The sequence below is a fragment of the Lepisosteus oculatus genome, chromosome 1 (genome assembly GCF_040954835.1).
Source record: "Lepisosteus oculatus isolate fLepOcu1 chromosome 1, fLepOcu1.hap2, whole genome shotgun sequence".
Classification (NCBI taxonomy): Eukaryota; Metazoa; Chordata; class Actinopteri; order Semionotiformes; family Lepisosteidae; genus Lepisosteus; species Lepisosteus oculatus.
This window is the reverse complement of record NC_090696.1, coordinates 67,595,496-67,667,247: the sequence shown is the minus strand read 5'-3', so window position 1 is coordinate 67,667,247 and position 71,752 is coordinate 67,595,496. Positions and strand designations below refer to the sequence as shown.

The window sequence follows — 71,752 nt, the reverse complement described above, 5'->3', positions numbered from 1 at the left end:
GCCACTGGGATAGCAAAATGACAAATAAAGACCCCACCAGGGGAAAGAGCTTGCTTGCTGTCTTCTGTCACGTCACCCAAAGGGAGTTACGATAAATCTTCCTTCATTTTAACTACATTTGCCCTTAAACTCCTTCAGGCGAGGGATGCTGTGTTAAGATTGCGTTTGTGTGCCAATGCTTAGGACCAGCTGCTCCTAAATACAGACAAGCTCTTGTCAATTAGCCATTGACGAGCAGGTCCTCCACCGCCCGAGGCGATTTTGCAACCAGCAGTGTACAGTCCCCACAATTAGTATCAATTTTTGCTGGGACCTCCGGGGAACAGAGGCACAGCACGGGCTGTGCGCAGAGTAAACTGGAACGACAACTTCTGAAGGGAAATAAGGACTTTGAAATGCGGGCCGCATATGACACAGAACAGATGACGATCGGAGGGAGATGGTGGAAAAGTATATTTTTAGGCGCCATTTCCTGCTTCTCCTTCCTCGCTTTTCCAGTCCCGGCTCCAAGGCGGTGGCACGCACCCGAACAGCAGAAGCCGATGAATTGGGGACATTCACAAAGATAGGCCACAGCCCCTTCTCACCGTGCGCCTTTGTGGCCGGTGTCACCTCAAGCAGCTGGTGGCATCCCCTGCTCCCGCGGTCCTGCCCTTTGGCCCGGCTAGGGTTGGACAAGGCTGTCGGTTCCCTCTAACAGATCTGTGATGTCTCAGGTCACCGGGGCCAAGCTTCCAGCAGGACAAGCAAACCGCTGGCAGCTGAGCCGAACAAAAACTCCAGAAGATGGGCAGGCCGGGGGAATCATTAGTGGAGGTGTTTGTTTAACTAATTAGCAAGCTGGGTAGTCAGGGGTGGAAAAGAAAAAAACGCTTGTTAGACAAGGCACCTTGCAGGAGTTGCCGGGTTCAAAGTACAGGAAGAGGGCACGGCAGTATCGGCTGTGTGGCCCAGTGAAGTTCAAGAACAGAGCAAACAGCGCCTGCCGAAAGGGACAGCAGTCAACTGGAAGGCAAAAGATGTCAAACGACGCCAGAGAAAAATAGGATCCCGCGTTAAATATGGGAAAGTTTAGGGAACGGGGCGACGGGTCAAGAAAAGTCAACAAGAGAGCAGGCTTAATGACAGAAGGAATTTAATATCAAAAATACATAAATCTCCAAGTAAGGGCAGCAACATAATGGATACAAAGGGGGCGAGTGTTCGAGTCAACATTGATTTGTTAATGGCGACAAAATGGATTGCTCCGGGTTGTTAACATTTAACACAAAAGTTAACACTAGAATAGAAGTTGTGCGAAATAAAGGGGTTCTTTGCAAGTCGAGGCTATCATATAGGCCCATTGGAGACAAAGGACATAATGCAACTGAAACGTCAAGTCAGAAGAATTAATCCGAAGTGTTCAGGCGAAATCTCGCTGCAGTTGTTCGAAATATAGGCTTGGTTTAAAATGGTACAAATAAAGTGTCAAATATGTTCACTCCTTAGCGTTTCTTAAATGTTACAAAATTGCAAAGAATTTAAAAGACGGCTTCATTACTGTCATCGGTATCCTTAGTTCTAGGCGAGCTGTTGGCTATGTGGTGTCATTATATGTTTCTCGGTGAAATGTTGCCCTGCATGCCATATTTACAGAATCCTTTGAAAAGTGCTCAACTCGCACGAACATTGCTTGTTCCACTATTATGTATTTCCATTAGTTATCCTCACCGTAAAACATGGTACAAAGTAATTTTCCTTCCTGTAAAATGTGTTTACAGATCAGATTCGCTACATTTCTGCAAGGAGCTCAATAAAGCTGTTGGTGATCAATCGAGTGGTCATCCAAAGTTTTGAGTCTAGTTCTCTGTACGTACGGCATTTAATCAAATACTTTACTGACTTCCATAGCTCCTAGGCGTCGCCTTCCGTGCTACATACCATAATTTCTAATCCCTGAAAGACCAGATTCACTAAGAAATAAGAGAAAATGCAAAATCGTACTTGTGTTTTGTCTCTTCGTTAGTAGTGCTCAGAGCTATGTAGTTCTAAGGGGACCTAAAGTTCTGAACTGAGATCTCATCTGTAGCACGGCTGTTGTACTCATGAGCAAGGTGTATCACTCAGATTGCTTAAGTACAATGATTAGCTGTACAATTTAGTACAAATGTGAATCGCGTTGAATCAGCACAGTACTTGAACAATCAATAATCGTGGACCATCTGATTTGACAATGCTTTTAGAAAAACAATTATCCTACTTGTTTTAAATGCTACACCTTATAATACATGTGCAGTGAATCGCAATATAACAGACATGTTCAACAGCAATGGGAATTCAGGTTGGACCTAGATTAAAGTGTTTTACATTAAAGTATTTTTTTAATCTTATGAGGGCATACACTACAGCATAACAGTAAATACTACTATAATATTTCCATGTAACTGCCGTGGGGAGGGAGAGTTCTGAATTTATTCCGCAGATTGACTTGTGTCCGAAGACTGGCCCTAAAACACATTTCCTTTTCCGTGAGACCCTGAGTGCTGTGCACTAAGAGCAACAAATTACAGATTGTCTCATCTCAGTGGTATGCTTCACTTTGCTGGGGTCAATGGTAGTCAGCAGAGTCAGTAGAGACATGTAATTGCCCCAGGTCTGACAGAATGTCTTCCACTTCTCGGGCCTTCATCAATCTCGATCTAATTATCTTTTTGCACAAAAATTACTATAGTACCGTTCGTCGACTCAACATTTTACCGGATTTCAAGCAGATGGTTATATTTGTGGCGGGGATTCTGTCTCATTTCACGTTCTACAAGATTTTAACGATCTCATCACGAGAACATCACCATGAAGTTACTTTACGGAGATTAAAAGAAATCTAGACTGTCTAAAACGTCTAGATTAATTAATTATTGATTCGAGGCGCAAACGTCTGTGGTCTTTGCTAGGTTAAGTTTAGAAATAGAAAAGCTAAAATGTCATTTTGTGGTTCTATAAATATAAAATAGGCCTGTTACGACCATCATGAAGTTGCACAGATCATTTAAAAATGATACTGACCAACCTGTAGAGTGTGGTCTTGCAAACGTTCTGTAATTACACTTTTCTTTTCAAGAACACACAACTATATTCTAAACGAGAGGCCAAAAACCGACTGTAGTAGCTCAAACATTTTCCAAGCTTGTATTCTTCTTATAAAATATAAAACGTGACACACGAACAAGCTAATAACAGTTGTTACATTTGCTGTACCTTCAGTGGTCTATTTCTTATCATGTGCACGAAGCTCAGAGCCTTTCAGGGTGGTCTACCGGGTTAAAAAAAACATATGCAGGGCCTTTAATAGTGTACCTCTTGACATTGTACGAGAAAAACATCCAAATAAAACAAGAACTTCTTTTTCCATCATGTCAACATTGCTCATTTAGTGATGAAAAAGCGACAGAGCAAGATTACCAAACCTGCTGGCACAAATATGGTTGCACCTGGGCGTACGGTTTCAGGAACTTTTTCTGTGGTTTTATCCTTAAACGGTGCAGATATTCGCCGGTCCACTGAGAGAGATGGTAGTTATTGGGAACTAGACATGACCTTTCCCAGTTTCTCAGTCCTTTCCTAATCGCCTCACCCTCCCTAACCCTTGTTAGTTCCCAATATGTCTCCAATGGCCTTAAATTCCATAATTCTTCATAAAAACGTATTATTAGGGAAATCCTTCCTTTTTGACATTTTAATAGTGCAAACTAATCATCTGCGTGACATCGGCCATTCATCTCTACAAAAGGAGGCACAAAGAGGGCGTTTCTTTCCAGACCCGTCCGATTTCCATTCTATTTTGAGAGAGGGCTCGCAGACAATAAAAGCGTTGTTAAACCCTAATGGTTATGTTTATGAAACCAACCATACCAGTGTATGAAGTTAATTTTCTGCTGAATTAGAAAATGATGTAAACCATAAAAATAACAAGGATGAACTGTTCGCGTTCCCTTCTCCTCTTTGAAAGAAGTGCACCGGCTCTTCAGATTTGCTTGTAAATTCATATCCCGAGAGAGAGAGAGCCTGACAAACTCTTCGAAACTATGTTATGAATTCTTTCGCGAAACAGCTCAATTTAGCGGCCGTTTAAAGCAATTTTTGAAACATTTCTCCAGCGGGAAATAGCCAGGATAGAACTAAATCCACCGGGATTTCACCTCCAACAACCCTCCAATAACGTCAGAGTCAGCACCACTCGATTAGGGTATAATTTTTAATATATATGCAATAAATGTTCACTTTGTTACCTTGAATGACAGAAAATAATATCGGCAAATCTTAATATCCATCCATTACTTGCAAATGATCCACACACTGGATATATCTCCGCTTGATTAATTTATTTTCAGATAGCGTTTGATAAAGCAATAACTATAGGCACGATCTTGACATTCGCTCTTCGGGGGGTTATCAGATAAACCTGCCTCATTAAACTGAGATGATGAAGTTGTTTAAATCTTATTAATTATTAATTGAATGCAATTAATTTCATTCTCATCTATAAAGCATTATGTTGCACATATAACAAAAAATGCTCCAAACTAAAAAATTGGAATGCAAGATTGTATGAAACATATATGTATCTGTCCAAACCATTCACAGTGCATGTAATTACGTATAAATGCCAAAGCTGTGTAATTATAATACAGACTAGTTCTAAATTGATTCAATAGGAGTTCAGTGGATACATTTTAAGTGCTACACAATACAGATTTCTTTTATTCTCATTTAATTCTTCTTTTAGAAGAATGAATAATCTTTACAATTAAGAGTAGCTGTTCTTATTCTAGTAGCGGTAGAATACAGATTTAAAATGAGTTTTCTCTTACTTTGAGGGATTTTAGAACAATTTGAAATTGTGACTCTTGTGCTTTAAAGACCTGCCTGGCGTATGGTTCTTTTTCTGCCTGTATAATGAAAGTACACTTCCTTCTGTCTTACGTCAGAATACACAGGAAACAACGGGCTGAAAGATACAAATTTTGACTCGTCGGACATGTTCGAGAAGAAAGCTTTTTGGAAGCTTTCATCCCTGAGATGATGGATTTGCGGAGGCGATGGATAGCTGGAGTGTGTTAAGGCTTCATCAAACTGTGAAGCTCCACCCCGCACTAATAATCTGTCACCAACACAGAGAACACACACTGGGATTCCAGGGAAACACCCAGTGCCAAAGCCCACAATTCGTTTTGGAAAGGAGAAAGATGCGTTATTCAGCACAAATAAACAAAACGGGGCGATAATCCGTTTCATATAGTGATAAGAAATAGAGGAAGTCAAGTGTTGTTGTTTTTTTTAGCAAGGCCTCAGAGCTGAGACCTTTGTCTTGCACTAAGGCCTTATACTTCACCAGAGACACGAGGTAATAATCCACAAACAGGCCTACGCATTATTTGTCACAAAAATATGGCGACACATTGTGTTGCCTCGGCATTAAATACACTTGCTGTTTATCTACAAAATAAGACCCTGACAGCTTAATAGATGGTTCTTTCCATTTAAGGAGCGTTTCAAGTAGTTACCATAACGTCTATGTCAAATACACGCGAACATTGGCCGGTTGTCTCACAAGGCTGGTTCCTCTCACAACATTTCAGACCTTGGGCAGTTTGATTTGGTGGATTAAGATGCTGACAGAAAACGCTTCGTTACGAACCTACAAACGCTTCCTAAAGTCGGTCGTATTTTTTAGATTATCTAGAGGAAAAGGCTTACACTTTTCCGAGTTCAAAAACAGAAGTTAAAAAAAAAAGATTTTTTTCTTTTCCGATAGTCATTTAGTCCCCGTTCATTCTCAAGGACTGAATATATTCTTTGCGGCGGCTGTTCATGAAATATCAGTTAATGCTGAGTGCGCTCATGAACTGAATGTCCTGCCCAGTCTGTCTTTTGTATCCTTGCATGTGTGAGACCCTCAATGTTAAAAAAAAATGTGCAGGCTGCGCACGGGCTACTTTTGGTTTATAACGTAAATGAACGTTCCTGTTATTTTTTTTAAATAGCGTAATATGCTAATTCATTTAATATACGATTATGCCTGTCCTTGAAGATTGGAAAATTTGAAACGGGCCTACAGATTCTCACTTTTTACTGCAAAAGTTCCATTTCTGTATCAAAATGTACTTATATCTTGTTGGAAAAAAAAACAAGAATGTCTGTTCACGTATTAAAATACATATTTATATTATAGAGAGCTATTTCTTACAGGGTTTTGGTTTGAGTCTCAAACAAGGACGGCATTTATAAAATAAATTGCATCTGTTGAAATCAACGAAGAAGCGTGATTCAGCAGTGCTTTCTTAATCCAATTTTTATTCTTAACAAAGCTAGGCATTAATATAATTCATTCAGGCCCATAATTGTTAATTTTAGAAAAAAAAACGCAGTTCTTATCTGAGTACAAAACATTGTGTCGCTTGTTTTTGTTTGTCCAAAACATTTTTATCAATGACTCGGCTTTTGAAACCATGAAATCCTATCTAGCCTTGTATATCACCTGCGCCCTGGTTAAAACAATGCGTTGAAATTAAAAGATGATTAAAACATATTATTATTGCAAATGCATCTGATACATCCACGGATTCAAAATCGGTTATTAGGTTCAGCGACAACGCAGGCACATATTTTGTATACTGTAGTTGCAATAAAATAGTTGCCTGTGTTAGCATTCTAACGGCGAGGAAACAACAGATAACCTGTTTTGTTGAAATGTTTAGGACATTTTAAAGCCGCTTTGCTCCTTGTTTTCTGGAATGACGCACGAGAAAACCTGATTGAAAACAATATCGTAATAATACGCCAAAGTCACGGGAAAAAAAATAGCATTTTTTGTGAGCCCACGAACCCTAAGGGCGTCGGTGCAACATCCAAAATAATTCCCCGAAGAGTTTGGCTATAGTTATGTTTTGATATGTATACGTCCTTTTAACGCTCTAGCTATTTGTTTAAAGTAATTGTTAAGCCCTCATACCGGTAATTGCTTTGCTTACTACAAAGCAAAGCAGCTCACTGGAGCAAAAGCGTTAAGAGAGACCAGCCTTCTTCGTTTGCGTTATTAACACGGCCTTTCTAAACAAATGCTTTCAAGTTCTAACAGAAGCTATTCATAAAGATGTTCTGTTTTTTTTACTTTTCAACCCTTTTCGTTTAATCCTGATTTTTCGTTTGTACTCTTCTGCCCCGTTCCACACCCTATTTGCTTTAGTCCTTTTTATTCCGATACAGCTGGGAGAAGAATTGGGTCCTTTTTTTCGATTAGATCCGAATTCCTATTTCTGTACCCTTGATTTCTCCTTTACCGCCTTTTGACTTGTCTTGTCAATCGCTTTCTTTTGTTTCCTCCTACATTTTCTTTTGCGAATTCTTCCGAAAACGCCTAGTACCCGCTGATGGATCAGTTTTCAAACGGGATACAAGGAGGGGAAAAAAAAAACTGAAGTGAGTGGTTTCCCTAGTAATTCCCTTGTTTTTGTGAAAATGCAGATATTTTCTGTGGTGTGGGAGTATTTTGACCCGTGTCGCAGTGGGGGGTTTAAAGCTAACTGTCAATTCTTTATAGGGGCGAAAAAAAGCAAACATAAATATATAAACAAGTTATCCACCTAAACGAATTCTTTCTTCAATTTCTACCGTTTGAAATTGCGTCGCGTTTTTAATATATACAGTAACAGTAGGAAGCAAAACATCGCTCATCAGTTTAATCGTTTTTCCCGTTTACGGGTGTCAGGTAGTCTGTAATCAAATTGATCATATTTGTGAACGTCTACAACATACAATAAAGTGATCCTAAATCTGTACCGGATAGTGAAAACGAATGAGCTAATTCTGAGAACTTATCGAGAAACGCATTTTTCGTGTTATTTCTATACTGGAGTTTCCAATTGAACGCCTGTTACATTAAGTTAAAGATTCTGCTGTTATTAAGCAATTTTCCCTCTACAGTATGTGTGAATATTAAACCTCGCATTTCCTGACGCGGAGGAACACGGATTGAGCTATATTATAATTCACCGCATAGAACATAATTATTTTTTTCCTGTTCTTTTCATGTTCCATTATATTAATTCGTGAAAGTTTAGAATTTATATCGTCCGGTTAACTGATTTCTTGTAATTTGCTAGTTAATCGGTAGCATACACATGCGATTTGACAGCTGCCAAGATCAACATAGAAATGAAGGTTGAAAACGCTTTTCAGATTCAGCCAAGAACATTCGGGACTTGCATTGTTTTTCTTTAGAATAATCATAAACTAGATCCTCCTTAATTAATTCACCTTAAACATAGTCCTGCTCGTCTGGCAGTGTAATTTTAAAACATACGACAAATGTCTTAAGATTACCATAATAATAATAATATTTCTGATTTTGTTTCGAGGCTCAGTTTAAAAAGTGCGTCTTGCCAGGTTGTTTATTTCACTAAGGAAACCCGTACATGACATGTCCCCAGTGCAGCACTAATAAAGCCATTCAGAAGCATCTATTCTCCAAGGTGATTTCACCGGCAGTATCTCAGCAGCGCTGCGTAAGAAACCGGGAGCCGCATAAAATACAGTGTACAAGAAAAGAGGAAGGCGAAAATACCAAAAGCTACATTACTGAGTAAGCAGGGGAAAAAAACGAACCAATTAAAAAAGACGATATCTTTACAGTACTTACATCGAAGGAGAACCGAGATGCGCTATATCCGCCCGGTGCCATTCCCTTACAGTAGCATATTTTGTCTCTTTCTCAGACATTCACTTAAACAAGTGGAAACTTTGCATCCTTCGGCACCATTTTATACATGATGAGCCGTCAGTAATAGGATTATTAAACAAAAACCGTCTCAGGCGCTGGCGTTAACCTTTTTTTAAATGCCTAATTAGGTTTTGCACAGAAAAAAATTAGATTTAACATTGCTTACATTGCCTACATTTTCTGTTGATGCTAAAACAATTTCAAATAACAGCATTATACGGGTCTCTGCCAATCACGTAAACAGACCTTTTTTAACAAACATTAAAGTTATGGTATATTCTTTTAAAACACGTTATACTTATCCGTATGATCTAATATTATATACATATAAACTAATTACCTTCTGCCGCTGCCTGCCTCGATTAAGGGGATGTGGAAGTTTCCAAATCTCCCTCTAGTGGACAAAGTGTGTACAGCACGGGACCTGCTCCAACTCTGCTACGTGCAGCAGACTAACAGCACAGAATAGAAGAACCTGCTCATCCGCGATGATGTTGCTAACAAAACCTTCGAACTTCAGTGGTAGAATCACGACTCATAAAAATAAAACTACATTTTTGCGAGACAACATAACATCGAGAGCCTTTTACAGCAAACGGACACCTGGAAGACATTGGTAGCCTATAATTAATCGTATAGCCTTTAATTGTGAAACGCTGTTAACTCTGGTCGTTTGCGTGTTTACTGGCGGAGACATGGCCTTATTGATGTTTATTGTAATACATTTTCAAAGAGGAGAACGCATTACGAGTGTTTCGGGTTGTTTAATAATCATAATCATAATCATAATAATCATAATATATTTGAACTCAAAGGAGATAGACTTACCTCATTTTTATCAGCTTTTATACACGCTTGTTAGAGAAGAAGACTATAAACTGTAATCGTGATCTTTAAAATCGATATTAAGTATAATTCAAAAACATTTTTTTTTATCTCGCTGGTTTAGATGAGCATAACAGCTTTGTTAGGGCTGCAATTTCGATGTTTGAGATAGAGATCTCATAGTGCTAATAGGCCGCCTGGACAGACGGTACTACCCGTTTACTCCATGATGATGCCCTGGGTTTTTTTTTATCAAGAAGCGACTGGATGAGATCCTCAGGGTTATTAGATACTAGCGATCAAACAAGCTAGATGTGCTGAATGGGTTAATCCGGCCTGTAACGTTTATCTTCTTGTATCAGTATCAGTACAATTTACCTATCAAGTTTAGTTTCTCTTTTCTATCCTGTGAGATTTACGAAGCTAAACTAGTTGTTACTACCACTGCTGATTATTTTCTGTACGTCGACAACAGCAATCTCAGTAAGCCATATGTGTATGAGAGAAGTAGCCTGTTTTATTTTTTTTGGGGGGGGGTTGTTTTGAAATGGAGCTTAAAGCATTAAACACTCGTAAATGCAATAACAAGGACAGGTAGGCGATACAAAGTTGACAAAAATGTGCAATGACGAAATGGAAGTTGACCACTCTCCATAATGCGGTGTGTGTGTAGCAACAGCAGTAGCGCCAAGGACAAAACGTTTGACTGTTGTCAGCTCTTGTTTCGCAAGCAGCACAGCCTTCTGTTATCTACCACCGGGAGAGCCGTGATCTTCAGCAGTCAGTGCGCTACTGAGGTCAGATGAGCAACCGCATTGCTCTAACGCAATATTGCGGTAGCCAATATTCATACTTTTAAGAGAAAGATCAATTCACGAGTTGGGTTTTACACATATATATCTCATCTCAATCAAAAGTTATTTGAGAACAAAGAAATCTATACACAGAAAGGAAAGAGTGTTATTTTTTCCGTCTTAGGCCTTCAAACCAGGGAAAATATTAACCTATAGGGAAATACAGAGATCACTGATTGGACGAGAGATCGGTAGTGCACCCAGGTATTCACAACGGTAACCAAATGAGAGAAGGTTCAATAGCGCTTTACTGTGAGCAAAGTGCATGGGGGTAAAAGTGTGAGTTATATCTCAGTTCCACAGAGACTTACTGAGGTACCAGTTCCCTCTGGTGGCAAGCTCTGGGTACTACAAGATTTCTACGCCTCGGCTCGCTGGGACTTGGAACAACGGTTCACAATCTAGGTCCTGGGTTAACACTGTCTCTTCTGGTTTTGGACCAGCCGAATTTCTTAATCACGGTGATTTTTATTTACGTTTTCTTGTTTGGGGCATATTTGGAAAATTTGTTTCCAGCGCATGGAAGGATTTCTAATTGGTATCGACCCTCTACCGAATCCTACATTCAGAAGTGCTGGCTGAAATGTAAATCAGGTGGGCCTCCGCAGAAGGAAAAAACGCTCTTTGTGGGCGTCTGATACAATGTGTCTTTCTCACCCTGTTCATCATCAATTCTTCAACTTGTAAGAGCTGCATCAGTCAGAAACGACGTCCAGTAGGCTGAGGAGGTAACAAAATACAGTAGCTGGTGGAAGTGCTGTACGCAACGGGCAACGCAGGCGAATTGAAGAGTAGATCACCGATGAGACAGAGGGAGCTCTGTTCTGCAGAGAAACTGGAATATAGGTGCCGAATGATCGTGCTCCAGTCCAGAAGATGCAGAAACGGTGAGGCCGGCTGAGGTTCATCACTGTACAGGAGCTTGGCCGAAACTTTCTCGACCCAAAGAAGCGTTCAAGACAGCCCAAGCCCGGCCGAGACTCATGGTCCAGCAAATCAAATCCGAATCACAACTTTAAAGACAGAATCCAAACTTCAGCCAAGTGAGCCAGAGAAGCTCAGAATGGTGTAGATTTAGCCACTACACCCAAACTTTCAGATGAATGTTAGGGTTCCTTCCATTGGTCGGACCAGGCTTACTTGCTTAGTTCTGGTCAGTTACATTGTACGTCCCCATGGGTCATGACTGCTACGCATCTTTGAAAGAGGACTAATTTTGAGTCAACTAAGTGAATCCGCTTTATAACATTATAGAGTATATACTATTTATTCTGCTACTGCTATCTGTAATTACTTTTTTGCACATTAGAAATGAAATAGCACAGCTCAAAACATGTTTATATTATATTAAGCACATACAACAATCTGTACAATATTAAAAATGAATTAATAAAAATGACAGTAATGTACGGTCTTGTTCCTATGCTTCCAGGGTAGTTTCCAGGTTGCTGCAAAATTCACAAAGAACAAGTGGCTTTTTGGAACAAGTGGCTTTCAGACTCGAGTGGAAAATGACAGTAAGTGCTTCGCAAACAGGACGGAACAGGAAAAAATAAAAGCACCATTAACAAGTTACATTGCCGAATCGAGACAATGAAACACTAATGAAAACATCAGCTTTCAGGCAGCAGTGTGAAGTAGTGGTCAGGGATAGCCCTATAACTAGAGAGTTGTAATGTCAAATCCTATGTGGGGCTCACTTACCAGGTACTGGTAAAGGTACTTTCCTCTGTAATATGTTTAGTTATATAAATGTAGCTAGTATTCCAGAAAGCTGTCAGACACATTAATAATAATGCATATTGTAATGCATATTGAAGGATCTAGAAGAGATCGCAGGTGTCATCTAAGTAGTCAACAGTAACAAAAAACTAGGAGTGCTGTATTTTCTGCTGAAATCAGTAACTGCAACTATTTACTTGTAAAAATAACTATTTAATCTATGTACCCCAGGCTAAATCTACAGTATGTACCTGCGAGGACATGCTACTGTGGAAGAGAATGCATTTACCCACAGTAGCATTTAAACGATTATGGATTTAAATGTTTAGGTAATTGTACTTTTCCCATCTAAATGTAAATTGGACAGATATTGGCGTATTCCTAATCAAATTAGTATATATATTTTTAATTTAAGTGCCACCATGGGAACCGTCTCACACAACAGCAGGGTGTCCGGGGGACAGTAATCACAGCCGGACCAGTTCAACCTCGCCATATTATTATCCATTACTCTGCTGCATAATTTCCGCTTTCATCTGAGGAGGTATTATAAACTGTCATTTTCTGTTGGGCTTCTGATTCAAGTCCAAGGACCTTGATTATTCAGAAAAAAACATAGCAGGTAGGTCATTCCTTCATTGACCATTTCGTAAACCTCTTGTCGGTACAGCAGGTGTTGGCGGACCGGTGAGATTCTGGAAAATTCGGGATCGTTTTCATTCAGATTCCTGTGAGAGAGAGAGAGACTACACATTGACTCAAGAAATAAATGAGTGAAGCCTGATGTCCACAATGACTTTCTTTTTTTGAGGCTTTCAGCCGACTGGAGTCATGATGCCCTTTTGAAAGTGAAGCTTAGGCCCCGCGTTTGCAAATCGCCTGTTACAGATCAGAAAGGTATTTCGTAATAATCTTCCATCTTCCACTAATGCGGCAAAGGAGCTCTCTCAATAGCATGCGTCTAACTTTTTTAATATTTAAAGAAATTGTTGATACTGATGTGGTACGCGAAATCTGGTGAATGTAAAAGCAACGCATGTAGTGCAATGTCGATATTTTATTTTAATAATCAAAGTCATCATCATTTAGGCCCGTGACAATTTGTAGGAATAACGCTGCTTCTGTGTGAAGTTAATTTTTTAACTTTAGTGCTTTTTCCTGATGAGTTGAATATTAGACACTAAATATCGATTTCGCTTAAGTGCAGTGGAGTTTAGTACTGCTCTTTGTGCAAAGTGCTTTGTATTCATACACATAAATGCAAGTCATCTTTCTGAAGGAAATTTTCAAGGGAACAAGTAGAGGGGGACAGCTCTTCAGCCGCACTCTTCAGAAAAGCAATTTTCATTCGTGTGTTTATGTCCCCTTAATTCATCTCGTACATTCCCAGAAAGGAATCTCTTTACTGTTTGAGTGCAAAATAATACTGAGGATCTGCTATGGCGAGTATCCGATCCATCGGATTATTGAGGCCATGATACTCTATGTAATCTACTTAATTTAGAACTCTGTTTTAGAACGCGTTTCACAGTTCGTGGTCATCACTAAAGCTGGCTTCAATCACCATTTCTTCACTTGGACAATAGAAACAAATGGTGCAGGAAACACTGTTTAGCAAAATCATTAGTTGTTTTTAAATATAAGAAGTAACAGGAAGTAATCTAATAAAGACTGATGTAAACGTATTGTAAAACCATGGGGAAAAAGGTGACTTTGGAAATCTAGGAAATAGTCCTTCTGTAGTTATGCTTTGGACTTTTACTGTCCATACAGAAGGATGACGTGGTTGAATCTATCTGCTGTTTCTCCTGTACTTTCAGTTATTACTGTCAAATGTAATGCATTGCTTGTTGAGTTCATTTTTCTGTCCTCTTGGCATTATTTCTCCCCATTCTGAGTGGATTGTAACTGGCTTCATCTGGGCCTGGACTCTTATAACGCTAATTTGGATGGTGGTGCATTTGCTAGTGAAAGAAATAACTGATGGCAGTAAAAACATGAGATTGAATATAAAAAAAAACATTACCGGGACCTGCAGGTTTAGACCAGGATTCTCCCAGGGTTTTGCAGTACGTGAATCTGTAGTGAGAGACTGTGCTGCACAGTGGCGTCATCTGTTTGAGAATATTACATCATTCACTCACCTTTTGAGCTCCTGAGACTAGGTGGCCTCTGTTCCTTTAGCAACTAATTGCATGGTGCTTATACGGCACAGCTGATTATACAGGAAAGTTATACAGGATTATAGCCAGTGATGACAATTGTATCATTGAAGCACCAGTTAACGTCTCTGTATTGCCTTTTCAGCTTGGGGCTCTTTTTCTTTGAGGGTGCAGCAGAGTTTCGGCGATGGCAGACACAGAGAACAGGAGCCCTCCCCCCCAGGTCGGGCCTGTGGTAAGTCCTGACCAAGCTCGCCTTGTTCTTGTGGGTTTCATCGGCAGTAGCCAGAAAACTCACCTGGAAGTCATCTGGCACAAGGGCAGGAGAACACACCTGAGAACAGAAAATGAAGACAGTCATTCTAATGTTATTAAATATTATTTCCAATATTGTAAGCTGCATATTCAGGGTTTTTTTTTTGTGAAACAGTTTTCAATGATAGCATAGAAAATTCTAATGTTTGGTTTCTTTAAAATGTGGCTTACTTGGTTTAATATTACTGAAAAAAATAACTTTCATTTAAAATAATTTGAAAAGCAGCCTCTTGTTGTTATGTTCTGTAATATCAGTCAACACTGTCATTTTCATGTGTAACTTTTTATCTTTTAATATTAAAAACCTTAAATTATGAGTGTATTAAATAAATTTATTGAGTACTTTTTCAGTCTAGTACTGAAATTGAATTTATATCACCACGTTTGAGAGAGGTTCAACAGTGTACAAGTTAGATGAGAACATTGTGAAGATAACTTGGTTTTCATATGACATCTGAGCACAAGAACATTTCTTCTCTATTTCTGCCTCTCTACGGTTTATATGCAGTGCTTTCAAAATGTGAAAATGTATAAACATTATCAGAATTCAACAAAACAGTCTGCATAGAATGCTTTCTTTTAGTTTTTGCAAAGACTATATACATTTGAGCCTGAGACATTCTTGTGTCTACGTCTGAAATCTAGGTGATCCAAGTCATTAAGATCCTCTATTGTTGCTTTACACTGAATTAAAGTGTTTGTCAAGTTCTCTGCAACCGACAGTGAATCAAGCCAGTCAAAAGTCAGAAAGCAGTCTGAAAGTCCTTGTATCAGCTCCTTTGTCCCACTGCACCAACTAGGACATTTGAGACATGTTGTGATTTTGCTCACTCTCAGTTAGCACTCTCATCTCTGTGTACAGTAGGTTGTGTCTCCCTCTGACCTTTGTGTCATCACTTCAAGCCTGGGTCTGGGCTCTTGGTGATTCCCTTAGTGGTGGGACACAGCTGCCAGGAGATCTCTGCAGCTGGGGCTGGCTGTTATTTAGCCAGGATCACCTTGACCATCCAAACAAAGCAGCAGTAGCTTTTGTGACCCCTGTGAGCTTTCAGTGACATCAGTGAGAGATGCACCACTCCGCCGCCAGAAACTCTCTTGTGTGCACACGTGAACAGTTGAAATTTATCAATGGGGACATGTTGGTGACCATGCCCTCATTAAACCCCTCTTGTATTAGAGCTCTGTCCACAAATGCTAGTCATAAAAGCAAATCCAAATCAGGTGTATACATTGTAAACATTGGTGCTGATTCCAAATACAACCAAAACTATTCTAGTTTCACTCAAAACTCCACTACAGATGTTAGCCCAAGAGAGACAAAATTAAGTAGTGTATACGAAAGTATTTATTTTTGATAAACTAAATCTCATTGCTCAATGCAGTGTTATCAGCAGAAACATATTGGCACTCATTTGCAAAGTGTATGCGAACTGTTATTTCTGACAGCGTGTAAGTGTTTTGATGGTGTGTTTCAGTACCCTCACTCAGAGAACTGAGGAGTGAACATCTGCAATGTGAATGTTCTTATTGGGATATTTGAGCTATGATGTATGCCAGCAGCCTGCAACTCACAACTGGCAGCCCACTGAAGCTCAGCAGGTTTGAGGCTGGTCAGTACCTGGATGGGAGACCTCCTGGGAAAAACTAAGGTTGCTGCTGGAAGAGGTGTTAGTGGGGCCAGCAGGGGGCGCTCACCCTGCGGTCCATGTGGGTCCTAATGCCCCAGTGTAGTGACAGGGACACTATACTGTAAACAGGCGCCGTCCTTCGGATGAGACTTTAAACCGAGGTCCTGACTCTCTGTAGTCATTAAAAATCCCAGGGTGTTTCTCAAAAAGAGTAGGGGTGTAACCCCGGCGTCCTGGCCGTCATCGTAAGGTCATTGGCCTTTACCAATCATGGCCTCCTAATAATCCCCATCTATGAATTGGCTTCATTACTCTGCTCTCCTCCCCACTGATAGCTGGTGTGTGGTGAGCGTTCTGGCGCACTATGGCTGTCGTCACATCATCCAGGTGGTGGTGGAGGGGAGTCCCCATTACCTGTAAAGCACTTTGAGTGGAGTGTCCAGAAAAGCGCTATATAAGTGTAAGCAACTATTATTAATTATTATTATTAGTATTGTTGTGTTACGACTTCAGATTTATTTTTGCTTCTGTTCCAGCAATTCATGTTGAGCAACAAGCTGGAAACTGCCATGTGGCTCTCACGGCTTTTTACTGTGTACTGCTCCATTCTGTTCATTCTTCCAGTCTTGGGGTGAGTAAATAACGATCGGTTCATTTCTTTCCCTTTTAGCTGTATTTTTCCTTAGACTTGCTACTTTTTTAAATTCAGCTTTTTTCCATGCACAGGATATCCTAACAGAACATCAACCACATGGAGTTAATGTTTCCAACATTGACACATACTAACTGCTTTCTCATCCTGACCATAATTTGGGTGCTTCTCTGTTTAAACTATTGACTAATAAGCTGTTTTCTTCAAGTGTGGACCTGTAAAAAAGTCAGGCTGCCTTGATTCACGTTAATTAGCCACAGTGGGACAGATGCGTCTTTTTAGCTTTTGAAAGGGGTTGTAACCTATGTCCTCCAGTGTAACTGAGTATGAGTCCTAAAAGCTGAAGAATATCCCTTAAATTGTTTGGTGCTTATGTTGTTTTCTAAACATGAAAAAATAAGACTTTATTACAAGATGTTTTCACGGTTAGCGTTACCAAGCACAGTGTTGCTGTACCTGCAAGAGACACCAAAACATAATATTACTGAAGACGTGATACCCCAGTCAGGAAGAGAACTATGCAAGCTTTTTTGTGCATGCCTTGGAAAGATGATGCAATACATCCAAAGTCACTTTAAATTCCCTCTTGTGGTTGTTCATTTAATAGGAATGATAATTGGCGAGTTTACTGTCCTGCAACTTGTGTGCTCAGAGAGCCCGAGTGATTTGTTGTCTCTAGTTTTAGGTTTTATTTCTGTATTAATGTCGTTTTCAGGTCTCTCATACCCGACAGCCAGAAGATTATCTTAATTGACTGGTCTTTTGCATGAGTTTTGCGCTTTAATCAGCGTTTTCCACTGTCTGATAGTTCTGGCGTAGATGGCGCCAACAGGCAGGGTCAAGTCCAACTGCAGGGTGAGCAGGAGATGCAGTCCTGTCATGCAGCTTGTGAGCACCTGGGAGCAGCTCCCTGCTTCGGGTCCGCTGGTGATGTGTGTCCCGAAGCTGATCTTCAGTGGCGTTCGTTGACGAAAGAGAAATTAAACATATTTCTCTATGATCTTAACAACTGGTATCGGTGTTATGGCAGGCCAGCAGGTTGGCAGAGATTTTCTTGTGGAAGAGTACTTCTGAGGTGAACAGCAATTTTGCCGTTTTTTCAGATGGTCTTCTTAAATGATGGGGATACAAGTACCAGTTATGAAGTCCTGCACTGCTCAAAGTGTAGCAGTGGAATTCAAGATTGGTCTGTGAAGGCAGAGTGGTAAAATACTAACGTTAGGTTAGGTAGTTACCTCTAACCCTTCTCACATGGCCTTTCTACTCTGTAGTGCAAGGGCTTTCCGTGGGCATGAACACATCCCAGATCACTGGAAGACTCTCATTCTGATTGTGTGTTGTGTGAGTTCCTTGTTTAGTTTGTGGAAGAAGCATTGCATACTTTTCTCCCCTCTTAGGGCTGTTAAATTGACCTGCTTCATTTTTATTCCTGTAGCATCCAGGAGGCAGCTAGTTTCTATCAGCGTGCCTTGCTGGCCAACGCCCTGACCAGCGCACTCCGGCTACACCAGAGGCTACCTCACTTCCAGCTCAGCAGAGCGTTCCTGGCCCAGGCCTTGCAGGAGGACAGCTGTCACTACCTGCTCTATTCCCTGATACTCGTCAACTCCTACCCGGTGACCAGTATCCTTTAAAGAGTTGGTGAGACTGATGTCACGGACGTCCAAAGGGACTAACCGTGGGGAGCAGGAGAGCGGAAAAAGACCCATATGCGTAACGGCGAGACGGGGAAAAAGGCCCGGGCTCATTAGTGCAAAGAGTTCAGGAATGCCGTATAGAAACCTATGCCCTCAGGGAGCGGACGTGGGGCGCCCTGGTGCTAGGCAGGTCTCAGGACATCCGAACGTCAATGCTGAGCCAGGACGGAGTGCAAGACCCGGAAATATATAGCCCAAGGGAAAGAGAGGGACAGGAAGGACAGCAGACCGGAAACTAGGGACAGGACAGAGAAGGAGCGCCCTCTGGCTGCAGAGGGCGTGACAACTGAGGGAACTACCCGGCAGCTGTGTCTGCTGTTTTTTTTTTGCTGGTTCGTTTTCTGTGAATTGATCGGGAGGCTTTCTGCATTTCCCAAAGCCCCGTGCTTAGTGTATGAACTCGTTTTCTTTCCTGCCTCAGCCAGACTTTTCTTTAACCACTGCCTGCAGTGAGCATATTCCCAGTCTTCCTGTTTTCTTTGCTTCATGCGACCACTTACACAAAAAAGGTTCTAGACGTAAGTATGGCATTTTTTCCCAACTTCGTTTTGACCCTTCTCATGAGCAGAACAATAAAAAAAAAATGATTCCATATTTGAAATGTATTTTATCTTAACGGGGAGAACAGAATTGCGCATTGTATTCTAAATGAGGTCTCTCCAGTGCTTGGTGAAATTTTAAATGCCTTGCTTTATATCCTGGTTTTAAAGCATCCAGAGAAAAGCAGTCAGTTACATTAAAGTGGAAATTGCTCAGTATTCAATACAAAGGTTCTCTACTTAAAAAGAGGTCTCAATACAGTATGCGGTACAAAAACCACTGAGAAGGAACATATTTGCTCCACCACTTAAAGGTTTAATTTTGGTCCCCAGTCACAGATTCAAATAAAAAATTGTTTGTGTGGAATTTTTATGTTCTTCCCGTTTTGCTGGGTTCTTCATTCTCCTTCCACATCCATGATGATCAGGTTTGATTGTCTTGTGTTTTCTGCCTTGTGCTCGGTTATCTGGGCGTAGTCTTAAACGTGCTGTGACCTGAATATCACCAGGAGAAGTGGCTTAAATGATGACGAATTCATAGACGTCCATACAGTAGAAACCCATTCTTTTCAAGTTTTTCAGTTCTTGTCACAGACTGACTTTGCAAAAGGTTGCAGACTAATTCTCTCTTGTGTGCCCTAGAACAGCTGTATGATGATGGTCATTTGTGTGCCTTTCAATTTTTCTGTAGACAATGGGCCCCACAAGTTTGGCCTTTGTGAGGAGATTTCTGGATAAACTCACAGCAAACCAGCAAAATATTCTCAAGTTTATTGCTTGTAATGAGATCTTCTTGATGCCTGCGACAGTCTTTATGCTCTTCAGGTAAGGTCAATCTACTTTTATCATCTTTGTCCTGAGCTAAAGTGTATTTTGGAATACCTTTGGAATAAAGTTGTGAAAACGTTTTGAGAACCAGTTGCATTTCAATAGTGATTCAGTTTCGTACCTGCTGTTTTTGAGGTTTTGCAAGTGTTTTTCAGATTTTGCCTCTCAGGATTAAGCAGTTTGTACTGCTCAACAATAGGCAACACCATGGTGAGACTGGTGGCTGTAGTTCATGTTTGAGCTTCAGAAGACTTTCTAATCACGTTCCGTTTGATTGTACTAGAACATCTAAACTCTTGGCTGTAGAACCAAAGAAATGTGCGTCTACTGACAAGTCTGTACCATGTGTCGTTTCTTCCAGCGGCCAGGGCAGCCTTCTCCAGCCGTTCATTTATTACAGGTTCCTCACTCTGCGCTACTCTTCTCGAAGAAACCCGTACTGTCGGTAAGAGACGTCCGAGAACGGCCGTGCAAAATAAAACACACCAGTCCGCCTCACTGAGCTCACGTGAAACGTTTGTGGTAAAAACGTCTCGTTATGTGATGGCAGTTTGTTGTTTTCAACTGTTGTCTTACCAACCCCGATTTAAAAATACAGTATTCTTGACTTGTTTTACCCCCCTTCGTAATACCACTCTCGCCTGCCTCCTCCTCCAACAAATGGGTTGGCACCTCAGTCATGTTTACATTTAACATCAGACAGCGAAGAAGACATTTGCATTTACACCTCAAAAAAAGAGTACGCGAAATATTGTAACTATCCTCTCAACACAGTGGGGTCACAGCAATTACACAGAGAACTGCTGGCTCTTCTAATGAGAATAAACATTGAAGCTCTTTTAGTTAGAACAAGATTTTGTTGATGAGTTTTAGTTCAATCCACAAAAAGAAAAAGTGTAAATTCAGCAGTGTACCTGTACCCGATGATTTTTTTAAATCGTCATAATTCACAATTGTCATAATCATACTATGTAATGCTAATAGTACTTTGACTAAAACCACGACCATCCTCATTGTTAAACGATTTTGGTTAGGATTGTTCTGTCCTTGCCTTCTCCCGACACTGATGTAGTTGTTCTGTTCATTCAGTCTTCTGTATTTTTATTAAGCCATTTGCATTAATGTCTCTTTTTTTCCTGCTCCTGGTCAGGACTCTGTTCACAGAACTTAGGATTCTACTTGAACACCTGATAATGAAGCCGTCCTGCCCTGCGTTGGTCAGAAGAATGTGTCTCAGCAGTATTGCCTTTGTTAGCCGTTTGGCGCCAACTGGAGCATAATTCTGCCAGTTTTGGGGATCTCTTTAGGGATTGACAAACACTTCGAATATTCGCAGCAGCTGGTGTATTCTGCTAATTGCTGTCTATAGCTAATAATGGTAATGCACAATGCACTGAACTGTCAAATGAGGTAGCCTCCTCTCCACTCCTCATGTCTTGTCAGATCTCATTTTAAGTGTCTTAAGGTCATTATGGTTCTGGTCAGCCCTTCTGAGACTTCTTCTTTCTTAAAGAGTCAGTGAGTGTCTTTTTTTTTTGTGAAAGGATTAACACAAGTTGTTTTAAAAAAAGATTTTCTCTTTTGATCTTTTTTATGTATTTATTGTAATTGAATACATTTGAATAGTTTAAAATTGGTTCCAGTGTCCTGAGGCCTCTGAAAAACCTTCACTGTTTAAGTCACTGTCCTTCCTATCAGAATGATCATACTGTTTGGACACAAAGCTTTCATACTGTTTGATTTGTTTGCTGTTTTGTCACATAACATTGATGAAATACTCTAAAGATAATTTAAGTAGAATTTGAAAGATTTCCTATATATATGTATGGTGTTTGAGGTATATATACAAATCTGACCTTTAATCTTTTTTTTTCTTAAATTACCAACTCTGTTTTCAGGCATTTATAATACAGTAAGTGTTAGTTTTGTATAAGGAAGTCCACTTGAGTTGTTTTCTATTCCCAGCTGGTTTTGTATCCAAATGCAGTTTTTCCTACTGCAGGCTAGAGCTGTATCTGTCTGGACCACTAATGGGAGAAGCCAAATACCTTCTGTTATTCTTCACAGAAGTACTTACAAATAACTATAATGTATGTCACTTGAAATACTAGTGATGCAATATTCACAGCGAGGAAAAGCTAAAAATCGTTTCTTTTCTAATGTCACAGTGGGTGTTTGTAGTCAGCTTACAGCAGTAGTTTTTCTTGTTTAACTCAGCCAGTGACACTCTGGACTCAGCATACAAAGGGGACTAATGTAATGCTTAGGTAGTGCAGTCACGCTGCCTTGTTAGAAATGTAATTATAGCAGTTTGTTTGGTTGAGAGCATGCTGTTGTTTTATTTGGGCATAGGTAAGCCATGTGTTCTGTCTACAATAGAAAACCTCCAGGTACAAAATGTAGAAATTAAATGCAATCTAATTTAAAATTCCTATTTAATTGATGTATTTTATAACTTGACAGATTGATTATTTATCAGCTTTTCAGCAAGCTGTTCTAGCAGTTGTGGGCGTGGCTGCATGAACTGCTGTTGTACAAGGCATCTCTTTTCTTCTCTGTCTTTCATTGTGTCTCTTTGTCTTGTTTTATGTCATTCTTCTGAAAACAGAATAAACGAATGCTGGAATTACTTGTGTGATCAGGTCCTTCTGAAAATCTGGAAAGTGTTAACCACGGCCCTATGGAAATGTTTTCATCGACGTAAATTGTGGTTTATCTGCCATTTTTGTTCTTATAGTTTCTGCTAAACACACTTCCTGCTTTTTGACAATATAATCTTTCTTGATCACTGTAATGCATGTTAAACATAAACATTGTGCCTGTGTTTCTCATGGAGAGCAAGCTGGGGTATGCGAAAAACACAAATTCCTAATACAAGAAATTGTATGTGGCTAATAAAGTAATCTTATCTTAAAATAGCTAAACTATAAGAATAATTTGCTAAAACACTTATTCTTGCAAGTGAGAGTGTTTGAGGGGGAATTGCAGACTGAAAATTCCAACACTGAGAGCTCAGGTCAGTGCAGATGTGTTTCAAAGCACTCCACTGTTGATTGTAATCTGTGATTGTGGCTCTGAACAATGTGTCTAGTTCACAGATATGGTGCTTTGCTAATACACTGATGCAACATGGCAGAAGCAAATCAATCGCAAAGAAAGACTTGTGCTTGTTGCATTGTGCTGTAGCTGGTGTGTGTTTGAGTTTAGTTGAGTGTGTCGATCTTGCTGCTGAACTAGGCCTTTAAAAGAAGTGCTGTCTGTTACTGGATGCTGTGCTAGTACACTAATGAGCACTATGCTTTGTTTCACTCTTCTAAACTAGTCTAATAGTTCATTAGTACTTGACTAATAATCTTGTTCTCCAACATTTGAAACCCTTTCAGTCTGACTTAAGGTAATAAACACTGAAGCAGCACCTGTTAATGCTGCAAACAATATGGCATCAAGTGTATGCTCTTCGGTGTTGTAAATCATGGCATTATGCTTCTTTGGCTGGAGAGCTTGGCATATCTGGTGCTGCCTTTAAACGGCTTAAATTACACCTTGCTGAATATCCCCAGTTTAGTTTTCTTTATTATATTACTTCTGATGTGTTACATCTGGAGTTCCATGGGGCTCAGAACTGGGCTCTCTGCAATTTAGTAATGATGTTTTCTCCCTTGGTCAATTATGGGGTAAACGTGGACTGAATTACAGTTTCTATGCAGATGATATTCAGATCCGTGTTCACACTAAACCTAGTACTCAGGTTAAAATTTAGACAAATGCCAACAATATTATTGGGTTCCTCCTTTGCGATACGTAAAACCAGAGCTACCACCATGTCATGGGATAATGCTGCGCTTGATATTCAATCCAATCCAATCCAATACGCTGTTTGATCCTGGGTTGATTTTGGATAGCATTAGCAGAATATTGTCGAGTTAGAGACATATTGCCTTGTTGTGTACTATTCTGTGTGTGTAGCAGTTCAATCTTTAAAAAAATAAATTAATGATTACTCCTACGTTTTACTAACAGGACTCTCTAAAACATCTCTGGAGTTGCAATATGTTCAAAGTTCAGCCACTATGCTCCTAAGGAGGCCATGCAAAAATGATTATATCACTCCTGTCTTTGAGTTGAGTCCTTACCAGGATTCCTGTCAGCTTTTGATATGATTTTAACATACTTTTGCTTATGTTCAAGGCTTTTAATGGCTTGGGCCCCCTGTATATATACCATTTATATAGCCAATATGTTATCTGCTTACTCCCCTCAGAAAGGTTTACTATGTGTTCCTGCTGTTGACTTACACCAGGGGAGTCAGACTGAGTTCTTGGACAGGTTAGAGCCCTCCTGTTTTTGTTCCTTCATGAGCTCTGTCACACACTGGGTCTAATTAATTACCTGCATATGTAAGTAGAATACTTGTAACATGGTTACTGTACCTTTAACGAAGTGAGTGTTTTGAGTGAGCAACTGAAAAATGACCTGGAGTTACATCCTGTATGTGTTGAAGAAGATAATTAGGTGAATTTGTTTAATTGACTACTCGGGCAGGAAGAATAACAAGTAGACAGTAGGACAATGGGTTTAAACTCATACCCTGGAAGTCCTTGTGTGTTTGGGTTTTGATTCCAACCTGAGAAGTGAATGAAACGACCTGATTATTTTCTAAAACGAACAAGATTTTTCTTGGGGTGTTTTACAGTTGGTTACACAATACCGTCACTTCGTTAATGTTTTACACTCATGTGGCCAATTAAAATAATTAAACCAACAATCTTACCGAGAACAGGGATAGAACAAAGACCAATAAGCACTAGGCCCACCAGGAGGTCAATTTTAGATCCCTGCCCTGCACTCAGTGGATCCTATTCCAAAAAGCTTAGGATCTTTGCCATATTGGGTGCTTTTAGCCCAAGCTTTTTTGAATGTTTTGCATCTGATTTTTTTTGTTGGACTTGTAATTTTCTTTAGTTTTGTTTCATGCATTCTGAATCTCCTCGCGGTGGTTGCTTTTATAGATGCTGTATGAAATTATTCATTACTATTCCTTCACTGAATCACCTCACCCTCTGTAACCCACTTTAAAAGCTGGTAAAATTCACCGTGTGAAGCTTGTCTTTATGGTGCGACCAAGTGGGGTAGATAGTCAGATCCATGCCATAGTTTAAGGCTACCCTTCCAGTCCACTGCACTTCTGATCTTCACCTCTTGTTTTAAAGATGCTAGTGGATTAACCTTTAGTACTGTGAGCTGCCTTGGCTTATGACATTTTGAAGATCATATTTCAAGATCATATTTTAAAAAAAAATGTTTTCAGATCCTGCGTCATTTTTTTTCTACCTCTTCACATTATGGAAATTATTTTTGTAGCTGAGAACCATGTAATATTGAAACAAGGAAATCAAATCATGTATCAATCAAGATTGATAAAGATAGCACTATTATGAATCACGGATGTAATCAGTATTGATGTATCGTTCCTTCAGTCAGAAGGTGTGAATACAGTACGTCTTGAAGAAATACGTCCTGTGCATGAAGAGAAAAGTTCCCTGTCTCTGTATAATTCTGCAGTGAAAGTCTTCAGCAGATATCAGTGATAGTGCTAGTAACTTGAATGACCTTGTGTCGCGTGTACTGAGTTTGATACTAGCTTTCGCGTTTTTATCCAGTCTGGCGGCTGAGCTGTGGGTCTCCTGAAAAGGACTGCTGTGATACATACAGTACATCTGGGAGTCTTAAGCTGTCTGACCTGGTGGTGCCTGTGCTGTAAATTATCACAATAAATTGAAAAAAAAAATGTATTTTCTGTTTTTATTTACTGGTCGTGCCGCAGAAATGCTAATATAGGCCTCAGCGGAAAAATATTGTTCTCTCACCCGTTTGCCAGAATGGAAACCCATTCGGTAAAAATCCAATAAACACAATCATCGCAGCCTGCTGACAGCAAAGAAAAAGGGCCTCATTTGCTGTTCCGCATTATGCAGCGATTCGCTGTCTCCCTGTAGGATTTGAAATAAGATCAGCTCAGTAATTGAGCCGCTCTGTACCCTCAGAAGCAAAGCCCCCAGATCCATATGTGTTCTGCGTTGTGCTTAAATCAGCAAGAATGATAAATTTCATGGTGCAAAATTGGCAGTGTCTAGGGTTTACTGAGATGACTGCCCGGGATAATCTCTCCTGCTGTAATTCAGTGCCATTCTCCCCTTGTGTACTCTGTATGACAATTACACTTGATTTTAATGCAATTGTTTCTGTTCTTTGTTCGTCGCTTACTGAACTCCTTCTCATTTGAAACAAGGAAGCAGTTTTCACCTCTAGGTTCACGGAACATTTCAGATATGTTTTTTTTTCTTCTTCAGAAAGCTTTTCAAGAGATCGGCTCCGCTGCGCCCTGTTGTGGGAAGACGCGGTTACGGGATACAAAAGTCTCAGCGAATGGTATTGTAATTGAGCCGTAGTTTTAAAATGCTCACGGCACCATATTGCAGATATATTTTAGGAAGGGCAAAGGGCAGTTCGAACGTTTCAAACTTGTACGTGTTTTTATATTCGTTTAACAATGTAGGTTTCTGTGAGTGGAGGCAGACCTGAGTCTGGAGTGCAATTGGTGATCAAGTCGAGCGCGTTTTTTTTTTTCCTTAGGTAGATTTGATGGGGGGAGCAAGCAGATTATTCAGTAATGTCGATCTGTAATATAAAAATGGATTTAGAATATATTATTATTTAGAACTGGATATATAAACCATTTCCAATTGCCCACTTTTTCCGTTATTGCAGGGTGCGTGACTTTTTTCCCCCCTGTCTTCCTGGTTCCGATGCCAAACCTAACAGACCAGCCCAACAGAATCGAACACGACAGCATGAGCTGACCTTCCGACAACAGATTAATTGCACCAGACTGTAGCTCAAGTACCATTATATATTTCACTAAGAATTGCAATGCACAGGCACTAGGCATATTGAAAGGTTAATTCAACATTTAAGATACAATAATTTGGTTTAACCCGCTTGGTTGAGGCTGACCTCCTGGCCACAAAGGCGAGGAAGCTGGGACCCACATAGAGAGCGGAGTGACCAAGAGGTATCTGCTGGGGTGAAGGAGAAATGAAAAAGACGTATGTGAGGAAGAGGAGGGGAGTAATACGCGCCACCTTTAAAATGTTTAAGGATTTTAAGGAAATGACATCAGGATTGATTTATGGATTTTGGACAGCTGAGGCTGATCGAACTTGGCTATTGTCATTCCTCTCGAACATTCGTTACTCAATCAATTTCTATATGAGACGCAATATTTTCTAAATAAAGATTGAAAATGGTCAAGAATAATTTGCACTGGCCCTTTTTAAAGTATTCTAGGTGTTGCTCTGTAATTGCGAAAAGACAAATATTCTGTTTAACTCACAAAGCCAACTACAGTGCAGGTCAAGCTTGGCTGTAGTCTTTGAGGTTGACAGACACCTTGGGTTTCCGGAGACTATACTTGAAAGAAAATATTCCTGCATTTAAGAGTCTTATCATATTTTTCATCAGGGTATGTTAGGTTCTGGGCTCTCAGCCAGAATGCTGTGGGTTCAAAACTGCTGCAGTTCCCTTAAACAAGGGGCTTCACTGAAATACCCAGCCGAGTAAATTGGTGCAAATGTAAGTCTCGTCAAGGAAAATGTTGGACAAACAGATCAGTACAACAAAACTAAAGAGAGAGCCCTAACCTTTTCCCCAAATGCTGTTTGCTTTCAGTAGATTTTGTCACATTGGATAAGGAACAAGGATTGCTAAATGGCAACTGCATTCCCTGGTGATGGAGTGGGATTAGACAGCCAGCCTAGGATCTGTCTCGGATCTGAGCGGCACAGTGATCCTTGTAGGGCCAGAATAGCAATTTTCAAATACCTTTTTGAAATGGTTGGTGTTTGATTTTCAGTGTTACACCATTCGTCCCTTTGTCCCAGCCTATTCTTTTGGTCTGTGTGCTCCATCCCTTCCTAAAATACACTTAAGTACTTTAATAAAGGGTTAGCTCCACCTAAGCAACAGAGCGCACCCATAAATAATTCCTGGTGTTAAAAAGAGTTACACAATAAGTTAGTTAATGGAACAGTTTTGTGTTTTAGGTGGAGCAAGCCTTTTATTATTGTGTTTTTGTCCTTCGAATTGGCTGGAACTTGAAGAATAAAAGAGTGACAGGAGTTTGTCTGTATTGTACAGACAAGCCTCAGCTGGGCCAAAACATGATTGTAGTTACTAAATATCTTGACTGGCAGTTCATTTATGAGGTGACTGAAAAAGATTTTAACAAGTCATCTCTGTGGATTCAATTCTCCTTTAAGTCTGTGCCTCAGAGTGATTCTGGTCCTGTGTACGTGTTTCAGAGAAGGCTGAATGGCAGTTGTTTACCATGAAACACTCAAAAAGTGCTCTATTCTTGATATTTAAGCAATTATGTGTCTTGGGGGCATTTTGAATAAAAGGTCTTTCTTCAGCTGTTTGGAAAGAAAAGCAATCTGGGCCATGCACAATTCATTCCAGCACAAAAAAAATAATTTTCAATTTCTCAATATAGAGATAATCGTGCGTTTTGATATTAAGGAACATAACAGTATACAGGATGAAAACAGAAGTCAAATGTGTAAGCAATAGCTCCCCTCCTGCTGAAACAGGCTGTGTTTTCTCTAGGACAGTGCTGAGGCAGGGGTACGTAAGACACTTCTGCTTTATAGTCCAGCCGAGCATTCAGTGACTCGATTGGCTCAATCAGTGGTTTAATTTGGAGTCCAGATCTTTGCTATCTGACCATTTAAAGCTGCCTTGAAACTGCAGAGGTTTAAGGCTCCTTCTCGGGTTGATTGTTTTTCTGTTGGGATGCTCAATACCACCGCCGGTACCAGTTGACGAGAGTGGGGAGTATACCGCCCTGGGGATGGGGAGATGAGGAGAACAAGTGGTAGCCCGTGATGATTCTAAAATCCCATCTGTTATTAGGACACTGTTACATTTTGTTTCTTAAACATCCAAAAAAAGTATTATCCCAAGATTACCAAAGGAGTCCGAAAAAGCTTCAGACAGGTCACAGCTGATGCAGAGACAGTCTGAGTGTGTGAGGTCTAAGTCCTTGGTCAGGACTTCTCTTGGTGCAGAGAGCAGGTTTCTGCCTTGTCTACCTCACGTCCCTCCAGTATGTTTCCATTGATTTTAATTTTCCTAGGCTTATACTGGAAATGTGTTACTGTACATGTTGCTTTATTTCCAGTTTTTACTTTGGAGTGTCGCACACTTGAAATGTCATTCTTTAATTCAATTGAGGGTAGAAATGCTCTCTAGTATACTAGCACTATGGGCAGAAAAATCAATATTCTCTTGGTATTTCTCGTAAAGTTATGTTTTTGACAAGAGGAAGCCTAAAAGCAGTTTTTCTCAATGACTCTAAAAATAAACAGCAGCTGTGCAAAAGCAGAAGAAGGGGTCTGTGACACAGTGACAGACGAAACTGAAATGACAGTTGAACAGTGGAGCTCACCTCAGGTTTCCATTTTTGTTTTTTCAAAGAATGCTATGATGAGTTTAATGGGTTTTTTCCCCACTCAAACACTATTATTGCTGGCATTTTTTAACAACATAGTGGCCAGAACATGAGAAGTAAAGCAAATTAAAAAAACCTTGCAGACTGTTACACACAGTTGTGGATTTCATTTTTCCAAAGAACACTGTGAAATACAAATAATGCAAAACTGCTTTTGTATATTTTTCTGTTTTAAATAACTCATGATAATCTGAGGATTTAAATAATACTTCCAACTAGTAGCGGTATAAATCCAGTACCTATATCTCTGGAAACAATCCTCAATGTTTACCGCTGACAAATGAAATATGGACAAAAGTATGCAACATAGGGAACCCCAGTAGCCATGATTCACAGCACCCAGAATTTCTGTTGACAGCCTGATTTTCTGATGGAGACATTATAACAGCCATGACAGCATGTGGTAGTTGTTCAATCTGATCTGAAGACTTAATGAACGCTTTGCCCTGGGGATTTATTCATCTATCGAGAAACTAAAGCTCCGTGTCAGGAGTCCCGACTCCAGCAGACAGGTTGACTTGCAAGGCAGCCCTCAGGTTGGCCCAGAAGAGTTTGTGTTTGTTCCTGTCCTGGGGCCACTCCATGTAGGTCCTCTTCGCCATCATGGCCTTGAGCTTGTAGAACTTGGAAGGGATGAGGTACTGGGGGACGGGCTCCAGAAGGACCAGGATAATGTTGTCTGAGTCCTGGGACAGGAGCTGGTGCTGGGCAAAGTACAGCTCGTAGTGGCACCACTCGCTCTGGATAAAATGGGCGGACAGGACGAAAATGGACCTGTAGCTCTGCTCGATGCACCTGATGATGTTCCCCACTATGCTCTTCCCTGGGATGAAGTGCCTCTCGTGCTGACAGATTCGCAAAACCGGATCTTCTTCTAAGTTGGGGAGGAGGTAGTTCTTCACCCATGCTGCGTCCTGCTGACTGTAGGACACAAAAGCATGGAACAGCACTTCTCCTGGAGCTTCCAGCTTCTGCTTGGCTTTCACACGATGCTTGGCCTGGGTCCACCGCCAGATCATCCTCACATACCAGGGAACATCTAAAAGTCTGCAGAGAATCGCAGTGGCAACAATGATGAATATAGTAGGGCAAAGAATGACGGTAAGCAAAAGGAATATATTGCATGATACTTCAGCAATGTTAAAGTCCTTCAGTAATGTGCCATTCAAGGTTTGAGGGTAGCTACAGCTGTAGCCAAGGGGCCAGTGGAGAAGTTTGGCACTGTGTCGGTTTGTAAAATTAATGAATTCCTTCAAGGCACACGTGCATATGAATGGATTGTTGCTCACGTCTAACACTCCCAGGCCTTGGCAACTGCTGGAAAATCCCACTGATGGAGTGTGAAGGCCGTTCTCTTTCAGCAACAGAGTCTGCAGCCTTCTGAAGCTGTCACAGTGAGGTATGTCAAGAAGCCTGTTCGATCCAAGGTTGAGCTCTGTCAGGGCCATCAGATCTAGTGCATCGGCGGAGACTGCGGTCACCTGGTTGTTTTGCAGGTCCAGAATTTGTATGTTTTTGGGTAAGCATTTGAAAACTGAATCGTCTAGGTTGTTCGATGACAATACTAAAGTGACTATGCTCTCAGACCAGTGACAGTGTTCGGATGTGTACTTGTATGTGAGTGAGTTGAAACTGACGTCCAAGTGTTTCAATGACAGCATGTATTGTGTTGTGCTGCACAGCTTCTGGAGTTGCTGGAGCTTGTTTCCTCTTAAAACCAGGGTATGTAGTTCTTTTAAAGTTTTGCAGCTGGTTTCATTGGTGATGGTTACAGAAAACACACTGTCAGACAACGTATTGTTCGATAAGTCTAGCATTTTGAAAGGCCTTTGGTTTGGGGGACAAATCATGTGTACAATGGGTGTATTTGCAATAGTGAGGTTCTGCAACATCCTGTTAATAATAAAGTTGTACAGATCACCTTGAAAAAAGAAATAATCTTGAACTGACGCATTTTTAATAGTCAAGGACTCCAAAGAATTGCTTTGTGTGACTTCTTTCTTCTTAATTGTCTCTGTGATGAATAAATTATCTATGTATAGGTGTTTAATTGATGACTGGCAAATAGTGTTGATTATAACTGTGAAATCGTTCCAAGACATCTCAATATTGATTAATGACAGATGTGCGGCCTTCATTTCTTTCCCCTTCTTCACATGTACCAAAGCTTGTTTTAAGTATTCACTTCTCTTCATTGCAGACAATAGCACCTCTTCTGAAATGGAGAGAGCGTCAGACATGACGTCTACATCTGTAAGTCTGTTTGTCACAACAATTTTGATTCTTTCAGTATTTAAGCGTCTTAGACTCTCCGTTTCGTAGGAAGTGAGACTTTCCAAATTAAGAAACGCACTCCTCAGTCGAATGTGAGAGATGCTCTGGAAGTCCGTTCTCTGAAGAGTCTTACCACTCACGCCCATATACTCCAAATGCCTCAGGTTGCGGAAGGCATGGCTGAGGGCCATTGAAACAAACTCATTGAACGAAACGTCCAGATATTTCAGATTGGGAGTAAAATTTAAGAAGTAACAGGATAGGTTGCGAAGTTTATTCCACGAGAGGTCAAGGTATTTCAGTTCCTGGTTTGATTTGAAGGTGTCATTGCTGATGTCATCAATCACGTTGGAGGATAGGTTGAGGAATTTCAAATGTGGCACTCCTGAAAAATCCTCACTGTTGAGGGTCTTTATTTCATTATGGGACATATCCAGGGCCTCTGTGGTTAAGGGTAAGCTTCTGGGAATGGAAGTCAGGGATTGAGAGGAGCAATTGAAGGTGTTTTTTAGCCATTCATTTCCTGCAGAAATTGCTCGTGTAGTAGCACCAAACAGAATACAGACAGTCAGCACAACAGAATTCATCCTGGCAGTGAAATTCCCTTCACCTGTGAACCTGTAATCCACACAGGTGGAGAGTGGAGAAAGACCAAAAAAACACAATAGCAAAATTAAAAATAGATTATTGTGTCGCTGTTCTTCTTTTAACAGTAACTCCACTAATTATTTTATGTTGTTGTAGTTTTTCTTTGTTTTACATAACCCTCCTGAATAAGGGGAGTTCTGAAACTCAGAAATTGATATAAGGTTAAAACTAATTAAAATTCCCATTCAATCTTTAAAGGGCTGAAAGCAAATTTCCAAATATGCCTCCCAATAGAAACTTGAAGGCAAGTTTAGACCTTAGCTACAACAAACCCCTTCAGAAATTTTATTCTTCTTAATGCAGTTATAAGTTGCATTGCAAAACAGTGTAATACTAAAAATAATTATCTTAAATTATGCAGGTTTAGTCAATGGTTGTTAATGAAAGTGCAACATATGTAGCCTTTTGCCCTCTGTTTTCTGTGGTATTTCTAGGTTTGTTCTTTGTCATAAATGGTGTAAAACGAACATCCATTATTGGTACTGTGTTAAAACTCTGCTTTCAAAATAAAAAAGACAACAAGTACAGTTTAGGTCATGGCCATACCAGATTAAATGAACACAGGGAACTATGTAACAGAGTCCATAGTCTGTGAGCCACTACAATACACTCATAGACCACATAACATTAACCTCACACAAACTAATGCAGTGTACACTTCAACAGAACATAAACTTGCATGCCTCTGTGCACACACAGACATATCCTAATCACACTGATTTTGCATCAGATCAAACTGTTCAACAATGACAACCGTTTCAAAATCAGTGCAGGATCTGGAACCCTCTGAACACACCATGCTTAGTATTTGAATTACAGGCTGTACATTGTGCAGTCCTGAGATAGAGACATGCCAGATGGGGCAGACAGGAGACCAACAATGTCTGTAATCTTGGTCTGTACCCTCAGATGCTCTAGAGGTCCCATATACTGTACAAATCTGTTTAATGAGGAGATGCAGGATGTGTGCTGTTCATCCGTTCTGTAAAAGCTACTCTCCTTCAGCATAAAGGGTTGTTTTTCATCAGCAGGTTTTGGAATGTGTCAGTCAATATTATGTGAAATGAGCCATGAGGAAGACATATGAAAACAAGTATTGCTTCTTTTTCAGCCCCTGTTCAGACCAGTTTCAATATGATTCTTCTTTGGCATTTGGTAGAAATCAGATGCTGACGTACACTTTCAGGAAATATCTTGCGATTGACTTCTCTAAATTGGACCCAACTAAACATTTCTATGTTCTGAATTACATAAATATATGAGCAATATACAGTATAAATATGTGGTTGTATATATATATGTGACCAAAGGGTTTTCGTCCTTTTCAGTAAGTGTATTTTATTAAAGAGCCATCATTATACTGAACCACTAAATAATATCCCTAATGAAGACAGATAATAATAATAATAAAGAATCCAGTTCTTCAAAGTATTTTAAACCACATCTTATTCTACCTCAACATTTTCAGAAAGCTGAAGCATACTGACCTTAATGTGATCTCAGGATTGAAGTGGTTTAATCAAACACTTAGGAAAGCAATTTCCTCTCCTTAGGCTGAAGCTTGCCTCATCGCTGCGATTTCTAACTGGTATTATCTACTGTTCTTCCTCTCTTGACTGGCAACAGGAAGCTCTGCAAAGGAAGTCTGCAATCACATTATGCGACAGTCCTCAGCTTTTTCAAAGCTGTGTAAAGAGTACTTCAAAGGAATAATACAAATACTTCCTATATAACAAGGCCGATTTAGCTAGAATGCTATGGAAAACTCATGCAAATTATCTGAAATGTCTGAGGAGTGGACTAAATCCTGACTTTCCCTTACAAAATTGGAGCTCATAATAGCATAAACAAAAGTACATCCCTGTGTTCACTGTAGAACCTACATTACAATTCATATACTATAGACTGCTATGTATACTTATTTATTTTTTATGTAGTAATTATGTACCGGTTAGGTACAAAGCCTTTTGAAAATAATTTAAAATGGATCCTGTTCTAAAATGCTATTACTTCTACCACCCTATAACTGATGGAGGTACCGTTCTCAAAACAGTAGGGATTTATTTGTCTGGAATCTCGGAGAATACCACCGATGGCGGAAGATGGGCTCTTGTGATGTACTGTACTGTTTTGGAGAAATGTACAACTCCCCAAAAAAAGCTGATGAAAATTATGTGAAACATGGTTAACAAGTCTTTGGAGGCCTCACAGAAGTTAGTGCTCTGGACTGATTGGAGTCAACACTTGACACCAACCTGCTTTACATTGCCTAGCTGTTAATGAACTCTGCAGAGCAATCAGGAATTGGAAGAGCAATGCCTGGCCAGACTGCAGCTCACAGATGGAGAGTCTCACTGATGGTGTCCAACCAGTGTCCACTCGAACCCACTCAGCCTGGAGCAATTCCAGTAACAGGTCGGTAATGACATCGCTCTGATCTGAGCCACAGTTCTGGACTGTACACTCCTCAGCCTGCACTTCAAAGAGTCTTCTGCCTGTCCTGAAGTAATCCTAGGTTTTTTGTATTCAGTAAAGGGTAGGTACTCTGCAATGTGTACCTCCACACACTACATTCAAGAACATTTCATCAGGCTTCACTGTAGCCAAAGTTACTGTAGTTTGGTTATAGGACTATGTTTAATTATTGCGAAGTGCATGAGAAACACTACACTGCCGCAAAGATGATATCCACAGGAGTTTATTATATGATATACATTAAAACAATATGTGAGACTATTATAGAATACAACTGTACAGTATACATTTGTGTTCACAGTTTGACATGACAAAATGTCATTACAAAAATCCCATTGGACTACCAACCTATATGTCTTGGAGAAAGATACAGTTCAGTATAAACTCACATTTTTTCTATAATAGTTAACTAAAATGCATAGTATTCTTTGTGCTGAATTTAACTAAAATCATGCTTAAACCTTAATTGCCCATTCAGTCTTATTATTTAATAAAATATATTACAATTTATAGTATAAAAATCTGCACAGTTTTATACATGTTTAGAAAACGTTAATAAAGGTGAAAGCTGAGATACTAAGTAAGATGTACACTTTTGGCCACATTGCTAAAATTAATCAGTTATATTGAAAGATGTTGCCAGAAAACCACCACGCACTTGTTCAGTCTGAAATGCTGTCTAAAAACAGATCTGTTTGTAGTTTGTATAGTCCCAAACTACTATCTGGATTTCACTCAAATCCATGGAATTTTGTGAAATTCATTTGCAACTACCTTTACAAAATAGAATTGAATTAGCATGATCTTAGTACCAGTCCTAGAGAAAAAATGTTCAGAAGACAGAATTATTACATATTTTGTAGTGCTATATCCCCCAGAGAAGTCAAATATGATTGAAGCAAAATTTAATACAAGAGGTGCTTTTCACAATTCACCTTTGAATCGGATAAAGTGCAAAGCAAAATAACTTTCAATTTTAAGACATGCTTCTCTCTTTAAATAAATTCTTATTTCATCTTCTAAAGGTTTATAGAAATCTAAGAAATTTACATAGCTGTCTACTGGCTTAGCATCTCAGTTTCACCACATGATAAAGCAAGCAAACATAAAATATACATTTTACAGCTTCCCAAAACCAGATTGAATTCTTTTAAACAAAATAATGCCCAGAAAACAGTTCACATTCTGATAGACACAAAACATGGTTGTGTAGTTAATGACTTGTCCATGATCCCTATTTACAACACTTAGGTATTCATCTGGAAATATGATTGATTAGGAAATCCCTTTTCCCCACTCTCTAAAGAAAAGAAACATCTCTCAAAACCACAGAGCCCCCAAAAAACCTTTCAAAATACTTAACAGTACAGGGCAGCATGCAATTCTCTGGTTTGTGTAGTTTATTTTGTATTTATAAAGACTACATTTTATATTTCGTTTATATTTTTTCTATATTTGCCAATAATGGGGGAAAATTGAGGGATCTCGATTGCTTAAGCCGTGTCTAGATAAAAAAAAAATCCATTATAGAAAAATAATTTATAATCGGGAATATTGATGTGCTGTTTTTAAATTGAAGAGTCACAAAATATTTACTGCCACAAGACAATTAAAGCTCTTTTGCTTTAAACTAGTAAGACACTGACATGGCAGAGAGGTAAATTGGTACATAATCGCTATGGCACAAACTCTACTAAGGATCATAGTTCTTTTTTTTTTTAAAAAGGGTTTGACACTTAGCGCAGACAACATGTGAAGAAAGCTGAGCTGCGATTCTTGCAATCTGAATTGAACTGTTCCCTTAAGTGGCTTTGTTACGGTAAAAGTCGACACACCGCAGGTTTGGAGCTTCCCCAGAGCTCTTCTCATGACTGAGCCAAAACCCCCCACACGTAGCGCTCTGGTTTACCATAGCTCCAGGTACACCTCTGTCCTACCCACCGACTGTGTTTCGGTCTTGGCACACCACCGTAAAACTTAATGAGGCGACACTGGTGAAGGACGTGAGGCTTGTATACAGTCCCGCAGTGCTTGCAATACAAAGTGACACTCAGAAGCATGGCAAGTGATCTTTAAGACTGCTTGAGAGAGAAAGCACAGCAGATGGATGCAAGCGGACTATAAAAGACAGCATCTGTGGCACTCAAAAGTGATGGGGCTCCACACCCCCCCTATTATTTTCAATAATTTTGTTCTACATGCCCTATTTTGTTTAATCTTCACATTGTCTTTTATTGGCAGCGCACGGGACCTGGAACCTGTTATACAGGAACTCCTTTTTTTTGTGTGGCATTTCTACGGAGGTGCTGTTAACCATGTCCGTCCATATCGAACCCAGAGAACGTATGGGCGTTGGAATAAAGATACAGAGCAAACAAGCACGAAGCTGGCGTACGAACAATATAGCAGCCCGTTCAGGGTATGTGTCCTAGCATGATAGTTGATAAGGAAAGATCCAGAGCAATATCAACCAGGCCTACAATGAGCACTCGAACTGTGAGACAACGAGCAGTGATGTGAGGGAAAGGAAAGGCGCTGCCCCATGGCATGCTCATTGTTACGTGGGGTGGAAGATGGCGTGCGAGGAATATTGTCCTTCCTGGGTATTTTTATTAAAAGGGGAACGACCTCTTTTTGTGGACAGCATCCCAAATTTACCACCAAATCCCAGCGTTTCCCCTCGCTTCCCTCAACATCTATAGCGTCAGACAGGAAAGCCTTCAAAACAAACAAAATAAAGGTGAGAAATGTAAGGAACAAGCTTCACTGGTGATCTGAACTCAGAGAACATGACGTAAAAGGCTGGGCGTTTACTTTGACATGTATAAGTACATGTGTATTTGTATGATTTCCACAGAAACCTCCAACTGGTCTGAATGCACTCGGCACTTGGAAAATTCACCCACATTTGAATTCATTTCTGCCATGCTGGACTCCAGCTGTATTTTCTGTAACTTATCAAAGTCATAAATCACCTTTATTCCACATGTTGGGAGACAAAAAGGCACTTTTTCGAGTCCTCAGAGGTTTCAGGCACAACGACTACAAATATTAACCCTGAATATATTGCTGCACAATAATGAAAATAATTCAGCCCCACAATATATATATATAAAATTATTATAAAAAGAAAATTCACATTATGTAGGTCTGACCCGAGGTTTTATAAATACTAAGCCATTTTCTGTGTGGCCTGCAGACTGTGAGTGTTAGCTGGACTGACCAGCTCTGAACAGGCCTTGTAAGCACAATGAGGATGGTTCAAGCCAGCTGAACCATTTGGAGGGAGGCGGGGGGGGTGTGTGTGTGGTCTGTACGAGTCTCAGACGAGTAAGTGGCGCTTCTTGTGGAGTGCCAGGTGGTCAGAGCGCGAGAAGCTGCGCTCGCAGTCTGGGCACTGGAAAGGTTTGACGCCAGTGTGCTTCCGAAAGTGCCTGGTCAGCTCGTCCGAACGGGCAAACTTCCACGTGCAGCCCTCCCACATGCACTTGTATGGTTTCTCCCCTGCAGAAAGAAAACACAGAGTCCGTGAGTTAATCAGCAGAGCCGTAAGGCATTAGATAGATTGCAACGTGGACGAGCATTTGCTGAATAATTTGAGAAAAACCTAGCCTTTTGTGATAACACCTTTCCAGCACAATTTTTCAGGAGGCAAAAATAAGCCCAGACCTGTTCCCAAAGTCTGCTTTCAGTCTCTGTATCATTTTCAGAGGAATTATAGTAAATGTGCCACTACAACCTTCCAGAATATTAAGAGTAAATGGACCTCAATTAAGATATTCCGTTACATAAGTTTGGATTAAGGAACTGGTTTTCATCTTCCCCGTTAATATATCCTTTTAGAATTGAAAGAATGATCTATGCAACAATGATCTCATCTCACTTAAGACTTCATACATGTTAAGTAAAGCGCATGGCTTTATTCTCCCAGACATTTTCTGAACAGAAAGTGGTTTGTGGCGAGGGCTTTTGACACTCGGGAGATTCTGGGCCTTATTTCGCTTCATTTTGGTCACTGAATTGTCTCAAAAGCTCCTACAAGCTTGAACTTGTTGTTTCTGTTGCCTAGCAACAGCTGCAGCAGTCATACGCGTCCCTGCTGCCCTGGAACACGGCACGTTTCACTCACAGTTCTCGGCTGCGGCCTTGCCGAAATTCCCTCACAGCGGAGCAGCTGGGTGAAAAACTGTTCTAGTGGCAGCTGAACGTTATTCAAAAGCGGCGCCCGGCTGGTCGGTGGCGGACGCAAAAGATGAGCTACAGGTCTGGTTGCGGGACCCAGTGAGTCGCAGTGTTACGAAGGTCTTGGGAGTCTGTACGGGACAGCTCCAGCTTTCCCAGAAGCCCTTAGAAGCTGACAGTTTTACTGTGAGAAGAAACTGTTTTGGTCCACACGTGCGTTTCTCCTTCCCACCTCCCCCCCCCGGAAGGCCATTTCTGTGCGCGTTCCCGAAGTCCGCCCCTCTGCCGCTGGCTCTTACCAGTGTGCGTGCGCCGGTGGGCCTTCAGGTGAGAGCTCTTGGTGTACACCTTGTTACAGCCGTCGTAGTCACACCTGTGGATGCGCCGTTTCTTCAGAGTGTCCGGAGACTCCACTGGCAGGGGGTGTTTCCCGGAGTGCATGATCACCGAGGGGTTGTTGCTCCTGAAACACAACAACAAGCACAGGGATAGAAGCCTCCCAAACGAGACGACAAAGCTTTCGAAAACCGGCATCCCTAATCCCCACGGAGCAAAGGCCATTTCATTTTTTATACAAATTTTTTAATCCAGTTTCACCGCCTATAGTTGAGTCACAGAAATGTATCCCATGCTGGGAGTGTGGACTCCCATCTTTTGACTTTTTTTAGCTTTTAGTGAGGCAAAACCCAAAATAAAATATTTGAGTTAAAACATTCAAACCATTTCCCATTCCAAATGTATGCTTTTGCAATCTCTTAAAAGTCGTAATTTACATAGTAAGCACTACTGTCCTCCATCTTAAATTTGGCTCAAATTTAATTTCCAGTTTGTTAAATGTAACGACTTGTTTTATTCATCTAGAAGATTTTTTTTTATCTATAAAGATGGTTTTGAAAGCTGGCTCCGAGACACCAGCAGTTCAATTGGAGCTCTTGTTTGCAAGCTGGGGAATGATTTGGAGTTTTCTAATACAAATACAGTAAAAAATATATATATTAAAACAAAGAGCTGTATCAGAGACAAACACGGTTACAGCAAGAAAGTAAGGCTTATTCTGATGGAAATTTTAAAAAGCATCAGATTGACTCCTCGTACACCAGTCAAAATGTGAACATCATTGTTGTGTTGTAACATGGGGATGCATGAAAAACACCCCTTGAAAAGGCAATCTTGAAGTTTCATATACAGTAGTGTGTAACCATCGGAAAAATAGAAATGAGAGACTTCATGGTTTATTTATCATGTTACATTCAACTTCAAAATCCTGACTAACAGTAAACACAGGCCAACTCTTCATAACCTTTTTGCAATATGCACTGTCATTGTCAGCTGAAGGCATATGTGTGTATATAAAACCTGCCAGAATGAGAAACACTGGATGCGGTTCTATGTATTAACCAGCAGAGGGCACTCAAAGACTTCCATTTAGTACACTGAGTTATTCCTTGAAGAACTTGGACAAAAAAGTACTGTATAGAGTGGTCTACAACCAGAACATTTATTAACTTAAGATCCCAAAAAGACACTATTCAAGACTGCACAGTTGGCAAATGAAATTCAATGTAGGTAAGCAGGAAGTTATACTCGTAGTTTTTTTTAAAAATCACTCTAACTATTTTAGGTTGGGAACCCCAAAATAGAGAAGCATTTTGTGAAAGGGACTTAAAAGTTTATGTGGACTCCCCACTGACCCCTTTTAGACAAGGAGAAAGCAGTACAAAAATGAAAATATAATGAAAAGTGTAGAATTTTAAATAAAGTACTGTTACGGCAATACAATGCACTAGTTAGATCCGGTTGCAACAACACAAAAATGGCACTGTTGTCCTAGAAGGAGTTTATGGAAGAACAACCCGACTCATTCCAGGTTTAACAGGAGTGCCATACACTGGCAAGTCTTCAACATAAGAGATTACAAGGAGATTTGTACAATAATTCAAAATTCTGAAAGGTATTGGACAAAGCCAACCCGAATAGTCACTTGACACACGATAGCAGAACATAAGGGAGAAATGGCAAATGAGAATTGTTACTAAGACTGAGAACTAGAGGTGGTTTCTTTACACACAGGGTGGTAGGTGTCTGGAACAAGCTGCCCGACCATGTTGTTGAAGGCGATTTCGCTGGAAAAAAGCAGCCAAACAAGCCCACTGGCTGACCGTGAACCAAGGTGTCTGTTCTCCTCATTTTTTTTCCAGATTTGAGAAGAATAATTGAAAGGAAAAACGAGTAACCTTACTGTTAGAAGGGAAATGTGAAAGTGCTGGCTTCACTCTCTTTGAAACTAAATTAGTTTCTATGAGTTCCATGATCACATGGAATACAAACAAACCAGTTTCTATAACTACTGAACAAGTAAGTGTTGAGTAGGTCTTTGTTTCTGTAATACTCTTTATAGGGGAGCAGTCTTATGATACATTTATGACTGCAGTTCCATATCCGAGTGTTTTTTGTCTAAACTGTAGCTGTAGCGATGATTTACTACCCCAATAAACGCAGAACTGTACAGGAGTCTTTTACTATACCACCATTACTGCTGCATATTACAGCTGGCTATTAAGCTGTTTAATGCTAGAACTTCATTTTAAAAAAGTCAGTCAGAGGAACAAACCATGAGTGTACCTCGATCCTCGCAAGACCTCAACGGTATGCGTACTCTGATAGCCCTTTCAAATTCTGCCACCACAAGCAGCTAATTTGTTCTGCTCTTTAAAGTGGATTTTCTGTCAATGCCACTGTCATCTCCTCATCTCGGTAAACAACATGTCAGAGATGTATTGCTCCAGCCACGCCTGGCAGCAGTGTAATTAGAGGCTTCCTGCAGCAGCAGGGTGCGGCCTCACTCTTGTGACATCAGAAACTAAAAGTAGATCTCTGCCACACCCGCAGGATATGGAAGGCTGCTGCAGCACCTTTACAAACAAGGCTTGCAGCCCTGTCTTGATTCTGCAATGCAAGGCAAGGAGCTCAGGCCTCTGTGAACCCCTGGGCTTGTGACTTGACCGCCACGGTCCACCCAGCAGAATTCTTCGGAATCAACAGGGCAGCACCACTCAGAGGTCACGGGCAAGAGATACAGATGCCTACGTGCCTCTGATACTGAGAGCAGGTCCCTCTTTGCCTGATATTTCTAGGGCAATAATAAGGGTTGTGGGAGAATGGAACAAGCCACACATGTTTGTTAAAGCAGATACCCTCCACTTCCTTTTTAAGAATCAAATGGATGAGATCTTTAGATCAATTATCTACTAACTACCAAATGGCCTGAATGAGCCTGATGTCCCCCTCTTTTGTGTAACGTTCCCTATGGTCTCATGACTAAATCAAGTTTCCTTATGACTCCGGCTCACCGTCAGGCCAACTAAAGGGCATTATTAAAAGTGACTTTTATGACGCTGATGTAAAACTATGAAACCAAAGATGCATTTATTATTAAAGCTTTTGACTTCTTCCAAGCTCATACCCATTTTATTTTTTTTGCAATGCTTGATTATGTTTCCCTCTGTTTTACACATTCAGTTTACAGGTACAAGTTCCTTACATGTCCACAACTCATTCATTAATGAGAATATATATGACTAGTCTTTCTTGGGGGCAGACATCTGAAATCTATTTCCCAATTTCCTGAGATCTTTAACCACACTGATGAAATCTGACTGTTCTGTGAAGCTAGCTGTGAAGACTAGACAGTCTTATATTAAGCTTTCCAAACCTGAAGAAGTTCTCGACAGAGCCTAGAAACACATTTTTAATCATCCAGCTACTTAGCCAATCAACATCTCGTTCCTGCTTTGTGATGACGTTAACGTTGACATTTATCTTCTCTGTTGAAATATAAAGAGCTACTGGAAGTAGACCCTCAGGTTTAGTGTCCCCAGTCGGAATGAACTACTGGTCAGGTTTACTGTCCCCAATGAAGGCAAAGGGTAAATACTGTGACAGAACTGCCCCTGCCACCAGCATCTTACTTGATTTAGGCCATGAAAACCAAACTGAAACCTGAACTGGTGATCCAGTTGTCAGAAAGAATGGCTAAAAGGTAAAAGTCAGCTGTTTCATGTGTATATAAGGTGTGGTTTTTCAATGCTGGCAATTAAAATACGATAAGCAACGTATAACAGGCAAGGCACCCTGTATGATCCTTCCCAATACAGAAATGTAAAAAAATCAGCAATAGAGTTTTTCAGTCTCATGCTCTTGGCAATCTGTAGTTTAATGTTTAAATTCAAAGTCTTCTACGTACACAACGCACTGTTTACAATTTAGTCACCTGATATCATGGTCACCTGAGTCTTGGCATTTTTATTATTCCTTAGCAAGGAACCTAAAACAAATTACATCCTGGGAATAATAAAGACAATCTCTCTCCAAGAAGGAAATGTTTTTCCACAGAACTCAGAGGTGTGCTATGTAATACCCTCTCCCTCATCTTAAGCAGACTAGGACACCAAGGCGCTGCTGGAGACAGACGCACCAAAAAAAGGCATCGCGTTTCACTTGCTACGAAAAGGCAAAGGCAAAGGAAAACGAGCACCCTTTGTTCTCTGGTATTACAATGTGACACCCTTCATTTTGCGTCAAAACCTCTAAATTGAAAAGTAGCTGGTATAGAAGCCCGGGTGAGGACCAAGTGCTTCTTACACTGGAGAAAGCAGGTTTGCCTTGACGAGTTCAATTCAAGCACTCCCACATTCCCAGTAGCGTCCACACTATTTCTACATTTATTTTGTTGTTTTTTCTGACACCGCTGCACAGATCCGCGAGTAGAAAAGGGCAGGGTAATCACTCGCTTTCTAAAAACGCTTAACCTCCCGACACGCGCTTCACACCCCCATCGATTCTACCGCTTCCTTTGAAAAAACAACACTCACTCTTTTGACATCACGCTCATGACCGAAGACGAGACGTCTTCACTGTAGGGCTCTTGAATGTATTCCGTCCTTGGTTCCACTTTGATGGGTTTCATCAGGTCATGGAGTTCGTGACACATTTCCCCCACGTTCAGGGAAGAGGCTAAACAAACAAAATGGGTTCGGTCAACAGACTGTACCACGAGCCTAACAGACAGGTGTTTGGACAATGTGAATTCAAATACATTTTGCTCAACGCCTGTGGGGAGAGGCGGGGGGGGGATGATGACATTCTTAATTTCTCTCACCTTGTTTAGCAGCCAGGCTCTGCATTTTCTCGTCCATCATGGACGACACCATGATGGACTGCGAGAGGTGAGGAGAGTACAGAACGGACAGGGGCTGGACCATGACGGGCGAGAGCACCGGGATCACCCCCTGGCCGGCCAGGCCGGAGCCCGACAGGATGGGCGTGATGACGGTGGGGAAGGGCATGGGCAGGGGGGAGGACGAGACGACGGGCGAGGGCCGCCGGCGGGGCGAGCCGGAGGGGGAGGCGCTGGCCCTGTGGCTCGAGCCGCTGCCGCCGGACAGCACGGTCAGGCTGTACGGCGAGGAGGGGGAGCTCCTGGAGGACAGCGGAGAGCCGCGCTTGCTGACGGACAGGTCCACCGGCTCCGACTGGGCTCCGCAGGGCTGCCCATCCAGGGGCTGGTACAGTCTGCTGGGAGGGGGAAATATCACACTGTAGCCCTCGGCTGGAGACTTCACCAAGGCCGGGTAGTTCGAAAACAATGCCTGCGGACGGGGAGAGGAAATGGAAACTTCAGGTTTGGCGAAAACAAAACTTCCCAGATGCCCACAGCCGTTGGTTAACCTGCCAGTATGCTGTGATGGCAGTGCGCTCGTGATATTATAACGGACACCTCACATTTCTGAATATAAAAGGGACCATTCGTTTTCAAACTGCTTACTGCGCAGGCACGCTGAGTTCAGAAGTGTGCCATCGGAGGAGAAACCTCGAGGGGGTGGGGGTTTTAATACGAAAGCTCAGAAGTCACGAGCCGAAAGTCGAGCGCTAAAGCGAATCATAATATTTGGAGCCGACACCAGCCTAACCGCAACGCCCAGTGACTGTGCGCTGGAGGTATCTGAAATCTTGAGTGTGACACAGGATGTCGAAGCACGGTTTTCCAGCCTGCGTGTCAGATGTTAGTGGCGCAGAGGTATTACAAAACAAGAAATCTTTCATTGCTGACATTTCGAAATAAATAACAGAGGAAAACAAAAAAAACAACAAAAACGGGTGTCAAGACTGTTTCTTAAGTGAGGCAATTGGAATAAGGATTATAAACCAGTACAACAGCAAAACAGTAATACCAGGGAGGTGACCACAGTGCTTCGGGGCTACACAGTGTTTTGAATCTACACAGTGAATTGTTATTTAGCTCTACAGTTCTATGTTTCCAAATAACAGAGTAATCTTTTGATGATCTTGAGAAATGCCTTTACTTAAAAAATAATCCTATTTACTGTCATTCAGCTTGCAGAAACAATACAGCTATTTATGACACTGTACAGGCACATTTATAAACCTTTATTAAGCCGATGACAAACCGCAAACTTCAAGAACCTGCTGGGTAGCTGAGGAAAGAGCAGAGCAGGTCTGCTTCTGAATTCAGCACAGCTTTCAGCAATCAGTTCAGTGCAGCAGTGTTTATTTGGTCAGGGCATCACTAACCCTTAACTTGTTTTCATCAATACTAAACGCAGCAACTCAGTTATCAAATCTTATCAAATAGTTATCACAGTGGGTGCCAACCAATATGCCAGCCTTCTGCTCTGGGTATAACTTACTGTGTATTTTGCCACTTCTATGCAAATACTGTGGCACATTGTTTTCCCACACAGGGCACAGCTCTGCCCATTCAAAAACTGCAACGAGTAAAAGACACAAAAAGTTATCAACAGAGGCAGAATAGCATGTTTTATTTTTCAAAGGGCTTCCAGTTTATTGCACTCATATGAAGGCTACAATTTTACTTAGAAGTAGTTGGCCCTATGCAAGCTTGTGATCACTGCTAATCAGAAGGATCGAAAGAAATATCACCCAAAACCCAAACAGCTGCAGGAAGCAGATACCCTGGCTACAGTCAAGAAATGGCTGGGTGAGATCCCCCAGATCAATTTTCTACTAAGTACCAGACAATGTGGGCCCAATTGCCTATTCTCGTTTTTATCCTCTTTATGTTCTCATGCGTTTATCAGTGTTGTTATATTCAAGAGGAAGCATGAGAGAGTGTATGTAAGTGTATTTCACAGCAACACTTCTAAATGGGGAGACATGTAGGTCAGCTTCGGACCACACGGTTTCAGGGTTTCAAACCCTTGAAGTTGTTTGAGGTTAGTGCTCCCTTGACTTTATTTTAGGTAAAACATGGATGGAAACCTGATTAATACTACCCACACTGGCCATCATCCATAAACCCCACTATTGACTGCGGAGATGACAATTTTTCCAGCATCGGCCAGAGAAAAGACGCAAGGGCAAAGCTGATTTGCGTTGAGGTTAGACATCGGCTTGTTAATCCCATCAATTTAAACCACCATCACCAAGAGGCACCTATAACATCTCATAAGGGACAGTAGCACTCTTATTTTATACACGGATTATTCCAGGTCACCTAAGGACAAAGATTCAAATTATTTGTAAATTACAATCATACATGGAGGCCCACTTAACCCATCAAACCCAAAGCTGTAGTACCTACTGCAGGAAGAGCGACCTTGTACTTATATTACATATAATATTATATATAATCTCTCACTTCCCTGCACTGGAAAATTAACTCACAGGAGCTTGACTTCAGCCGCCCGATATCATATCATGCATCAATTATGCTGGATTGTATTTTCTTATTCATTTGTCATTTAAATGATGTTTTCTAATAACACAACCCTAATTCCTGGGATCAGATTTGGAAGAAATTTGATGACTCCCAACCGCACAAATCTATTGATAGCTGTCTGCATGTTAGCGCTGACCAGACAGCGCTTCTTTGTCTCCACAAAGAGAGAAAGCTGCGGTTTTGAAATAAGCAGGGTCACTGGAGAATATGGACGTTGAGCCTATACTTAAACACACTGTCCTTGTGCAGTAACAAAGTCACTTCAGCTATTTAACAAACAGAAGAAACTTTTCAGGAAGACATGGCTGATGGCCAGTCCATGGTTTATTTCTGCTTAACACGGGCGAATTAACGTTACACATATCACTGAATGGGTAAATAACACTTGAATTTTGCAAAGTCAACACCAAATGAGCTCATTTTTGAGCATTAGGTCTGTTGTAGTATGCCCAACACAGAACAAAAAACTGTGAACCTCTCTTTTGTAAAAAAAAGTTACTCAAGCAAAACACAGGAGTTTAAAGAGAAGCGCACAGATTGGGGAAAAAAAGCAGCTTTGAGAAACACCTGATGTATTTTGCAAAACGAAAGAGATGAATATAATCATTCTCCACTGGAAGGCTAGATGGCTGTAGGCGGTAGTTAGGCTTGTTACACTTATTGGGCAGTGAGCAGCGATGCCAGAGTGGACAAAACCCCAACAGACCTCAGGGAGTCGGCATCTGTGATACCGGCAGCTCCTGGCCTGTTTTGGGGTTAGTGATGAGAGCTGCAATCTCGTGGGTGACCACCGGGGGGAGGAGGAGAGTGCTCTGCTCACCCCCTCCCCTGGGCAGCCCTCGCCCTGGGGCCTCGTCCTCTGGCTCTACAGGGGTGTGGGACTTCGTCTGGAGAAGATGACAACGAGCAGTAACTAAGGGGGGGCGGGGGGGGACCCTCAGCCACCCTCCCCCCCCCGTTTCCCTGCAGGTGGTGTTTGCAGCTGTGAGCAGGCCTGACACAAGGAAGGGGATGAAGAGAAAAATCCATTCAAAACTGACATTAAGAACCCCAGGGATTGCGGTGCTGTAGTCAGCACAGTATCCCTCTATTATTATAAACCACAATATACTAAGGGATGTTTATAAAAGTAAGGGCTTGGCACAGGGATGGAATACTTAATAATACCCTTATATGCACAGGTAAATAGCAATTGGTTTGACAGCAACACAACCGAAAGTAGACTGCCTGGCCTCCTGTGCTTGATAGAGCACTGAACCACTCATTCCTAAGGTGGTGGGGGTGAAGATAGATAAGGGTCTTGTACTGAACACTTTGTTTGCATATGAACTCCAGACTGATAACAGCCAGGGGGGGCAGGTCTTTTCTTTAGATCAGGATATTCGGTAGGGTTTATTTGGTAAGTTCATCGGTGTTGCACAAGCTGCCGCGCACGCTGTTTTTCACCAGTGGGCTGCGAGGGGGTGATGCCAACTGCATTTCCACCCGCGCGTACAGTACCAGGCCGTGCTGCTTGGTTGACTTCCTGTCAGAAAAGAAGCTTCCAGAAATGCCTGTCTGGCGCGGAAAAGGTCGGGAGCCGGGCGTCGGGCTCGACACACAAAAAGATAATGAAATATTAACTCCTGCTTTGACTGCACACACCCCCCCTGCTGGAAATCTAAAACAAATAAACCACAGACTGGCTGTTGTGAAAAGGCTTAATCACTGTACGGTATGACTGATAAGAAAGTAGCTGTGCTCACCGGTTCCATGGGCTCTGGCTTGACTGGATAATCATACATGAGCATATTCACTGGCTGATGCCTTCTGGGGGGAAAAGGAAAGAGAACGTTACACAACAGTTGAATCTAACATAACAGTGTTCGAAATTCCGGACAGAATATCTCACAAAGGGTATAACCGACGCAGAGAGGCTGCTGGTTCTCCTTCAGAGCCGTGACTGAACTGTGTGAAACAAGCCCCCAAACCTCTGTTGCAGAGAAGCCTTCAACACGAGCCAACGAAGGAAGGACAAGAGAGTCAGCCCTGGAATTCTAAACTCTTTCTTTGTCCAAGGAAAATACATTCAAAGAAAGAAAAAAACCAGCGTGACTAACTTCATATTTGGATTTTTATCCAAAGAAGAAAAAATATCTTTAAGGAACTGTATGTTTTACATTTAGGCCCATGACTTCATATGTTAAAAAATGTAATGAATTAGGCCATGACAGAAATGGATTATAGCAATTTGCCTTCAAAATGTGCTAAAATAGGTCATTGATATTATATATATATGGTTACAGACATTTTACAGAATTTAGCCCCTCTTTAGACAGGAATAAATAAGGGGTTGTGAGAACATATCTTGTTAATGTGGGAAAATACCATATGTGGTAGGAAGCCCAAAAAAAAACAATAACGAAGAATAAATGTCACTGGATAATTTGGCAACTGACTACAAATCTTTTAGTTTTTGTCTATCTGTTTTGGCATACAGTCCACAACACCCAAAACGCTGTGTATATACAAGAAACGAATGGGTTGTACACTTTTTTTGTCAGGCAAATGTCAAACGTGCGCTGTACAGGCCGAAGGCAGAGATCCTACGTTCAATACGGGTGTTTCAGAGAGGAACACAGACTTCGAGATCTTGAGAAAAAACGCCTGTTCACCTACTGCCCTACTGCCCAGGGCAGCCTTTAGATCAAAGGATGATTAGCACAGATGCTACATGTGTTCAGGCATTTCAGATATGACCTTGGCCCTGTAGTAATCAATGACTTTCTTGTAATCAGTCCAGTTTGTTCCTCAGGTCTCAGCCTTAGCACAGGTAGCACGAGGCAGAAGAGAGTGTACATAAGAACAAAAGAAAGAGGCCAGAGGTTATCTCAAGGACAACCGATCACTGTCTTTGCTAATGCAAATGGCAATCAAATTAAAACCCATGGGGGAAAAGCTTAACGCCACTGCCTCAAAATGTTGTCAGTACAGTGCTTCGTGGCTTTATTAGTTACTCATGGTTAACATGCAAGGATTCCCATGATAATTCACTGTAATTATTAAGCTTTTTGCGTCTACCAAGTTTTGAATTGAGTCCTTTAACTGCAAATAACTAGTTTCTTAAAAAATAAAAAAGCAGGTGTCTCTGTGTACAGCGCCCTTTAAAATACAGGTGTGGAGAAAAAGAATCTCTTCACTGAGACAAATGACAATCCTCAATAAGCTTTAGCCTGCAGGTACACACACAGTTTCCTGCAATTTTCTGACTTGCACCCAGCCCTTTTTTGACTTAAACAGATGCTTTATGATCCACCCTTATAATTGACAGCACCTGAGTTTCTTAAGAGCTGTGCACTGAAATGGATTCTATTTCCAACGGACCACAAAAAGACACACATCTGCGCTGCTGTGGTCAGCTGACATCGATCAGCTTATTTTTCCCCATGCAGGGGAATTAAGCACCAAACCTTTGATGAAGGGCCTTCACACACCTCTGTACTAATAACGCTGACCCAAAGGGCCGATCTCTTTCTCCAGGGGTGCCTACAGTACGTGCAGCCTCCTCGTTTCGTGCATGGAACCAGAAATTTGACGACTCCATCAGATGACCCTTTACAAAGATGAAAAATGCACTTTTCCATTAAGAGATGAAAAAAAAGCTGTACCAGTTGTGCCAGTCTGAATTTTCCTGATACACCCTACTGCATTAACTGACCAATAGATCAAAGATTTTTCTACTGTATATACAGAACTGAACATTAACAATGTAAGATCAATATGGCTACATGCAGCGTTCAACCTTTTGATGAGAAATGAACGAAACCTCCCTTAAGAACACATGATAGCTCAAGCCCCTGGACACATTGCTGGAGGAAGGACATTTTGCTTGCTTAATGAACTGTCCTGTCACCTCACTCTTCACTTTCCCTCTCACTGATGTGTGAGCAGAGTGGCCAAAGTCCATCCTGCTTGGAAGAGGGCTAGTGTCCCTTTATAACTAATAATTAACACTGAGCCCTGGTGCTCTCCATGTGCCCCAGAACAAAATGCCCTGCTTGCCAAGACTCTGGCCTGTCCATTAATTCTTGGGGGAAGGGAGTTAAAATATAAACACCAATGGAAGAGCACAAAGTAAGCATGGCAGCGCTCATCAAAATTAGCAGCACTCCCAGTGCACTTCACCTGTTTTAAACACAACAGGGGCAGGTCGCGCATTTTTCTTTTCAAAGCTACATATATATGTGCCAACAGCGCAGTTTGTGCGTTTTTGGCACATCCGTAACGAGACAGAAAACAAGTGCCTAGTCTCATTTTGTTTTATTATCACACTGGTCAACTAAACGGCAACTGAGTCTGGGAAAATCATGCGCACCTAGTACAGCCCAGAGAGAGAGAGAGAATACTCTTGAGGCGAGTTGTAAAAAATGTAACAAAAAACAAACCCCCCCAAAAAGGGCAGGAAAAAAAAGAGAATTTGTTAAGAAAAGCTGGGCAGGGTGTGGCTTCAGGGAAACGTGTGGAACAAGAGCTGTCACAGCCTTTCCCTGTGGGTGTGATAACGAAACAATGTGGCATGTTCCTGGTACAGAGGTTACATACAATACCACAACCGAAAGAAGTGAAGTTATAAGAACACACTGCGTGGGCCTATTGTCCTTCAGAAACAGGAATCGCACGGTTCTAAACATCTCCGCGTCAAGCAAGTGCAACAGCAAATGGTGCCTGACAGGGTTATTTTGGCTCTCTGTTCAGAATGGCAGCCCCGAATTACCCTCTAATTAGCACAACTACAGTAAAGAAAAGTCGGCGCATTTCCAAGTCTGCGCCACACAGTAATACCTTGGGATACACAACGCGGAGGTGTGTTTTTATATATTAATCACTTGAAAAGGGCTGCACCCCGAAAGAAAACGCTGTCAGAAACTCGCAGCCAGTTCCTGAAATCCACCAACAACGGAACAACAAACCTGGCGATATATCCAGATTATTAATTTTTAAATCCGCACGTTTTAGAACCGTATTTGGACTTTCTAGATTTCCGAGTCGTTTTAACTGGAAGTCGCAGGCTGCGTTTTGTTTCCGATCTTGGCTTTGCCACGGTTAGGAGACAAGGCGGGATCGCCCCCAGCATAGCGCAGCAGGGGGAAAACCCAGCGGCCTCACCGCTCTTACTCAATCCCCTCCCGACAGTTTGGGCTTGGTTTTGAACATTTTTGCTAGTTTTGGAAATCAGGTTCCGCGTATTTCTTGCGTGACTGGCAAGCACTGGTCGACACCGGCATTAAAGATGTCTCTAGCTAAACGGCTACTTGTGTACGGTGTCTAATTCGGAGCATAATTGTGCAGGACAGCCTCATATGAAATGGGAATTCTCTGCTAAGAGAAGCAAGTCACTGGTCGGTTCAACACTAATAGTACTACCTGAGATATGTATTGGGACTCTAAGAGGAAAAAAAACCCACTAGCTTTAACAGTAAAGGGAAAGAATTACCCCCTTCACTGCCAGCAAATATTTTTCAAGTTCTCTGTGCAGTGGCATATGTCCAAAGTCCCATCAGGTCCACTCACTTTAACTGACACCATATTCCACTCCATAATAGCTGAGGCATCTAAGATTCAAACCCACCCATCAAATAGACTTTACTGCTAATTTGTGATGGAATGCCCTGCACGTGCCCGTAGTATTCATTACTCACAAAGAAAGAAAAACTGCCAAAGGCCCATCAAGTTTGACACGTCATCCATTATTTCAGAGAACAGGCAGATTTTGGTAGAGAATCCTAACCTTCATTTTAAAAGAAATTCTCCACAGGGTCTCAACAATAAAGCAATAAGAATATCACACTTGATATGAAATGTCAGACATGCCTGGGTTTACTCAACTAAAACAATTACACAAATTCTGTATTTCAACATACAGAATGCAAAAAAAAATTCAAATCCATGAATTGATCCAAATCATCACAAGGAAGTGAATGTGAGTTTTGTACGCTTCCCCTTAAAAGGAGTTTGTGTCTGAAGAGCAGAGTTACAGCTGATCAAAGTAGGGCCCTATATTTTTTTACAACAAAATTTAAGCATGCCGTAAACCATAATTCATTAGTCTGCCTCCATGTTTGAACTAGCCAGAACCTTGTTGTAAAGAGTACAAATAACATGCAAACATACTCCAAACTGAACTAAATAACTAATTATAATTATTATAAATAATCAGTTGTGGAGGGCAAAATGTTATTTTTTCACTTAGAAAACTGTTTTTTGAAAAAAGTCAAGAGGTCTTACCACTGTTATTGGTTTCCTTGGATCTCAAATTATAACATAGATAAAGAATGATGACTTTGTGTACTAAAATTAAACCAAGAATTGGGGAACTGCTTCCAAACCTTGGGTCTCTGGATGCATCCCAAACTTGTGTAAGCTGTAGTTGTTTTTAAAACAAATTCCTAAGGAGGTTTAAATGACACCACTGTTGCTTATGTGTACTAACTGTACACTCTCATTATTTTCCCAAACAGGCCGTACAAACTGAAGTGCGTCACCTTTAATTACCAGATTACATCTTTGGTTACAATGGGCGGACCGCAGGCACAGAACTGGGAAGACCACAGCAAATTTAAATTCTTACGATATCTCAACCCACTTAGCAAACATGGTCACCCATACAGCCCTCGTCGCACACCCTCAAACGGTGCCCTCTCAGCTTTCCGGCTCCTCTTTCCCTTTTTGCCGAGCAGGGCAAGTTTCAGTTTGCGGTCACGCTCCGCAGACTCGGAGCTTTGGCCTCCTGGGTTTTGTCTTTCAGCCATCTAACAGGTTGCTGTGCTCGGAGACGAAGGGGAAAAAAAAAAAACCTGGACTTTTTTTCAGCCTCCCTCAACTGAAAATGTCTGCCAGGGTCTGGACTGTGTGCCGAGGGCTGGTGGTTTGTAACAGTCCCCCACTTCTTTCTAGGAACTTTTACACAACGCTCAGCTGGTTACTGAATTCCCCAGTGTTACCCATGCAGTTTTAGTTCCCTTCAGTTTTGGAAAGCCTCCGTCTACTGCGGCTATATTAAAAGTACCCAGGGCTTCAGATCACTAGCATACCAGGCTGAGGCACTGTTAAAAAAAACCCCACCAGACTTAAACCATCCACTTCCAAGGAGGCCTCAATTTGTAATCAACCAAACCTTTTGGCTAATACAATAAATATTAAAACACCCAGGACTCTCAACATTACTGCATCTTTCAATCTAAAAGAGAAAAAAGGTGATAAATGCTCCACAGACAGCTGGTAAATCTACAATAACGAGGCTGCAGTACGACGACAAGTTGGTTTTCAGTTAAACCAAAGTGTCAGTAAAACCAAAGCATTTGCTATAGTGACAGACCTGGCTGCTGCTAGGGCACGTGGGGCCCAAGCTGTTGTTGTTTTTTAAACTTGCCATCTCCCCTCCCTTCCTCCCTGGCTCAACAGCCCCCGTACCTGAGGTTCAGCGCCCCCTGCAGGAGGATAAACCGACGCGCGGCAGGGGCTGCTGTGTCATCGAAACTCGAAAGGCCTGCCCCTGGCGTCGCTCAGTCTACTGTGCGTTGCCGCCTGGGGAATTCTGGTCACAGTCGGCTAATGGCATGACCCGGGCTCGAACCCGCGATAAGCACCTTTACTGGTTGAGCTACTCGGGAGACCCAAGGAAGCTGCACTTATAACAATAACAATAATTGCTCAGGTGGGTAGCTGCGTCACTATGCGTAGGCTGCAAAGGAACAAGTAATAGGTTTATTCCATGCTGGAAAAAAAGAAGAAAGAGAACACAACGTTTCGGCCGTGGAGCCTTCTTCAATAATTGCTTACGCTTATATAGCGCTTTTCTGGACACTCCACTCAAAGCGCTTTACAGGTAATGGGGATCCCCTCCACCACCACCAGTGTGCAGCCCCACCTGGATGATGTTTATTTAGCAGGTTGCCAGTGCAGACATAGGCTACAGAGCATGTCTGAAAACAACACCTTTCCGACGAACAGTATAAACAACAAACCGGAATTACTCCATGTGTTTGAATTTCAACATAGTCCCCAAGGGACATTTAATTTTAACCAATGAGTCACAACATCTTGTTTAGTGAGTAAAGCTAACAAAAGCAGATAAACTACTCCATCAACATAGACGGTAAAGCAGCACATCACATCAGGATCACCAATGAGCATTTCAGGTCATTTGTCAAGAGACTTAATTAAAAATATGTCAGAAAGACTTGATACTCAAGGAAGATATGAAGAAAGCCCTGGATCAGTTAGAAGGTGCTTGGGTTAAATTCAAAAGCAATAAGAGCTTTAAGAGGTGTTATGCTATCGGACAAATCTCACGAGTGTTAAATTTTAAGATAAAAAACAAGCATGAAAAAATATATGTTCAGCTAGGACTGGCATAAACGATATCCATTCATCTTACCAAAACTCTTCACCGTTGCTGCAGGATACTTTTTTTCCTACAGCAGATAACATTCTATTTTAAACGCACAAAGTCCACTTAACCAATCTCTTTGGTTAAACAGAAAACAGACGCCCAATTCTGATACAAAATCGTCATAACGAAAGAATCTCTCAAACACTAAAAAGAGGTACAGGTGTTCACTAGAGCCTAGTACAACACATGTATTAATACCATCAATATAACAATAAAAAGGTTGAAGAAAAGTTTTAAATCCAATCTTTATATTCTACAAACAAGCTTTTTTGTAGAATACAAAACAAAGAACAAAAAACAAATTCTCATTTGCAGTGTTAAACCAGAGAGGACCCATTTTAGACAGCAGAGATTACACAGCATGTTTTACTGGAGAAACCTAAATGGCATACTTTGTTTTGATGTACATCAGAAGTTTATAACCTGGGATTTGAACAATAGCCTTTCATTCACAATTTCAGTTTTCTCCAGCCACTACTACACACTGCTGACAAGAGGCCAGGCAGGAGTACAACCTAGCAGAAAGAAACACCTCATCATAACACTGATTTTAATTGTATAGCCTACATACATGTTTAGAACCTTTTTTAAAACACCCTGGCTGTTTGGATTAGTCACAGACAACAGCCATTGCATGTGCCAAACATACTAATGTGTCTGCATTAATTAGAGATGAGGCAAGCCATTAGCCCCAAGTTTCTGTTTCAACACCACCTACACAGGCATGCACTCCCTTACTCAGTCAAGCATGGAAGGATGCTAACATATGGTAGCAGAGGCAAAATGATGAGCCATCAAGAAACAGATGTGTATTAACTAAGAATAAGGCACCCCAAACAATCCAAGCTGTTGAACAACAAGGAACTGATATTGCTGCATATCCATGATGTCTTTACACTTGGAACAGAATACTTTGTGTCTTGACTAAGTTTTAGAGGCTTTAGACCAGACTGTTGGCAGTCATACGTTACTATCAGTGCAGAAGAAGGGACACTTTGTTAGAGGGAAAGTTTATGTAGTTCCAGCCAAAAAAAAAAAGGATTACAAAAAAAATTCCCAGCAATCACAGAGTTGCTTTAACTCGAGGTTAACACATTATTACTTTCTTCTCTCTGTTTCCCTCTGAAAGCACCAGCACATGAAGGGGCCATAAAACACTATTATTAATGAGCTGAATTATTAACAGCCAGGTTGGAAAGGAAAGGTGTAAACACGACAGGCCTTCAAGGTTAGGTTTTTATTGCTTTCATAACTGCAGACAAAACATATCCCAATTAATAACCGTGGTACAACTCTTACGTGCGCTCCATTCAGCAGTATGGCCTCGGTAAACTACTCTGTTCTTCTGTTGTCCTGCTTATAAAGTCTCCCCCAGCGCGGCGTAACGCAGCAGAACTGACGGGTGTTTCCATGCTGCGTGGAGAGAGGTACTTGTGTGTGTGGCATCCTGTCTGGCCTCCCTTCCTCTCACCGAAGCCTTAGGGACCCGTAAACAGCAGGCGGGCTCCCTCAGACAATACCCTGCGTTATCAACGCAGGCCTGCTGCCTCGTTTCCTGTCTCAGCCCCGAGCCCTGCCTGCCGCCTGTGATGAGAACAGACTTGGGGAGCGGGAGGGGAGATTGAAAAAAGAAAATGATCCAAAACTTTAACTGTTTACAGGTACGGGCGCTGGCAGGAGCTACATGGCCTCAAATACCTTCCCTGGGAAAGGAGGGAGGGAAGTTTCACTCCGGTGGACAGTACACGGCGCAAAACGCATTTTGCAGCGACCGCCGCCGCACAACAGAGCGGCCGATTTCCAGCTCAAAAAGGAAAAGCGTGGCACTGGATTGTACGCACCATTGAACTACAGCATTGGAGATGACATGTTCAATTCCCCACCGTGGTGCTTACATACTAGAAATCAGGGCCTGAGAGAAGTTAGTAAAAGCCAATAAGAAGCTGATTCGGGATATTATGCTGGACTGAAAACCTGGGCACACACTGGGTCCTCCATTACGGGACCCCTTCTCTAAACACGGCCCCAGTCCTGCAATTTCTCAATGTCACCCACCTGGCATTGAAGCTCACAGACTACAGGAGGACTGTGCATCAGCAGTGAAATTAGTCACACAGTCGATCTGAAATTTGAAAAGGATCGTTTTAAATTTCTCTCTACCTCTCACGATGAATCTGCCTTGTTTTTTCCCTTCGGAAACGAGACAGAAATTATTACTTTTTTTAAAAGCTGGAAGGGGCAGCAGCCAGAGCAAAGCGAGACTTTTCCTGCATGAGCAAGTCACCACAAAGGACTTTCCCAAATACAAGAACGTAGTTAACAGCAACAGTGTGAGCTGACAAACGCAGGGTAAAAGTTAATATTTACCCCCGCAGTGGCCTGAAACGTACCTTGAGCAACAAACGCAGGCTGTGTGCGTAGGTGCATGCGCACAGGTTTTACTGTGTTTTTTTTTTCGTGCGGACCAAACCTGACCAAATGTCCTCACATGGATAAGTAACCCCTGGGAAACAAGTACCGTGAAGACCGAAAATGGCGTTTTTTAAAAAAAAACAAGTATCCCGAGCCGAGCTTCTCTTCAGCGGTGTACGGGATAGCGAATAAAAATAGAATGAGAGCAAATGGGAGGTCCTCACAAGTACCGAAACACAAACACATGTGTGAGTGTGTGTGTGTGTGACCTCCTCCTGCAGATAATAGCGGAAGGGAGAGGTTGGGGGGTGGAGGGTCTGCTGTTTTTTTGGGTAGCCTCCAGGTCTTTCTTCCCGTGCGGGACTCCAAACAGGAAAGGAGCCGGCTTGTGCCATTGGGAAGGTCTGACGCAGAGCCCAGCCTTGAGAATAAGCACAGGAAAAAGGCCCGCTGGAGCGGCGGTGACGCGGAGCCTGCGAGCTGACCGGCCTGGTTCACCGCGCCAGCTGCCGCACAGCACAACAAGAGTGGGTGGAGGTGTTAGCTTTGTGGGTGTGAGGAGAAACACCGCACTTGCAAGGCACAGGTCTGCCCTGCTCGCCACAGAGATAATTGAAAACTGTAGCATGAATCAGCTTTTCGCTGGAACCCAGGTACACAAAAACACAGACCACGGAGCAACACGAGAAGGGGGTGGGACATCACAGTTAAAATCACCACCGAGATTTTTGATACAACAATTAACTTAAAGCTTCACAACGTATTTTTGTTTCTGTATCGATCCTTTAAAGCAACTTACATCTGGTCTGATCAACAATAGAAATGTCATTCACAATTAAAAAAAGTATTTTTTTTATAAACCACAATCAGACCCCCCCCCAAACAAGACTTCAATCCCGATGGATAGTCAAAGAAGAACAATCCCAATTCCGTGACCTCCACCAACTTTATTTTAAAAACCAGTGTTTTTCAAATAAAATAATTGCAGGTCTCAGTGTCGGCAATGTCCCTACAGAAACCACTGCGCCGGTTTATTCAGTATCATACCACACTTGAGCGCTGTGCGACAAAGATCAATAACGAGCACCAGTATTTTGTATTGCACCAGAGCAGCAGTATACTGTACATGCATTTACTGTCTTATCATTCAAATTTATCATCAGACAAATGAGACAATGGAGTATGTACACAGAATAAATTAGTTGCAGTCATGTTCTAATACCTTTCTGTTACTTCTGTACCTATTGCCCAGACTGATCATAATGTTTCACGTCGGAACAAGAGTGTTAACACGTGTTAATGCCTTTGTTCGTTGATTTCAGCCGCTCTCAGAAGTCTCTTACTAGCAGAGGAATGACTGGAATCCGAGTGCTGTATTAGTACATAAATGCAGTACGTAATCACTCTCACTAATCATTGTCATTAGTCCATTTTAATTTATTTCTGTTTTTCTATTTCAACCGGGTCTTTTAAACTTTGTTTCAGTGCCTCCTGTCTTTTCCGATAGTACTGAGCAAACAAATAAGAGCTTAACGGTAACACAGGGGGTACTTATCCCTAGGTCCGAATGAAACATTATATCGTAATGTCTAAAAAAACTCAGCAATCAATTCAACGGGTTTTTAGTGATATTAAGATATTCTCAGAACATCTGAAACCTCAAAGATGAATATACTTCAACCCTGGAGGACCAGAGGTATCTTGATTACCTTGAACAGAGCACTGTTTAATCGATCGGTAAAGTACGCGTGATCCCTAACTAATACAGGTGATTCGAGTCGACGTTTGAAAGTAACCCGGTTGGGGCTGTCAAAGACCAGGATTAGACCCTCTATAATACACCATATCCACCTCATTTTAAAAACTTGCTCATAATGCAAAATGCGATTACCGTCCAGAACATAACATTAATCGGAGGTCCCTTCTCCCCTACAGAGATCATTCCCCGGTTCCCACGACACCAGCGCCTTGGCGACAAATAAAGCGCATTAACAGGTGGCCCCTCAACAAAGCTGAAACGCTTTTCTTTTACACACATTAATGGTGCAGGTCAAAAATGGATAACAGATCACAAGAAATAAAGAGAAACCGAGACATACTAACTCCATCCCAACTTCAGTTTACATCGGTTCACCAGAACACGACACCTGCGAGTGCCGTATCTGGTATGAACTAAATCTGTCACAGATGTCTCTCAGCTACCCCTCGGATTCGTTTTCTGTTCAGAGAATACAGAATTGCCATCTATTAGGGCTGTATTCCACCCAGAGCTGTAACCATACACACCTCGCATGAAATTGTCAATTCCACCAAAATAACAGAACCATTACACTATAAATACCAGTAGCTGGAGTAGTAACACTGGTAGGAGTAAAATAAAAAGTCACATTTAATGGTATCAATAACAGAACACTACGAATAATATACTATCACAAGCTCAGCAAGACTTACTTCACAGACGAAGCAGAACGTATATAATCCAGTGTCAACAATTTAGGTTATGAATTCCAGCAAGGAAAACCACCGTTCTCACCAGCATTGAAAAAACAAGAATACGGAAAAGGGGAGGGGGGGAAACTTTCAAAAAGAGTTCAAGCGTTCAGTCTCTTACAACTCCAGATCCGAGAGTTTAGAAATCACATGACTGTTTGGGGTTGTCTTGGGCGGGGTGTCTGAGGGTGGAGACGGTGAGGCAGGAGACTGTGATGAGGCAGGGAGTGTTATCACCAGCGGCGGCCAGCAGAGTTGACGCGTGTTTGTTAAGGCGCTGGGCGTTACACTGTTTAAAGGGACTGCCGTCCTCCCTTCCGTAAGGCTCCGAAAAATAATGGGTGTACTGCCAGTCGTGGTAATAAAAAAATAATGAAGAGAAAACAACACGTGATTAGCATGCACACCTACGAAAGCCCAAGTGGAACTCACAAGAGCGGCACAGGCGTGATTGTTGGACCGACAAAATGCATCAATGTATTGTCTATGAAATGACAGTGTCGTAGGCACCGCGCAAATGAAACGAGGAACAGTTGGAGGTGTTATGGGGCCCGTTTTGTTTAAAGAAAACAACAGAAAAAGTACTGTAAATGAATGTGATTCTGTACTCGTCTGACTACAGTACACCAAGAAACTCCAGACTTGTTTTTTTTTTACTCAATCTCCTCATCCTGTAGAATGATGTAGGTGGAGGTTAAAAATATTTCACATGCATAGCTAAGAACGTAGCATAAGCTGTGGCTGATGAAGATTGTGAATATATTTACATTACGTTTAGTAAAATACGATAACCTTCTAAGAACCTATGAAAGATTGAAAACTAGAGGAAATCACATCCCTTGTAGTTTTAGATACTGAGTTTATCGTAGTCTTTGCAGACTAATCAAGGCATGTCCACATCTCCTTCAGTTTGAGTTTTCGTAGTTATGATAACATCACTCTTCCAAATACTCAGACTTTCTTAAGGGAGTGTGAAGAACGGATTACTTAGTGTATGGGTTCTAAATGTAGCTGATCATGTCATACATACTGTATGCTGAATATTATAGTCCGATATATAAACTGAAAACGTTTTATAAAAGCTTGCTGAAGATGACTGAAAACAAAAAAATCTAAGGTCTTTTTATCTGTATACTATTTTAGACTGATATTCAATGTGTTTTCTAGGGAGGAAAATAGTGCTCGGGGAGTGAGGTCTTTTGACGAGTAATCCCAGCCGACCATGTAAGATATCAAAATAAAAAGCTGCAAATTTCTATCCATCCTTAAGTAGTATTTATAGAACTGACCACAATTTATGGTACATCTGAAAATAAGGTAGTGGTTCCTTCAGTTAATACTGTTTTGTGGGATGTTATGTACCATGCATGTTTTCAATTTCTTTATCCTTTTTTTCCTTTAGTCGGAGAAGTAGGAACGATAATATAAATGGGATCTCAATAGTCACACCTTTGCTGATACAAGCCTTCAGAAGCATGCGACTGTAACCTGGTGCAATGATATGAATTGCACTGCCAAGAGCAGAAGGAAAATGACTCAGACAATTTACAGCTTTCTTAGAGATTATTATTGTAATTAAGGAAATTGGCAAATGATCGCAACAAGGAGACATACTGTACAGTAGTGTAGTTGCAAGAGTTATTGTTATTGAAAACCTACAGCAAAGGAAAACACAATGTTTCATAGAAAAGCATTTTATGGTGCAGGATTCCTTCAACTGACTTTGTGAAAAAAATAACAGAGTAACAGAAATAAGCTTTAGCTTTGAAGACAATAGAAACGGACCAAAGCAGATTCATCAAGGAGATGATGGATTCAAGTTTACTCTTCAGTGAGAAAATTGCTTTCACTTTTCGTAATGTCAAGTAAAATCCAGCTCAGGCTGAAAAAAATCATGTTTATCCATTTCCTATAGCATGTTAAACCTCTTATTGCCAGTGATTTTCCAAAAATCAGCAGTAAATGTAACTGAAAGATTTCATAGCTCCGAAAACCACTGTTTTTTTGTCCCTGAAGTAAAGGAGATGGATAAAACCCTAAAAAACATGAGTTTATCATGAATACAAATTGGGATGTAATTTCAGGAAAGGCCTTCTTGATGATGTCTGCTTCTGTTCCTTCCTGGAAATGTGAGTTCCGTTTCTTTTCCTGTTGTTTTAATTAGTAAGAATAAAGTGATCATATTGACAACAACAAAAAAAAGAAAAACAGCACCTAATGCCCCTCTCTTATTTGCACAAATCCTGTTTGAGTTAGCAGTGAGCCAAGCCGTTTAGCTAGACGTTTCTGACAGTTTACAATGAACTGACGTGTAAGGCGATGATACCTGGTGGAGTGACGCCAAGAATGTTATCCTCTTTTTTATATAAACCCTAGGTTTAGTGCTGCAGTCAGTCAGCTGCAGATAACATCTTAACTACTAAGTAAACCTTCTTAAGTGATGAGGTATTTTTGTTGTTTTAGTTCACCTATGACAAGGACATTGACTGGTGAAAGTGAAAAAAGAAAAGACAAAGAGTTTGATTTTAAACAGAAGAGATCAGATATTTTCATTTTTCTGTTGATTCCAGGTGAAACATTGATTTATTTGGTCCTAATTCAGACAGACCTAACATTAACATGGAATATCAGCACTGTAAAAATTATGAAGTTTCAAGACATTGCTTTATGTGTTATACTATTCAATTCTGTATTCACTGCTCTACAGTGTTAAGGATCACTTTGACAATTAAGGATAAAGACTATCCCTGGAACATAGCTGATGTGTTAGATGTAGCCCTACCCCAAGTTGTGCCAGCTCCAGCTTCGGGGAATAGGAATGTCAGCAGCAGAAACTGAAATTGAAGACATGGGTAACGGCGGGTTTTTGCTCAGTGTATGTCTGCGGATGTCTTTTTCTTCTTCTTCTCTTCTTCTTCTTCTTTTTCACAGCCTTAGTCCCAGACTGTCCTGGGGTCAGCTGCTTTGGTTGCTCTTCTCCACTTGTCTCTGTCGAGCACATCTTCCTCACTCACTTCACATACCTCCATATCTTTTCTCACACAATCTATCCATCTCTTTCTAGGCCTGCCTCTTCCCCTGTTACCTTCCACCCTCAAATTCCATTACCCTCTTTGTTACTTCCTCAACGTCCCTCCTCATGACATGTCCATACCACCGTAACCTCGCCTCTCGCATCCTTTCAACCACATCCACCACCCTACATCGTCTACGGATTTCTTCATTTCTGATCTTATCCTTCATTGAAATCTGCAGAATCCATCTCAACATCCTCATTTCAGTTCTTCTCGTCAAGTTCTCTTCCCTCTTTCCAACTGCCAAGCATTCAGCTCCATATAGTAGTATGTCTTTTTAATAATAATAATAATTGGATGCGACAACTGCCACAGTGCGCCAGTACACTCACTACACATCAGCTGTCAGTGGGTGAGTGGGTGAGAGTGATGAAGCCAATTCATAGATTATTAGGAGGCCATGAGTGGTAAATGCCAATGGGAAAGATGACCAAGACACTGGGGTAACACCCCTACTCTTTTCGAGAAGTGCCATGGGATTTTTAATGACCGCAGAGAGTCACGACCTCGGTTTTATGTCTCATCCGAAAGACGGCACCTTTTTACAGTATAGTGTCCCTGTATAATACCCATATAGTTCAGGTGGGTGAAGGCTGAAGAAGGCTCCACAGCCGAAACGTTGTGTTCTCTTTCTTCTTCTTTTTTTCAGCATGGAATAAACCTATTACTTGTTCCTTTAATACCCATATAGACAGCAGGGTGAGCGCCCCCCACTGGCCCCACTAACACCTCTGCCAGCAGCAACCTAGCTTTACCAGGAGGTCTCCCATCCAGGTACTAGGCTCTTATCTGCTTAGCTTTTATTGGGTTGCCAGTTTTGAATTGCAGGGTGAAATGGCTGCTAGCATAGGCTGTGGAGTCTGTGGATTTGAACCCAGACCCTCACCAACTGCAGAATAGCCTGTGGATTTGAACCCAGACTCATATCGACTGCAGACCGGAGTGCTACATGACGAGCCACAGCGCCGAGCATAAGTTTGAGCCCAGAGCGGGTGGTGCACTGGTCCCTGAAACACTGCAATACCAGGTCAATGCAGGAGTGGAAGAGGCAAGGCCCTGACCCAGCTCCACTTACCAAAAATTCATTTAATATCAAGCACCTTCAGAGGAGCCCTATCATATATTATACTGATAAGATCAGAAAGTACAGTTGATCTGAGCCATAGACCAGAAGGAAATTGTCTTATTGGTGAAGGTTGTGAAGCAATATTGCGAAGTGAATTTCCCAGGTTTGGGATCATAAAGTTCTTCTAGGGAACTGTGTACCGAAAGGTACTTTGAGACTGTACAGGTAGAATTCAAATCTGTGCTTCAAGAATGCAGGCTATAAAGGTACAAAGTGGAGTTTCTGAGTAATAGAATGGGATGAGGTGGATATGGAATGAAGTGAAGGTAATTTTGCCCAAAGCACAAAACAGACTTATCCTGAATAGGAGTAAGAAAATAAAATAATAGAAAGAAGTGGGGTAAGTGGATTAATAAATCAGTAATACAAATATAAGGAGAAAGGAACTACTTTCTAGAATTATTAAAAAGACAAGATAAAGTTAAAGAATGGAATAAAGGAATATGTGTAATTGCACAGGTAAAAGTGTGTTGGAAATCTAAGAAAAGACATAAAAAACATAATATAAGATTCCGGCAGTATTAGAACAACAGTAGAGGATGAAAATGTAAAACGTGTCATTGTTGCCGTAATGGGAAGCTTCTGTGCAATGCAAGGCTGGATATGAAATCAATATTTCACTCAGATATAAGACAGAAATAAATAACATGAATATCATTATTCCTTGAACAAGCAAGAATGGTAATGGACAGGCACAAACACTGTATAAGCTGCAAATAAAATGCAAAAAGATCTAGAAATGTAATTCAAGACTAGGAAAATACATGACAGATGACATTTAATGTGGACAAATGCAGGGTACTTAAATTAGGCAGTGAAAACATAACCTATAAATACAAAATGGGAAAAACTGAGCTTGAAAAGGCTAGTTATGAAAAAGGCTCATGTGTTTTCTGTATGTTGACATATCATTTACATCTTTCTAAACAATGTTGGGAAGAAATCAAAAGTGCAAACCAGGATATATAGATAAAAACATGGAATCAATATTGAAGTCGATTGAAAGTAGGTCCTCGTTTAAAATATCTTTTTGCAATTTTCAGAAAAGGAAATGCTGCTTGTCAAGAAGATATAAAGTACGTGTCAATATAAACACTTAGCTTTTTCTTAACAAGCAGACCCTTTTTTAAGCATTTACACCATATCATTTTTTTTACTGCCTACATCCAAAACTCTGAACATGTCTACATTGAATATCATCTTCCAGGTGTTTGCCCTGTCTTGAATGAAATCTAAATCTTTTTGGGCTTTATTTGCCATGTCCCCAGACTTTGCTAGTCCTCCTAATTTGGTATAATTTGCAAACCTGACAGGTTTATTAACTATACCAGAATCTAGATCATTGGTACAAAGTACAAAGAGCTGTGGTCATAGTACAGATCTCTGTGGTATGCAGCTAATTAAATCACCCTAGTTTAAGTATTAACCCCTTATCAGTACTTTCAGTTTTCTTTTTAATAACCATTTATCAAATCAACACTTGGATTTCCCTTAACCCCTTCCTCCAGCAATTTGAGAATTAATCTTTTATGAGGAACTTTATCAGAAAGCCTTCTGAAAATCTAAATACACTGTATCAAATTTCTATCCACATGATCGAAGTCAATAGGTTAAGAAATGTCAAGAAGCAGCTTTCAATAATCACTTACTGTATATTAACGTATATTCATTCAATTCATACTAATCCTTAACCCAAAAAAATAATTACATCTCAAGTTGCTCCTTTCTTTACATATCCTGTTTTGCTCATGACCTTTGCTCACATTTTGAGGCACAATTCTGAACAGTTTACAGTTACATAAATCAGTCCTTTTCCAAACATGTCTTGCAAAAACAGTGAGGGCTCGGGTTTCTCCCTCACGCACTCTGTCCAGATGAAGACGGAGAGGGAAGGAGAGACTGCAGTCGTCTCTCTCCCTGCTTCACCATTTTCTGAAGGAATGGTAAGAACAAGACAAGGAAACTTGGAGTCGTTTGTGTGGCAAATTAATAAACAGAAGTCTGTGATTCCTCTACAATAGTTTGTGGAACATTTGCCTTCTCTGCTGAAGAATGACTGATGCTTTGCAGATGTTTGTTTTTTTTTTTGCAGTGGTATTGGTATGGACCATTCTGCCTCACAAGCCAGCCTCTGCTGAGCTCCACACCTGTGCTGAGCTGTGTTTGTCTTTAGGGACGTGCTTTGGAGCTCATACATTCCCTGCATCATGCGGCCTAAGGAATTTTGGACATTTTCCTGTGTGGGCTTCATGGGTTTTTTAATTAAATGTTGGCTACCAGGTCCCATATTAATCTCAAATTCCACCCTGAAGCTGCTGAACAATACAGCTCTTGGCACAATCAGTCTATTGTGAATTTTTGCGCAGTGAGAAACATGGTTCCAAGCATGAAGACGCCAAGAGTATTATTTTTCTTCTTTTCCTGACCAAAATGAATCTCATGTCTCTTCCCCACAGGGTTCTTGTAGTTATAAGGAAGGAATAACTATTTAACAGTAGAGATATTAAGCATGTTAAGGATTGCGGCTCTGGCGAAGAAACAGTGATCAAATTAATCATTGTCAAATAAGATGAATTAGACGTTGGTTTCCTAAAACTGTTACATTGATTTTCTTTCTCTGCTTTCAGAAGTCTTTTTTTACATAGTGGGATCCTGGGCTAGGAGATAAAGTATGACAGAAATAATCACTTTCTCTTCTGCAAAATTAATTTGGCAAAGAAACTTTCAAGCTCTTTTTGTCCTCATGATCTAGGCTTTTTGCTCAGCGCGTACTGCTTTGTTGTGTATCACTGAGAACTGTGGGAGACAGTGCCTTTTCTGTCTGTGCAGCACAATCATGGAAAATCTCCAGTATTCGGTGTCTGTACGATTTTTTCTGTGGCTAAAGACATTTTCAACATTGGCTCGTACCCAACATTGATGCCTTGTTTGTGTACTGTATAATATGTTTAAATATTTCTGACTTGTCGTAACTGATTTGCCAATGTTTTGTACTTTTTTATAATCAGCCTTCATGTTTTCTATATTTTAATGGAAATTTCTGAGGAACGTGCTTTTTAAAGGATTGACACAAAGGCCTTCTTAAAAAAGAGAAAAAGCCTCCTCTCTAAGATTCTTTACCTGTCTAATCAGACAGACAGTAACCCTGTCTGGATTCCAGCTTCTGACTTTGTATCACATAACTCTATTTATGAAAGCTGTTTGTTGTTTTTACCTGACATCGTGGCATCACACACCTTTTTGGAATAGATAACTTGACAGTCAGGTATTAACCGAAAATGTTTTTTTGATACTTCCGTGGAATTTATTTGCATATAAAATAAATGATGTCACAACACCCTGAAGCACCTGTTCTTATGGCTGCTATCATTTTTGCTCTTAACAATACACAACATTTTTCACTGTCAGAGTAGAAGAATCAGAAGGAAAAATACAGCCAGAGCCGTACTGTATTTAAAACTACCCAACATTGATATTCAATGTAGCCTTTTAATGACACAAAAAGTACATTCTTGGCTTTAATTCTACTCATGACTGTTTATTACAGTATTTAACTCACGCCCTTTGGAAACTCTCATGGACTGCTAGGGTAGAATAATTCAATGGAGTTGTGACACATTTGTGTTTAAGCTCAAACCTCTGAATCAGCTTCATTGAATATACTGTAATTAGTGGCACAGATATTTAACATTTCTTTTTACAGTGGGCGTATGATACTGTATATGATATTTGATATATGATACAGTATATGATATACTGTATGATATATGATTGATATATGATGTATGTGTAGTACAGGGTCTCCCAGGTTTAAAAGACACACTTGATTCAGGCAGCAGTGATCAGTTCCTCCAGTTAATTGAATAATCCAACCAATTCAGCCAGGGTTTAGGGTGGAACATCAGTTTGAAGACCCCTGGGGCTCTGACAGGAACTGAAGTTGGCAGCCCTAGTTTTTATCATGCAAATGTGCTGCGTGTTCTAGTGCTGTGCTATGCCTAAATTACAGTATGTATCACTTAAAATTCATACTTATTTCCCTGCAAATTTGTTTCAATACCCTCCAAATAAGTGCTTTTTCATTATGCAATAGCGCTCCTTTTGAAAATGATCTAGGACACAAACACGCCCATTTCAGTTCTGTCCTGTGCACTGTAGTTGACTTGTTCTGTAGGTTACAAGCATACATGAGCACTGCCAGCCTGCTCAAGAGTACATAACCTTTGGCAAACAGGAAGCATTTCAACACTTCAACTCAGTTCAGTCTGTTCGGAAGAAAGTCCAGGCCACACAACTGCCACCACAAGACTGCTGCAACACTGCACAGGATACTGCCAACAGACACACAGCTTAAACATAAGCAAAGTTACAAAGGCAGGAATCCCGAAGATATATGGTAAAACCTACCACCTTAATGGTAGAAAAGAACCACAGTACTGCAAAAGTCAATGCATGGTGTAAGCTTAGGAAAACTGAAAAACCCAACAGACTGTGCCAAACTTTCATAATGACTTATTTGACCAGCCTTTTCCCTCGCTGTGGCATGGTTAACAAGTGTGATGCATCAGGACAGCTTGATTACACTCCAGACCATAGGGAATGTTGTTGAAACTGGCCATTACATCTGCAGTTTTGGATATACTCAGTGAAAATAAGAACTTGTTATGACATGCTGGGTACAACATCTGTTCCCAGTTTTTCTTTCGCAAATCTCTGGGTTTTGACCTCCAACATCGAAGCTACAATGCAAACACTCACTGTTTTACTCTAAATTAGCATTCTGAGGCCAGTTAATCAGATGGTTAATTGATTAAACAGATCTCACATATTTTACTTAAAGGGGAACTGCACACCCAATGTTTCAGACCGGTTATTAAATCTCAGTAACAAAATGAATTAATCAATGTTATAGAAAAAATTACTTATTTAAAATTAAGCACAAAATCGTGAACTTTGTGAAAGGAGTGTCAGTCTCCATGTTGTCGTAAACGGGCATTCGAGTTCCCACGAATTGCGACACGATGCAGCCCTTCCTGCTCTCTAGTCACTGTAAGAACTAATGTAATGTGATGAACGAGCGAATAACCACGAATGCACCACAGAAATGTTCCAACATGATCAGCAGGTAGAGTTAAAACGTAGTATTTGTCAGCAAAACCGTCTTGAAATCAAAAGCAATACTTCTCTTGGATTTAAAGAGATGTATTCACAAGCCTGATTCTTCACAATGTCATAGGGCCGCACATGTCACCAGAAGTTTTGCCTCGTTCTGAATCGCTGAACATGGCGCCGTGGATACCTGGAAAATTAGCAGATTCTGTGATGTAAATTGGAGATTTTACAAGTTACTCTGTAGTTTTTTACTTTCAAAGTCAACTGTAACAAAGTCAGAATAAAAAAAACAAATATTGTTAATTATTAACCAAGTAAAATATTACCAACTATAACTTTAATTTTCTGAAACTTTATGCCAACAAAACAGTTATCTCCCGTTAAACCAGACTGCTACTCTTGTTTCTTGAAAATCTGACTCCTCTGGTTATGGTGGTGGCCTGATAGCTGATCTTATCAGGGTTTTTAGTCATACTTATTAGTTAGAGTCACCAGTCTTTAATACATTCTTAACCTGGGGTATTTTGCTTGTATTCCCACATAATTCTATTTGTGAGAGCTTTTAATATTTATTTTGTTTCTGAACACTCTCTTTATATGGCCAGCAGCCATATCACCCTGCAACTCACAACTGGCAGCCCACTGGAGCTCAGCAGGTGTGGGCCTGGTCAGTACCTGGATGAGAGACCTCCTGGGAAAAACTAAGGTTGCTGCTGGAAGAGGTGTTAGTGGGGCCAGCAGGGAGCGCTCACCCTGTGTCCATGTGGGTCCTAATGCCCCAGTATAGTGACGGGGACACTATACTGTAAACAGGTGTCATCCTTCGGATGAGATGTAAAACCGAGGTCCTGGCTCTCTGTGGTCATTAAAAATCCCAGGGCATTTCTGGAAAAGAGTAGGGGTGTAACCCCGGCATCCTGGCCAAATTTCCCATCGGCCTTTATCAATCATGGCCTCCTAAAAATCCCCCTCTATAAATAGGCTTAATTACTCTGCTCTCCTCCCCACTGATAGCTGATGTGTGGTGAGTGTTCTGGCGCACTATGGCTGCTGTCGCATCATCCAGGTGGGGCTGCACATTGGTGGTGGTGGAGGGGATCCCCATTACCTGTAAAGCGCTTTGAGTGGAGTGTCCAGAAAAGCGCTATATAAGTGTTAATTATTATTATTATTAGTGTCTGAATTCTTAGCATTTTTAGCCTCATCTTCTACATTCTACATTAAGGTCTCACTAGGGGACACTGCTGCTGAACTTTTTGATTTGTGACCTAAGTGTCTCTGACACCTAGGCCATTCAATTTGACTTACAAATCCTGTACGCTTTATCCAGCCCTACATAATTAGTTACCTCTCGTAATCTGAGTGCAATTGGCCATGCTTGGCGTATCGTTGCAACAGCACCCTAATTCTTATGTGTCCCTTTAGTGGTGACATGACAAGACCCTATCATAACAGCCCCGTCTACCACCTCTAAGACTGTGACCCCCTGAAAAGTCATGATCTGTCTCCTACACTCACTGTTCCCCTGGATACACAGATCAGCTGCTTGCCAGTGGGTTTGAGTTGTGAGTGGAAAGACTTCGGTCTAACTGTGCGCCTGCAGGTTAGGGAGCGACTGCTGGAGTGTAGAGTTCCCATTGCCAGATCCACGTACTCTCTTTAGTTTTATTGAGAATAGCCAGAATGGCCCCAAAGCTTTTGTTCTCCAGAGTTCGTTTACCACCATGTTTGATAAAATCAGCTTAACTTCACCTTCAGCCCAGGCACTCCTATGTTGCTCCACCCTATGGATAAGGTTATTTGGTATTCCTCTGGCTGACATTGCCAAGTTTACTCCCTTTAGCCTTACTGAACTGGTTCATAAAAGTAAACTCACAATTTAGCTTTTAGAATATACCCTGACCTTCCTATACTGTTTTATTTTCTGGTCCTCTGTCCTGTGGTCACAAACGTCATCCATGAGCTCCTGGACTGTGTCCACAGAGTCTATAATTGCTGCTCTCTTACATCATTTGTAGGTGCCAAAATAAAGTAACCATGCTCCTGACAGCTTAAGTAGTTACAGTCATATTTCTTGAACATGTTGTGGAGCAATGGTTTAAAAAAACATCTCCTTAACCACCCCGTTGAAGAACTTTAATCAACCTCTTCGGTCAATGATCAAACTTCATTCTTCTGTGTCTAGGAGCTTTGTTCAGGGGCTTTAATCTACAATTAGCTGTCT

The 71,752-nt window shown here is 41.1% G+C and overlaps 3 protein-coding genes and 1 non-coding gene across 9 annotated transcripts; 1 reads left to right on the top strand and 3 right to left on the bottom strand.

Annotated features, from left to right (window-relative positions):
• The first annotated feature begins 12,620 nt into the window (after window positions 1-12,620).
• Window positions 12,621-22,606, top strand: tmem33 (transmembrane protein 33). 2 transcript variants are annotated; one of them, XM_015345879.2, is made up of 9 exons: window positions 12,621-12,778; window positions 12,968-13,053; window positions 14,464-14,553; window positions 16,798-16,892; window positions 18,349-18,536; window positions 19,061-19,128; window positions 19,841-19,974; window positions 20,339-20,422; window positions 21,128-22,606. In XM_015345879.2, the coding sequence occupies exons 3-9, from the start codon at window positions 14,506-14,508 to the stop codon at window positions 21,255-21,257; spliced, it is 747 nt and encodes a 248-aa protein (XP_015201365.1). In that variant the 5' UTR covers window positions 12,621-12,778; window positions 12,968-13,053; window positions 14,464-14,505; the 3' UTR covers window positions 21,258-22,606. The 2 variants fall into 2 exon arrangements, with proteins under 2 accessions (XP_015201365.1, XP_006630101.1); XM_006630038.3 differs by lacking the exon at window positions 12,968-13,053.
• Window positions 22,607-26,936: 4,330 nt separating this feature from the next.
• On the bottom strand, window positions 26,937-34,036 carry tlr1 (toll-like receptor 1). Its single transcript, XM_015345878.2, has 2 exons — window positions 33,955-34,036; window positions 26,937-32,437 (listed from the first exon to the last, which is right to left on the bottom strand). Exon 2 carries the CDS (start codon window positions 32,404-32,406, stop codon window positions 30,019-30,021), a length of 2,388 nt encoding a protein of 795 aa, XP_015201364.2. The 5' UTR covers window positions 32,407-32,437; window positions 33,955-34,036; the 3' UTR covers window positions 26,937-30,018.
• Window positions 34,037-35,149: 1,113 nt separating this feature from the next.
• klf3 (Kruppel like factor 3 (basic)) lies at window positions 35,150-60,373 on the bottom strand. Of its 5 annotated transcripts, none has more exons than XM_015345896.2 (7): window positions 60,178-60,373; window positions 48,629-48,692; window positions 45,832-45,909; window positions 44,283-44,772; window positions 43,996-44,137; window positions 39,424-39,587; window positions 35,150-38,446 (listed from the first exon to the last, which is right to left on the bottom strand). In XM_015345896.2, the coding sequence occupies exons 2-7, from the start codon at window positions 48,671-48,673 to the stop codon at window positions 38,265-38,267; spliced, it is 1,101 nt and encodes a 366-aa protein (XP_015201382.1). In that variant the 5' UTR covers window positions 48,674-48,692; window positions 60,178-60,373; the 3' UTR covers window positions 35,150-38,264. The 5 variants fall into 5 exon arrangements, with proteins under 5 accessions (XP_015201382.1, XP_015201383.1, XP_015201381.1 ...); XM_015345897.2 differs by lacking the exon at window positions 60,178-60,373 and adding an exon at window positions 57,705-57,977; XM_015345895.2 differs by lacking the exon at window positions 60,178-60,373 and adding an exon at window positions 56,614-57,619.
• A 3,907-nt stretch (window positions 60,374-64,280) lies between these two features.
• LOC138241452 (U2 spliceosomal RNA) lies at window positions 64,281-64,468 on the bottom strand. Its single transcript, XR_011190681.1, has one exon. It is a non-coding gene; the product is annotated as a U2 spliceosomal RNA (small nuclear RNA).
• Between the last annotated feature and the right edge of the window lie 7,284 nt (window positions 64,469-71,752).

Coding starts and splice junctions, on each gene's coding strand:
- tlr1 (XM_015345878.2), bottom strand. CDS start 32,406: ATGAATTCTGTTGTGCTGACTGTCTGTATTCTGTTTGGTGCTACTACA.
- tmem33 (XM_006630038.3), top strand. CDS start 14,506: ATGGCAGACACAGAGAACAGGAGCCCTCCCCCCCAGGTCGGGCCTGTG. Junction 19,129..19,840: donor ACACAAAAAAGGTTCTAGAC/GTAAGTATGGCA, acceptor ATTTTTCTGTAG/ACAATGGGCCCCACAAGTTT. Junction 20,423..21,127: donor CGAAGAAACCCGTACTGTCG/GTAAGAGACGTC, acceptor GCTCCTGGTCAG/GACTCTGTTCACAGAACTTA.
- klf3 (XM_015345895.2), bottom strand. Junction 44,138..44,282: donor GAGCCTGGCTGCTAAACAAG/GTGAGAGAAATT, acceptor TTGTTTGTTTAG/CCTCTTCCCTGAACGTGGGG. Junction 39,588..43,995: donor ATGAGCGTGATGTCAAAAGA/GTGAGTGTTGTT, acceptor GTTGTGTTTCAG/GAGCAACAACCCCTCGGTGA.